The 72,089-nt window shown below is 37.3% G+C and overlaps 5 protein-coding genes across 7 annotated transcripts; 1 reads left to right on the top strand and 4 right to left on the bottom strand.

Moving 5' to 3' along the window:
- Positions 1 to 13,291: 13,291 nt before the first annotated feature.
- Positions 13,292 to 23,919, bottom strand: LOC121872016 (serine/threonine-protein kinase 16-like). Of its 2 annotated transcripts, XM_042374648.1 has the most exons (10): positions 23,789 to 23,919; positions 21,591 to 21,727; positions 20,182 to 20,275; positions 18,806 to 18,946; positions 18,640 to 18,699; positions 18,293 to 18,437; positions 17,507 to 17,661; positions 17,116 to 17,250; positions 16,595 to 16,736; positions 13,292 to 14,491 (listed from the first exon to the last, which is right to left on the bottom strand). In XM_042374648.1, the coding sequence occupies exons 2-9, from the start codon at positions 21,701 to 21,703 to the stop codon at positions 16,620 to 16,622; spliced, it is 960 nt and encodes a 319-aa protein (XP_042230582.1). In that variant the 5' UTR covers positions 21,704 to 21,727; positions 23,789 to 23,919; the 3' UTR covers positions 13,292 to 14,491; positions 16,595 to 16,619. The 2 variants fall into 2 exon arrangements, with proteins under 2 accessions (XP_042230582.1, XP_042230581.1); XM_042374647.1 differs by lacking the exon at positions 13,292 to 14,491 and having other exon boundaries at positions 16,312 to 16,736.
- Positions 23,920 to 24,691: 772 nt separating this feature from the next.
- On the top strand, positions 24,692 to 31,413 carry LOC121872015 (heme transporter hrg1-A-like). The gene is made up of 4 exons (XM_042374645.1): positions 24,692 to 24,766; positions 26,005 to 26,166; positions 26,957 to 27,130; positions 27,798 to 31,413. Exons 2-4 carry the CDS (start codon positions 26,028 to 26,030, stop codon positions 27,944 to 27,946), a joined length of 462 nt encoding a protein of 153 aa, XP_042230579.1. The 5' UTR covers positions 24,692 to 24,766; positions 26,005 to 26,027; the 3' UTR covers positions 27,947 to 31,413.
- LOC121872014 lies at positions 29,228 to 49,183 on the bottom strand. Its single transcript, XM_042374644.1, has 18 exons — positions 49,074 to 49,183; positions 47,862 to 48,008; positions 47,036 to 47,212; positions 44,979 to 45,102; positions 44,467 to 44,632; positions 43,015 to 43,160; positions 40,807 to 41,015; positions 40,268 to 40,391; positions 39,759 to 39,929; positions 39,386 to 39,490; positions 38,211 to 38,365; positions 37,098 to 37,251; positions 36,170 to 36,381; positions 34,435 to 34,540; positions 33,077 to 34,107; positions 32,606 to 32,813; positions 32,050 to 32,178; positions 29,228 to 31,326 (listed from the first exon to the last, which is right to left on the bottom strand). The coding sequence occupies exons 2-18, from the start codon at positions 47,985 to 47,987 to the stop codon at positions 31,280 to 31,282; spliced, it is 3,390 nt and encodes a 1,129-aa protein (XP_042230578.1). The 5' UTR covers positions 47,988 to 48,008; positions 49,074 to 49,183; the 3' UTR covers positions 29,228 to 31,279.
- A 578-nt stretch (positions 49,184 to 49,761) lies between these two features.
- On the bottom strand, positions 49,762 to 55,805 carry LOC121872013. Of its 2 annotated transcripts, none has more exons than XM_042374642.1 (4): positions 52,805 to 55,805; positions 50,954 to 51,113; positions 50,738 to 50,787; positions 49,762 to 49,996 (listed from the first exon to the last, which is right to left on the bottom strand). In XM_042374642.1, exon 1 carries the CDS (start codon positions 55,668 to 55,670, stop codon positions 54,471 to 54,473), a length of 1,200 nt encoding a protein of 399 aa, XP_042230576.1. In that variant the 5' UTR covers positions 55,671 to 55,805; the 3' UTR covers positions 49,762 to 49,996; positions 50,738 to 50,787; positions 50,954 to 51,113; positions 52,805 to 54,470. The 2 variants fall into 2 exon arrangements, with proteins under 2 accessions (XP_042230576.1, XP_042230577.1); XM_042374643.1 differs by having other exon boundaries at positions 52,873 to 55,805.
- Positions 55,806 to 65,570: 9,765 nt separating this feature from the next.
- Positions 65,571 to 70,982, bottom strand: LOC121872012. Its single transcript, XM_042374641.1, has 3 exons — positions 70,812 to 70,982; positions 68,777 to 68,917; positions 65,571 to 65,797 (listed from the first exon to the last, which is right to left on the bottom strand). Exons 1-3 carry the CDS (start codon positions 70,941 to 70,943, stop codon positions 65,729 to 65,731), a joined length of 342 nt encoding a protein of 113 aa, XP_042230575.1. The 5' UTR covers positions 70,944 to 70,982; the 3' UTR covers positions 65,571 to 65,728.
- Positions 70,983 to 72,089: the final 1,107 nt, after the last annotated feature.

Below are 72,089 nucleotides of genomic sequence, written 5' to 3'. Positions count from 1 at the left end.
TATGTTCCCTGTACCTGTGTGTGTGTGTGTTGGTAAACCCGTCCACCCCCTCCCATAACCATCCCCCTACAGACCACCACTACCCTCCTCCCCCACCCATAACCATCCTCCTACAGATCACCACTACCATCCTCCCCCCTCCCCTAACCATCCCCCCTGCAGACCACCACATATCTAACAGTCTGTACAGTAGCATCACACATGAGGTACTGGATATAGTCAACATGTGTATTATCACCAGCTCGTAACACATAGGATACAGTCGCGATACAAAGGGATTATCACCAAGAGAAAGGCAATCCTTACACGTCACTCAACATATTGTGTGTGTGTGTGTGTGTGTAAGACTGGCAGGCGTCGGTATGTTGGGCATGGCTTCTGTCGGCGCGGCTGATGTGAGTGCGGTTGTTGTGGTAGGCGTGAGCGTTGTTTGCGTGGCTAGTAGACGTGATTGTGGTATTACTTGTGGTCGTAATGGGCGTGGCTGTGGTGGGCGCAAATATGGCTAGGTCCTTGGTTTTGGTGGGCGTCGTGAAGATGAGTGTGGGTGTGACGGTGGGCGTGGTGGTAGTCGCTGTTGTTGTGGTATCTCTCGTGTCATTACCAAAGGACTGTCCCCAATTACATGTAAGGGCTGGCGGAGGTTTCAACAGTGAGATTCCAGAGTATGTAACATGATATACCATCTCGGTTGAGTAGTCATAACACCTACGCTGGACCTGGTGACCCGTGCCGGACCTGGTGACCCCTGCAGGACCTGGTGACCTCTGCAGGACCTGGTGACCCCTGCAGGACCCTGGCGGTGATCTCACAGTCAGACCACGACACACTTAATATAATCACAATTTACACAACTCACCACCACCAACGTTGAGTAAAGATGATGACAAGTACAGAACACGAGTACAACCTTTACTACTTTCATCATAAGAGTGGTTCAGTACCTGTCGTGATGGTATTACAGGTATCTCAAGTCCATACGCCATGTTTTAATGAATAGTACAGTAAAAAAAATACTATTTTTTTCATACAACAGTCAAAATAAAACTTCTCACCACAAAAATATACTACTTGTGATAGCATACAATAGTTGGTGGAGGAACAACACACACTCAAGCAGGCTGGGGGAGGGCAAGGGACCAGACACGTCCCTTTAGCCACATTCAGTTAATTACCAGATTCCTTAATTAATATAATACATCCACTTAGTCTACCTTGCATTATTATTAGTGTTAATAATACCAACAAATTGATATACACCAATTCAATAGTTTTGTAATCGACTTTTAAATAAGGTTTGTTTTAGTTTCTCCTCAACGACAACTTGTGGCAAATGAACGATAATTGCTCCTCCGTGATGGACGTCGCCAATATCGCGTCCCACAACTTTCCCATCCTGAGATACACAGATGATGATCCTCCGCTACTCGCTTTATACAATTTTCTTCCCTAAAATTATCCCTGAATCCCGTGAACTGTTGTTTTTTTAGAACGTTGGTAAATTTTCCTTTGTACAAAATTTAAACATTACTACATCATTAGTCACAAAACAGGAGAAAATTTCCCTTCTGAAACACTTCAACATCCCAACATTAAATTCTAAGTCGGCGAAACTGCTGACATTAATATGGCCGTCCACGGCAGATGAAGGGGAGATGCAAGACATTCGTTAACCACACGTTCATTCCTAAAACGTTGAAAATGGGAAGTTAGAAACCGTCCGTAACAATTCCCATCACGTTTTACTCTCCAATCAAGAGACTTAACTACTGGGAACCCAGGAGAGAGCTGAGGCTTTATTCGTTAGGGTTTTCCCTGTAAGAAGTACCGGTTAAGCCAGAGGAAACACATTGATTCCGGAGATAATTTTTTCCCCAAGGTAAAGTTAAAGAGATCACTTATACCGGCAGTTAGGTTAGGTTAGGTTACTCCATTACGTTAAGTTAGGATGTGTTACGTGTATAAAGATATTCTTAGTGGGCTACCTTCAATGTAAATGGGACACGGCGAGGGGACTATAGGCTACGAACGGCAATTTAAACTCCAGGGTGAATTCACTGCCAAGTCCAAAGACACGGTACTCGGCGGCCTTTGATTTACCGTTGAGAAACAGATACTGATACATTTAGGTACGAGTAATTCAGTCCTTCTACATCAAGATAGATCAAGCTGGGGACAGTAACGTCTATTTTAAACACTGGGGAACACATTTTTTGTCAGGGCCCAAATATAAAGTTCATGGAACTTTAAGTATTTAATGCATTACACTGCTGTGGTGAAATTTGTTTGCATACTATGTACTGCTATATATGAAAAAACATCTACTGGCCAAGAGAAAGTAAATATTGAAGTTTGCGGACTTGTGTATAAGCACATTAATTCTAATCTAAGACATCTATCACTCCCTTTAAAAACAAAATGTTCCTTAGCCAAGCGTTTCCGATTTTATTTCCTTTTAATGCAATCTACAGTTGGTATAACTGAATTACTCTTGGAAGGTTCATGATACCTTTTTTCTTCTCTATAGCAATATGAAAAAGAAGATAATACGATTTTAATCATAAGATGCTGAGGTATTTGATAAGCACTAAGATAAACATAATAATGAATTAAGTATTTGACAATGATGACAACAAACATTGTTTTCTAAGTATCGAATTTACAACCCAGTCACCAACAATAATAATGATAATGTAAAACTTGGCTTTGAATCACCTGAAGATTCACCCACTAGCTTATTTCACCTGATTATTAACTACCCTGGGGAAGTTAGGTTAAGTTAGGTTAATATTCAGGCAAAATAAGCTGAGGTGAATCTTCAGGTGGTCATGTAGGTTTGTTGACGTACTAAAAAAAGGTTAATTTGAAACTTAAATCACCTATGAAGGAGACCACAAGGACCCAAACCTTGGGAAAACTACCCGATAGATCGTTAGGTAATGATCAGGTTAGGTTAGGTGGTACAACTATTGTGGTCTACATTACCTTCACTAAAACACAAATTAAAAATATGTCAAAAATAACAATAATACTGCGGGTTTAAACGAAACTCTGACAAATAATGTTTCAATAATTCAGTCACTATCAGTACATAATCACTTCATTCTACCCCCCACACACGGTATATAACTTCTCGTCTTTCAATTTATTTTTTTTAGACAACGTGTCATGAGTCTATAAATAACACAAGTTTTTAATACAATATATGCGCTTAAAAACTATATTCCATAATACAAAGGGAGAGTGTGTGTGTAAACGCAGCGAGCGGCAGCAAAATGTTTCAAGGAAGGAGAAGCATCACATCATCTGCCACCCAGCGTCCTCAGGTAAACAAACACACATTCCTCACTTATCACTATTTTATGTACAATCTTTAAACTGAAGCACTGTTATAATCCTCGTAACACATAGCACTCACTTTCATGGACTAAAATTCATTGATAAAACTGAAGAATAACTCTTAAAACAGCCAAGTAAATAGAAATTAATTGATAATCAAACTCGGCGAAGTCACAACACCATGTAACCACGGACACTGCGCATGCGTACAAATTTGAAAGGTTCGCGCCATGTTGTTGTTTGGATCGTCTGCTGATCGAGTGGCTTCTACGTCATTAAAGTTAATTTCTTATCAAATATTATGATCTTCTCCATATCTGCTTCTTAATTTATATATTTATATATTAAAAATATAATAATACTTAATACAAATTTGATTATTATATTGCGAACTTAACATTCATAATAAGTTATCGATAATATAAGGTTCGGACTTTACTACATGGTCTAGGCGGGGAGGAAGTTGCCAATCACCATTATGTGAAGCATTTGTTGCCATAGCGACATTGGAATTATTATTTTTTAGAACAGGCGCCTGCCATCTTCAGAACATTAATTAAATTAGATTCCTCTTGTCATACCTTTTCTGAAGTTATATCAGATAAATTTAAATATGCAAAATACTTGATATAGTTATATTTATATTATGAATTAGATAGTAATTGAATAACTACGGATTTTAATTAAATACAAAGATATCATTAGAAAATGAGACTACAAAATTATTGGAAAATGCATATATTTTTATTTGAGGGGAATTGTGTAATTAAATAAACAGGTAAAGCTTAAAAAAAAGTGATGCAGTTTGTGGTGCATGACGCACACAGACAATTTCATGCAGTTTCTAGACACATGCCTATCAGACTATTTTTCATTGTATAACATTCTTGAATCATGTGAGAAGTATAACAGACATATGAAAAGTAAGCACAAAATACTTTGATTTTGTGAACTAAAAGTGTCAGTTGAGTTGCGCAATGCATGTTTAGCATTCCAGGCAATGCATCTACACCGGGCAGCACCCAGAGGCCCAAGCAAGGTTGCTGCCACTATTTCCTCGTGTGGGTAGTAACACTGCCCTCGTTAATGTTTAATTATGTTGAGTTATACTAACGTCTGCTAGAATAAAAGATGGAGATATTACACTCGGACTTCTTAAATTCGGTTTTGGTCATCAATTAATTATACAGATACAAGAGAGATCTGTCTAGCCAAACAAGGAGCCCATGAGGATCCAGAGAATTGCGTGTTGCTGAGGCCAGGCAGCGGGGCACTAAATTTTTCTACAGGATAGACAACGTTCATCACCCACCAAACTCTCAGAAAGTAAACAGAAAGAAACTTATTTGACCACCGCTTAACTAAACAAATCTTATTGTTCCATAAATCAAAACTGACTGTCATCAAGCCGCGCTCTCCAATTAATATAACATACAGTCATCCAAAGTTAACTATGAATCACATCACATATAAACTAATATTATATTGTGAAAACATTAAAAGGTCTACATGTTGGAGGCTCAGGTAGGTTATATACCCAAAGTTAACTCTAGAGTCCATTTACTAGTTAGTACATACTGTAGAGTACTGCTCGTCCTAGGAAGTGAAAACAGGGCAGTGTGGCGTGGGCCTTATCAACCAATTAACGTGTACGTTGTGACGCCACGCACAAATTATGCGCGCACGTGCTCTTTGTTGGTCTGGCATCCAGCAAGAAAAACAATATTACAAAATACCACAATACCACGACCTGCATACCCTAATCATCTTATTTCTTTTTTACAGCAGATGAGAACTTTTGTAACTGTGAGGGACTAGGGAAGGTACACAACAGTGCGTTAATAGTGATACAGTGATCCAAACTCCAGCTAAGTTGCCCCGTAGACCATGGATAAAAAACACAGAGGTGAGTATAATATCAGAAATAATTTATGGGTAAATTTGAAGGCAGGGGGGGGGGGGTCAGGGGAAGACAGACACTGGGATGGATGAATGAAAGTAAAAACTGGGTCCCCAGAGAGATGCAAAACCTCTGAGGATCATTAAAAACAGCTCAAGAACACTTACCTCCCATCCTAATGGTTGTAGAGCAGTCCCTCAGTTGACTCAGCTGTAAATGGGTGTCCAGCTTTACAACCAGGGAAGTGTAGTCGGTCGAGTGCAGTGCCGGCAACACTGTGTCCCAAGGCTGCTATAGCATCCATGCTGTTCCTCGTGGGCCATTCGGTAGGCCTACAGTATGCGCCAACCTTCACTAGAAAAAAAATAGAACAAATTTGTTTTCATTCTGCTAACATGGTGTATCCCATTCAGCAGTAGTATCCCTGCCAGAAACAAGACAAATGGACCCCAAACTCAAATGGCTCCCACCCTAGAGAGCTTCACATCTATAAATTCCTAAATTAAATCCAGAATGTTCACAGTGTTCACTGTATTGGGGTGAGGATGACTAAACACCGACAGTTACGGTAAGATAAGGAAACACACCAAACTTTCCATCAACATTACTACTGACACTCGGGAGTATTGTCAGCACGTCGACCAAAGGAGAACTTCAGGCGGATTATGGCCACAACACAAGAAACACTCGACCAAATATAAACATCAAAGTAGCCATATAAATTTGTGTACCAATTATATGATTATATCAAAAGCTATCAAATTAAGCTTAATGTTCACGTTTTGGATAGGGATAGGTTCAATGTCAAGAGGGAGAGAGGGAGAGAGGGAGAAGAGGGGAGAGGGGTGCTGGAGAGAGGGAGAAGGGAGGAAAAGGGTATTGAGGGAGAGAGGTGTTGGAGGGAGTGGGAGAAAGGAGGAAAGGGGTGTTGACGGAGAGGGGTGCTGGAGGGTGAGGGAAAAGCGGGTAGGTGGGGTAGTGTTAAGAGGGATTGGCCATTGTTCGTGGTGTAGTTCGAGCTACTGATACGTGCCCCTATTTAAAGGACATTGTTGAAAAGCGAGTCTTGCATACCACTGAAGGACCAGCGGTCAGTTCATCCCAAAGGTAATTTAGTCATACCGGAGCACAGAAACGTCACTGTATCAGGGGTGAAAGGTGTGGGAAAACGAGGAACTTTGAAAGGATCAAGTGCACCAGACGCTATCATCATACAATAAAAAAAGTTGGCATTATATAAACAAAAACCTATCAAACGCTTTAAATCATTATGGCTGGGAATGTTCCAACAAAATCACAGTAAACGTTTTAGTTTTTTAACTGGAAATATTCTGAATAAATAAAAGTTTCGGTTGGAAATATGTAACATCGCTCTATTTCGTCAACACAGGAAAGCTAAGTTCTGATCCTAAGATTGCATGAGATAGGTTGATCCCACCTGCTTGACTACAAATTCCAGCTTCTGTTTATGAGTCTGGGTGCAGGGTAGGACAGCTGCAGCCTATAGTGTCTGGTGAGTAGGGCGAGCTAAACAAATTTGGACACTTAAGGTTTTATCCTATTTCCTTCAATGGTCCTTTGTTAACATCGTGCAATTTGTCATCAAAAACCAATCACTTTTTTGTAAGTTACTCTGGAACGTGTTTCTACTGTAATCCTAAATGGTCATGGTCGTCCTGATATTACATGGCTGGTACAGTAACAGGCTACAGCCGCTTATAATCAATATTCTTTAATTTTTTTATTCAGAAACAAATATTACTGTCACAATGTAATACTGTTTTACAATTAAGACCTGATTTTTTACAATACCATAACTAAGCCTACCAAGATGGACTCGTAGGATGGGCAGTAAAAGGTTCCAGCCAATGTGGGTTAAGTTTTGGGTAACAAGAATTTCTGTCACGGCCTTCAGATGACAAACGAGTAAATCCGATCAAAGTTTATAGGCCAAGTCAATTTTTATATAAGCACTTACTCCTTCCCCTTGTCAACATGTATATTGCAATTTTTTGTTTTTACGTGGATAAAGGAAATAAATGCAGTATAGATTACTGTAGATGAATATTTTTCAATAAAATCGTCATGAAAATTAAGTAGTTCTACATATACTGATAATGCAGGTATAAAATGAGTTGCAACATAGTCGACAAAACTAATAAAAAAAATCGTCAAAAGCTTCTTCAACTTACTGAGAATGAGTATATAACATCCCTTTACTGAACCCTCTGCATTTTTGCTTGCCTTTGTAAACATCTACATACTTTTGAACTCAAATTCTTATAAGAGTATAATACGAAAGAAAGTCGATGACACAGGAAATACTGTACCACTGTTCTATGACTCTATCTATATGATAAACCTCACCCAATAAGTTTCCCTTTCGGAAAAAATAGAGAACGTAACTCTTGGTTTTCTTTAAATTTATTAATTTAGGGCAGACTTCTCTATTTGATCAAACGTCAATCGGTCTGTTTCGTCACATTTGTGTGGATCAGTGGCACACAACAGCCTGTAACACTACTAGACGTCATCACTGAACATAAGAACTAAAAATCACGATTTGTATATCACTCTCCACAGGCAGTCGGACTCCATAACCCGTCAATGGCAACACAACACTACGTTAATAATTGAGTTGCCCAATGTGATGCCACCAAAACATTATTAAAAAACCTATAACCATAACTAAATTAAAAATAATTTTAGTAGTATTCATTCAACAAACACCGGCATACGAATTAGGCATGAAAAACAATCTTTATAATATAGTTTTCATGCAGAATACACCCGTGATAATGATTTTGTGAAATGCAGTTACTGAGTTATGACACTTCCTGCACTGTCAATCTTGACTCCACCTACAGGGTATTTATTCCTCAATGCTCAAACACTGGCATATGATTCAGGCTTATAAGCTGGTGTTTGCTGAATACATGTACTACCTATTTTAATAAATATTTAGAAATATGTTATGTAAATGTATTAGCCATTGAGTAACATCAATATAGGAGCTGAACGGTTTTGTCTGAAATAATAAATTCATCATCTCACCTAAATTTAACTTTATAATTATGTTCCACCGTATATTAATTATTAGTCAGATTGTTGTACCTGTTTTATGTTGTATATTACAAGTGAGGAACTGTCCTATAGAAGCTGTGAAATAATGCACTCTTAAAGTGGTGAGCACATGATTGACACTGGCATACAAAACGAAGCCTAGCCAATCACTATGAAATAACTAATACTCATAAGGTCAGTGACTACTCCATACACACAAAATATGTTGTTAATGATTAACTTATTGCTTTACACAAGGTGCCCAGACTCGACCATTTTGCAAGTGGGCTCAACCTTAACACCGAGGATACAAACACCCTGAATGTCAAAATTCAGTATTTCCTGTTATGTTCAACGGAGGAAATGTTCCATATCTCTGCAATCAAGGTAATCTTATGTCCAACTGCCATTGAGAGATCAGATTAAGTTGATTAAACATTTGCCCCCACCAGACAATGGGACTGAAGTCAGTTTCAGCTTCTGGAATCCAGGTTTTTGGGCTTGGCTTTGGCTTTTAAACTTTCTAAAGCTTCAGTTTCGAAGTCAGAGGCATGGCACTGGCTACTGCTTCAAAACCACAGGCCTGGCTTTGGATTTTCTTCTTTACACAGACACACTGATCATATCGTGACAAAACAGCCGAGTTAATTCATGACTTTTCTGTTCACACAATGACCTGACCTAAGAAAGCCCAGGTGCATGCTACAGGCTCATTGTCACAGCTGTGCCCTCCCATTTCTACTGTTCTAATCACCCACCAACATTCAACATGGGGCAGGATTCTCCACTGAATCCTTACAGACCTCTTGTATAGCCAGTCCAAAAAAGTATTGAAACCCCAGGCATTTGAAAGAATACGAAACATCAGGCGAAGACCAACCCAACTGAGGGTATCACTCAGTTTCTACTCCACTGTATTCTGGGGTCTCGATACTTTTTGTGTTGGCTGTACATGGTCGGCACCATCTTGGGGTACAAAACACATAAGTGGAGTTTTGTTAGGAATGATGAAGTTTTGTGCAGTTTTCAACTACAGTACTCTTCTGTATTCTAATTTTTTATATATAGAAAAAAGAAATTTCTACCATGTACCATCATCATAATTTTACTGCAATTTTCCACGCTTGTGTGGGTTAGCCTTGGTTACCTGATGGTGGCTCTCCATGCTGCAAAGTCTTGCACTCTCTCTTGTTAGGTTCCTAACTCTAATGTCATTTCATACAATCTCTCCCCCATGTCATTCTTGGTCCAACCCTGGCTCTCCCCTCCACATTTAGACTTGTACACCTCTTTACCCAATTGGTCTCATCAATTCTCTGCACATGCCTAGACCATTATTATTTATTGTGAAGAAAAAATAAGAAAATTTAATTGAGTATAGGACTGCCAAATGATGGGAATGGTTGATGAGTCAATAATTGAGTAACCTCAACATGATAAATATTCCAACAATTATCTAAAGATTAAAATAAGCTGATAATTCAATAAAGTCGACTAATATTATCTTTATGGTAACACCTCGTGTAATAATGTGCCGTCACCCATGTTGAGGCTCATACAGGCACTAGTATGTATACAGTACTGTACATGGTAAGTTTGACCAAAGGCTTGATATCGGCTTTAAAAACAGGTAAGGTACAAGCTTGACTGGGATACATTGTCAGAAGAAATACAGTAACTATATACCTGAAACAATACATTCAGAACTCTGCAATTACCAGTTCCTGTACAGTACAATACTTTGTCTGTTGTGAACATACAAAATGATAATTTTGGCTATTATGACAGTACAGTATGTGGTAAAGAAATGCACATTTGCTTTACTGTACAGTATTATATTTGGTTCGCTATATAAATACTGTACATATAGTAATCATATTTGTTGCTTAAAATATATGCTGTATAGAATTTTACTTAAATAATCTCAAATACTGTATAACTAAAGATACAAGTCTTCTTCTCTATAAGTTAACAATAAGTTTCAAGAAAAACTGTCAAACATGTACAGGATTAACCGTATTATTTCATTGTTACATGCATAGATAACTAGATTTAACAAATAAAAATACACAACCAAGGAAATAAATTAATTTATCTTATAACTGAGACAAGTGATAAAATATAAATTTCACTCTACAATATAGTTTTATAAGAATGTACACCAACATTAACAAGGTTAAATAGCAGCTTATTTGTGACTACATAATTTTGGGTGATGAAAAGTAACCATAAGGTGGAAGATATTTAGTTCAGGTGTAATCTAAAAGTATTATCAAGAACTTTAAGTACATAAAAAACAGGATAAGGAGCTAAGAATGTAACATTGAGTCACTTTGAACAACTCATTCAAAGTTTTTACAGACACCTAAATGTACTCATTTTATTTCTTAAATAATTCCATAAAAAAAAAAAAAAATACTAATCCTTCACTCCACCAAAACTATACTGTATTGTACAGTACTGGATAGGTTAATAAGGATAAAGCAAGTGGCCTCAATTTGAGTTCACTGTTGCTAATATTGCAGTGATTCCACTGGCAATATTTAACATTTAAACACATGCTTTATGTACAGCATCTCAAAAAAAGTATCTGCCAGGATGGGTCCAGCGACTTCTGAAATGCTACAGGCAACTCGTGATGTTACAGGAGGGTTGGTATGTGTGGCTCTGAGGCATACTGATCCTACTACATTTGGTAACCGAATATCATATTAATTGCGCCAAAATAAATACACATTACATTACATTTACCTATGTTAAACTATACAGGGCAGGAACACGCATATCCCAATATCTATCGTCAATGGTCTCATAATGTTTCACACAGTGTGTGGGGACATACTTTTTGAGTTGCTGTACATTACTTACATGGTTTAAAAATAAAAGTTTCAAGTAAAACAATGTGTCATGGGGATCACCACACAAACTCTACACTACATTTGTGTTACACTGTATATTAAAAACCTGTTAGGATTCTGCAGTATAAACTAAGACTCCCTAAACTCTGCTCTTTTTTTCAGATTTTTGAACGTGTACAGTACAGTATTTGTCTTTATCTTTTAAATTTAAGTCTTTATGTTTCTGCAGCCTACATACAGTACTGTACAGTACCATCATCTATACAAAACTACGAGTGTTTGCATTCATCACTGAAGTATGAAATCATTATAAATTACCTGTATTTTCATACAAAAAAGAAGGTAGGCCTAGGTCAAACTCCATGGTAATATTTACTGAACAAATTAATTGGGTTCACATTAAACTAAATATAGACTAGTAACATCCTTGACACCTGATGCATACAGTACAGTATTCCCTTAAAGCTCGCTGGGGTAAGGTAGTATGGACCCCGTGAGAACGCATAATCTGCGAGTTTTTCATGCCAGTCCCAGGAGTGTGCAAAATACATATATAAATAGCTATATGCACATTTATACCCTAACAACATTATGTATGCTTAAGACAATATAATATGAAATAAATAAATAAACAAACATGAAATAACACTGTATGGACATTAGATCCACACAGTGATAGTTAGTTGTGGTAGTGACAATACAAAGACAATACCTCTGAAACGTCAGCCGATCTGGTGCACAGGATGTAAACAGTCCCTGTACTGGACAGTTCCTAGTGAACATGCCCAGTACCAATAAGTATTTGTAATGTGTATACCGTAGGTACCTATATGTATACAAGGTATTTATATCCTTTTGTATTAAATTAGGTAAATTTTATTAATACTAACAATTGTTTGATATTTGTTCCATAAAGTGAGTGAGCAACATGATAGCATATAGCCAGTGATTTGGCTTTGCCAGTATACAGTAGGCTATTAAATCTGCAAAAATTATTTTTCCAAAATATACCTTGTTAATTATAGGGTGCATCTTATGACCTGGGAAATTTGGTGCTCTGTACTGTCTTGTAGTTTTGACTCCTCTTGATCTCTGGCACACATCCTCAGATTTATTTTATTTATTTTTCATGGCAATCGGTGATTTTCCAAGGGAACAAGCTTTCAGGGAATACTGTAGAGTACTGTACTTTGATCTGCTCCTAAGCAGGCTTGCTGATAAATGCTCCTACTACACATTTGTTATATCTCTTAACCCTTGAGAGAGAATTTGCTCACTGTATAGAGTGCAGCACTGTAAAATATATACAGCTGCTCCCCGACTTACGACGGGGTTAGGGACCGACATCCACGTCTTAAGTCGGAGATGCTTAAATAATACATAGAAAATCTAATATGGAGGTCTCTTTTTCTTCTCAGCACCACAAAACACTCACTTTTAAGCTTGCCAGCCATTTTAAAGTGAATTACAGATGAAAATTTTGTCTGTGTACTGACTTTGGGACTCGAAAATACGTAATTTGACCAAATTTTGGTACAACTGAGGCAGGTCGTAAGTGCAGGTGGACGTAAGTCGAGTAGGTCGGAAGTCGGGGAGGAGCTGTATATATATATATATATATATATATATATATATATATATATATATATATATATATATATATATATATATATATATATATATATATATATATATATATATATATATATATATATATATATATATATATATATGTATGTATGTATGTGTATATATATATATACACAATATATATACAGTATACATGTATGTACCTGTATGTACTGTATATATTTATTTATTTATATTTTTTTTAACGGGGATTATCCCACCCAGGTACAGGTCACTGACCCACATTGGGGCCTGGGGGTGAAAATAAAATTATATTTATAATAATAATAATTAAAACAAATAAAAATTATAATAAAAATAAAAATAATAAAAATTACTGTAGAACCATAAATAAAAAATATATTAATTTTTAATCGAGTGAGAAACGATATACTGTACGGTATTTATGTTGTGTTGTCAAAGTAAGAGAAACAATTGAGACCCTGCAATTGTGTAAATGAGGCAGAAATTCAGTCAGATCAGCAACCTGGGACTTGGTCACAATTTTTGTGATGCCATATGGCAGCAGGGTCTACCATTAGACAACACATTATGCTTCCAATATCTTCCCAGGCAGTAGTACCTCCCTGTTTGATATCTGCCTCCTACCTACTACCTGTGAATCATATTATGTTCACATTCTAAGTCCCTTAAACTTATTCTTCATAGTGCATGTTTAATGTATTCTTAACACCATTAACATTTACTGCACTTACTTCCTCCTCCTTTATAGTGAAATTACTGAAGTAAAGGTGAGAGGTTTGACACATTAGACCCACATTAGTAAACAGTAGAATGAATAAGCCGATGATTTGATAAATGCTGTGTAAGTAGTGGATACAAAAATACTCCTTTTATTTACAAAAACCCAAGAAATGTATGTGAGCAATTACGAGTCAAAGGAAGAAAGCAATCCTAAAATTAACACTAAGGTAAACCTCCTACAAAGGTTCAAGTCATAAGAGAAAATTTAGAAGGAACAGACTATCAAGCATTAATTCTCATTATTGCTCAGGTCCTGCAGAATTTCTTTTTTATCTTGATAAATATCCACCTAACACATTTTATACCATTTATACAGGTACAATCTTGTGGGATGAATGTAAACAAACTTTTTCTGGCCCAGCAATGGTTTCCTTGATTAGATTTAACAGAATATCTCCACAAGGATTCTCAGTTCAATTTACATTATGTCACCATGTTATAGGATGCACAGAGATATCTGTATCAAATAATTTTAAGAAATAGTAACTCTGGCTAAACACGTGACACACCAACTTAATAACATCAAATGGCATTCAGGAAGTCCTTGACTGACAAAGATCTGGTTTACGAAAATCCTAAGTAAAGATATAACCGGTATATATATATATATATATATGAGAGAGAGAGAGAGAGAGAGAGAGAGAGCGCCTATGTTTCAACTACATGTGAAAATCTCAAAGAACTGCAGATGTCTCTGGGGTTACAATACTAGACTTGGTTAGTTTATACAGACAATTAAACCAAACACAGCATACAGTAATGTACTGTACTGTATTTATTGTATTTATTAAGAGTGGTTTACTAAGCTAAAGATAAATGCATGTCGTGCTTTAGTTATCATGGCCCACAGGATTACTATGTAAAGCAGTGGCAAAATGCTGACTCAAGATGTTTCAACTGTGGGAACACTGATGAGCTTAGTATCCCAGAGTTTACTCTGAAATCAATGAAAGGAATAAAATGTTACTTCAGGTAAAACCTCATCAAAAATCAAAGCCAGTGAAAGCAAAACATCTAAAAAAAATGCATATATACAAACAGTGCAGCAGATTTACAGTTAGTGTGTCACTACCAAATTAAATCCATATGTCTAGGCTGGGCCTCACAGTTTCACACACCATCACAACCAGTGGTGCAGTGTCTCGGTAACCTCCGAGTCCTCCACTACATGTATTTAACTTACTATATTATTTATAAAGGCTTAAAAGCTTTGTGTACACCAAAAATTGACATTAAAAATATGTTTTAAAGCATTTTAACAATTTGGGGGAAGGATGTTTTGGAACACAGTGGGAAAATGTGTTCCAATTCAAAAAAAATCCGTTACTGAAAGTTTTTCAAGAATGGAATCCTTTCGTAAATCTGGGAATATCTGTACAAGAAAATTAATACTGGGATCGAGAGTAAATGCTTACAGCAGCTGTACTCTAATTATTATTCTGCATGTGAAAAAGGTAATCTTTCATGCAATTTAATATTGGATAGTAAACTGTTTAATATCTGGAGTTCTCAAGATAATGGCAGATTCTCATAACTTGCCAGTTTGACGAGTGTACAGTAAACAGTAGTATTATTTAACAAACCAATTTTGACTCCCTGTTAATGTTATAAACTCTTTCTTTTCTAAAAATTAACATTTACTTTTATATAGTACACAGAATTACAAATTGTATATAAAATAAAAAATATCTCGTTAGCAGGTGAGATAGACTGCAGATTCCATACACTATACTGGAGAAAACAAAAGCACTATGGTAGAGAATTCTGCAATATACTCGATACACATAATAGGTTTTGCTGAAGATTTCTTAAAAATGAAAATGAAAATTTCTTTGTGAAGTGCTGTATATTTAAGAGTTTACTGAAAACCTATTATTACACATATAGAATATTACTGTAGTTTTAACCTCAAAGGTAAAATAAAAAAATACTGTATAAAATAAAATAACTAAACATGACCTTTGTACACTTTAAATTCATGCTCCTTATGTTATCTTGCTCTTTGACTATAGTGTACAATATTATGAAGGTAAACAATGTAGACAGCAATGATGTCATTGAGACTGATCCTGAGGCCATGAATGAGATCTGTGGTGGAGTGGGTCAGGATGAACCTAACCTAACCTTCAACCATACACAAATGGATCCCCTGACTACTTCCATGTTTGTGTTTATGTGGGAGATTGAGGGCAAGTATTCTATGCCATCAGTTTCTTTTATCATTTGTAATAAATTTGTGTTTCTATATCCACTTTATATAAATTAAGACACTGATTGCATGTACTCTTTTGTGTAAACAAAGTCATTCAATTCATGAGACTTCCTGTCGCACTAAAACTGTAACACTATATCCAAATAAAGTGTTCTAACCCCTTCACTATGGGGACAACACTTTTAGTATATCATTTGGCTAATACCAGACAATTTTATTCAGCAGAGAGGGGACCCCATACACAGGTGGTTAACGAGGTTAGTGACAACATTATCAAATGACTTTATTAACTTTGGGTTTAACTAAATGGACTCAAAAATACCAAATGTAAGTGAAGATACCATCCAATCCAATCGACCTTATTGTCCCACCAGGATCACAAGATACTCATTCCAGGTTCTTGATCATAATCTTCAAACAATTAAGTGTTGCATTACAAAATTCTCTAGAAATTTCTTGTCCTTCATGATCAATCTGCAGAACTCTCTGCCCTCGTAACATTTTGAGGGCATTTCTTAGTCTTATAAGTGAGATTACCTGTTTTGTTTACTATTCCTTGAATTTTTAACTTTGTCATTTTTCATGTGCTGCATGAGCCACTGTTATGGGCTGTAGTAGTTATACTCTTCATGTCCCCTTTTAAGTACTGTACTGTAATGTTTATCATGGAATGTTTAAAGCATAACCAAACAACAGCTTTTCATAATTTATAAACTAGAAAATAGTGATTGAGCTCAAGTTTAAACACACATACTGTATTGTATATCACTGTCGTGGGTAAAGTAATTCTATTGTGCCAAAAATAGATACTCTCCATCTCTCACTCACACAGTATATTACTTAATGTTGCTGACTAGACCGCCCCCGATGATTTGTTGATAAGTTGATCCACTTTGTTTATTATCCAGTCTACGTACGGACGCTCCTCTGGGTTAACTTTGAGAATACTCTTGATCAGCTCAACAATATCCTGCAATATAAATATTTATTAATTAAAATTCACATTCAAAGATAAAATCAATAATACAAGATTTTCTAACCAAAAAAAAAAAAAAAAAATTATACAACCAAACTGACAGCAGACAACTTGTGTAATATCTAATTAAGTCCAAGGAGTGTGGCTGGTAGTAATTCACTAATTTGTTATAGTTCCCTTAGCAACCATATTCCCCCAAAAAGCATATCTGGAAGTAAACAAGAAACATTCTATCCTGGAAATTTCCCATTTTCATCTGCACCAATACAATACATGAAATACCTGGTGATGAATGTCAACTTTGGAGACAATCCCATATTAAGACAACATTATCTTATATTTGGCTCTGGATAAATGATCAAGTTTCACAAACCTCTGAGTACGGATGAGTTTCGGGGAATTTTGTGATTCCACTGACCACGGCCAGCGCTACACTGTCCCCTCGCTCATACACGGCATCAAAGGGAGATTTGTAAAAACATAGCGCATACAGCAAACAACCTAGAGACTGAAATGGAGAAGTTTTAGTTTCTTTAATGAATAATTTCATTTTTTTTTATTAAAGACAATGCACTTTTGGAGATGGAAGAGAAAACTAACAGTAGTAGTACTGAGAGTATAGTACAAGAAAAATTATCATGAAATCTGAGAATCACTTTCAACACATCAGTGAAAACAACAAAAACTGCATGACAAAAATTCATGGGATTTCTTTATTAATGTAATGAATGTAGAAGTGTAATAATATCTTGCCTCAGACTTACCCAAACATCAGTACGCTCATCTACATGACAAAAAAATTCAACATTAAATAATTCTGGAGGCCTGTATGGCATGGAACTTCTCTCAGCAGCTTCATCCTGCAGCTTGTGGGCCTCTGAACTGCCATTTATCTCCAGTCTTGCTCTGGTTACAGACCCTGCAATATTGTTAATTGGTTTCATATGAGATGATCCCAATAGATACTTATAAAGAAAAGTACGTACAGTACTGTAATTGACTTTGGCTTCAAGAACCACAGACCTGGAGACTGAATGGACTTTCATTGAGAAATTATTTCTCATGGTCATTTTTCTTGATCAAAGAATGTATAATTATTGAATAGTTTGTTGGATAAAAAATATTTTGATTGCTGGCATGGCATCTTCATTATTAAAAAATGCAAGGATATATGGTAGAGGTACATAACCAAACTCTCTAAGGAATAAGTAGTCCTGTACACTGTACTGTGTTGTACTTAGTATCCCTGACAACACAAACATTTACTGTAAATACTCATCCTTTATACATCTAAAAATAATAACTTACAGAAAGAGCAGAAAAAGTGAGTAAAGTAAAACCAGAACTGTGAACTTGTGTATATTCAGGTTAGTGTGTTCATTGTGCTGTATTCCTTTTAAAGCTTAATTTTTTCTGTACATTAAACTGTTTCTTTCCACTTAAAATGATGAATAATTTTTTTTAAGAAACCTGAACATATATGAATGAATAACTGGGTTAGAAGGAGACACAAATTCAATTAAATATCACACTACAGTGCAGTACTGTACCTAGATCCATAAGTAGTGGTGTGAGATCATCCTTTAAGAGAATATTGGACGTCTTGATGTCTCGATGAGCCAAAGGATGTGGCTTGGCTGAGTGCATGCACTGGACAGCCTCACATATCCGCCGGAACATAGACAATACAACGACCTTCAAACCAAGGAAAATCATTATACAGTGTATTAACAACTGACATGAAGCAAGTTCTCAAGTGATTTGTAAATTCTGTATGCAGTACATCATTTTTTATCACTGTGTAAGACATAAAATATCAATTAAAATAATTATACTGTACTAATTGAAAACTTTAAGTCAGTACATGTAAGTATAAAATGGCAGAAGAGACATATACCTCATCCAAGTGTGAACCAGACTGTTGCCTGCGCATTAACTCATCATGTAGTGTTCCCCGCTGTAAGAAAACACACAAACTGTTACAACACTTAATATGCTGTCTTGTTGTACCAGAAAAAAGGCCACATAAATATGATAACAAATAACATATCAACTCAACAAACCTGGCAGTATGGGAGAACAATGAGTACTTGTGATGTACGATTTCCCATTAGGTCTGGCATCCCTACAAGATCTGAGTCTATGCACTCCACAATGTTGGGGTGAGACAAGGCTTTGAGGTACTCCACTTCTGCCAGGGCCACCTGGAGACACAAAGAAACAAGGATTCATAACAGAGTATCATAACAACTTCATAACATGAGTGTAATGACATGGTGATATTTTCATCTGGAAGGGAATTAAAACAAGATAAGAATCCCAGAAAACTTGTGCTTATGCCAGTTCAATCTACTACAAGAAGTCCTTAGTATTGTACTGTACTGTGCTGTGCTGTGCTGTACTGTACAGTACTGCACTGTACTGTGCTGTATTGTACTGTGCTGTACTGTACAGTATTGCACTGTACTGTGCTGTATTGTACTGTACTTTGCTGTGCTGTAGTGTACTGTGCTGTACTGTACTGCACTGTACTGTATTTTACTGTGCTGTACTGTGCTGTACTGCACTGTGCTGTACAGTATTGCACTGTACTGTGCTGTACTGTACTGTGCTGTACTGTACAGTATTGCACTGTTGTACTGTGCTGTACTGTGCTGTTCTGTACTGTACAGTATTGCAATGTACTGTGATGTATTGTACTGTGATGTGATGTGCTGTACTGTACAGTATTGCACTGTACTGTGATGTATTGCACTGTGCTGTATTGTACTGTACTGAATATATTTCAAATAAAGAATTATTACTGTATGCATCTAATAAATGAATGTACAAATACTGTATACAGTACTATATAATAGTAATGATATCTAGATAAGATTAAAATAGAAGATCTAATGACTGTCCACATTTCATGTCTCCAAACTTCAAAAAATATCCAAACACTGGCCATTTTAACCAGAGTACAGATTCAACATGTAAAATCAAACTGTGAAAAAAAATGTACATTTTCACTGCTATGCAATGTCGCTTGATCACAAGAAGGGCTCAAGTCAAACAGCACAAACTCTTCCCGGCCAGAGCCAACCAGGTCCATGTGACTCACACCCACACTCTGGTGTTTATCATGGTTTTCATTGTGATTTACCACTTTTCAAAGGTATAGAAAAAAAATCTTGTTTTGTAATACGGTACAGTATAAAAAAAACCTTAAAGTTACATTTTCTTTTTAACCCCTCAAAAATATTACTCATATTCTAGTTGACCCCCAGATTTTTGTAAAAAAATATTGGGTTTTTCAAAACTCAACTTATAAACACGTACAATATACAATATACCCTGTACTACATTATATTAAAATGAGAAAGTCTTTCAGGAAATTTGGAAAGACAGGAGAAGATGCAGATATTTATATTGTAATCTATAAATAGATTACACATACCTTCTGATCTGTCTGTGCATGACATGTAATGCGTTTGAGGGCATACAGTTTATGTGACGACGCATCTTCTACTAAGTCCACCATGCTGAACCCTCTGAGGAAATATTTAAAAGATAATTAAAGTCATTATAATTAACCTCCTCACATTGTATCCCAGCAGTAAACCCCATCAAAAGATAATACAGTACAGTGTATTTTATGAATCAAACATATATCTAATAGTGCTGCTGGTCAAACAGTGAGATGTGGATGTGAAAATAATATGAAGAAACTGTAAATGTTATCTGTGTCCCCTTGTGTCCCACCAGCATCATACATCTCCCCTTGTGTCCCACCAGCATCAGACATCTCCCCTTGTGTCCCACCAGCATCATACATCTCCCCTTGTGTCCCAGCAGCATCAGACATCTCCCCTTGTGTCCCACCAGCATCAGACATCTCCCCTTGTGTCCCACCAGCATCATACATCTCCCCTTGTGTCCCAGCAGCATCAGACATCTCCCCTTGTGTCCCAGCAGCATCAGACATCTCCCCCTGTGTCCCAGCAGCAGACATCTCGTGTCCCAGCAGCATCAGACATCTCCCCGTGTCCCAGCAGCATCATACATCTCCCCTGTGTCCCAGCAGCATCAGATATCTCTTGTCAGACATCTCCCCTGTGTCCCAGCAGCATCATACATCTCCCCCTGTGTCCCAGCAGCATCAGATATCTCCCCTTGTGTCCCAGCACCATCAGACATCTCCCTTGTGTCCCAGCAGCATCAGACATCTCCCCTCCCAGCAGCATCAGTGTCCCCAGCAGCATCAGATATCTCCCTTGTGTCCCAGCAGCATCAGACATCTCCCTTGTGTCCCAGCAGCATCAGACATCTCCCCCTGTGTCCCTGCAGCATCAGACATCTCCCTTGTGTCCCAGCAGCATCAGACATCCCCAGTCCCAGCAGCATCAGACATCTCCCCTTGTGCCCAGCAGCATCAGACATCTCCCTGTGTCCCAGCAGCATCATACATCTTGTCCCACCAGCATCAGACATCTCCCCTTGTGTCCCACCAGCATCAGACATCTCCCCTTCATCAGACATCTCCCCTTGTGTCCCACCAGCATCAGACATCTCCCCTTGTGTCCCACCAGCATCAGACATCTCCCCTTCTTTCCCATAGCATCAGACATCTCCCCTTCTTTCCCATAGCATCAGACATCTCCCCTTCTTTCCCACAGCATCAGACATCTCCCCTTGTGTCCCAGCAGCATCAGACATCTCCCCTTCTTTCCCACAGTATCAGACATCTCCCCTTGTGTCCCACCAGCATCAGACATCTCCCCTTGTGTCCCACCAGCATCAGACATCTCTCCTTCTTTCCCACAGTATCAGATAATTTCCCCTTCCAAAAAGAAAAAAAAAACTTACCCTTCACCAAGTCGTTCCCTTATGTAATACTGACGTCCATTGACTTTAATTCTTTCCTTAACACATAAACAATTGCCCATCCTGACCAAGATGGCAAGGCCTGCTGTGTTCATTCCAATCTTTTGCTAGAATCTTGTCTGCAATATGAGAGAAAAATAACAATAAAGTTTGTATAATTATCATGAAGATGTAGAATGATGTCTTGTCCACCTGACTTTAAGAATTACAGTAACATTAATCATACTATAATGTACACACACAAAATATCACTATAAATTATGACCATTTTCATATTGGTAATTATTTACGACTTTACCGCCGCTGATTTTTTCATAGAAAATTAAATTTTAAATGCCGCAATTTCACTGTGTTTTATAGTGGACATTGTTGTGGTTATGGCAAATGTGTTAAAATATGTTTATTTAAACGTTCAACTTAATCTAACCTAATCTTACCTTATCCTAAATTTAAACTAACCTAACAAAAAAAAAATAATTATCATATCAGAACTCACTGATAAAAATATAGTTAGAATATAAACATCAAAATAAATAATGCGTCGGCGGGATAGACGTCAATATTAGCCAGTTATATATTACGGTAGGCAGTGGATATTTTGCCGTGACCGGCTAAGTTCTTACTAACTCCATTTTATCTTGAGTTCACTCTGATTGGCTAATCAAATCAGAATGACAATGCACAGAACCTAACCTAACCTCACCTGCCTAACCTAACCTCCTAACCTGTGCATTGTCGTTTCTATTTTCCTACTATCATCCAAACATCTCTAGAAAAAATTAATGCAGTGGATATTTTGCCGTTTTGTTTGCCGGTAATGGATAATTTGCCTAACAGAGTGCACTCATGGTAAAATAGCAATAGGAGGAACTTAACTGGTCACGGCAAAATATCCACTGTGATTAACCCTTTTGCTGCAATTCCTGCACTTGCCATTTTCTTCTGACTACCGCCAGACGATTTTACTCAGCTTGGGGTAACCTCCCGCAGCCAAAGGGTTAAGTTAACCTGTTTGGTTATACTATAGACACCAAACTGAGCTGTAACACATACCTAAGTCATTCAAAGGGATGAATTTCCTCAGTACTGTACTGTGGTGAGCTAACCTGTAAGCATGGTAGCGGTTCAAGATACTAATTTATACTTTAACTGAATATCTGAGTAAGTGATAACTGAATATTAACTGATATTATTTTTTAAAAATACCTCTAACTGACAACCAGACAAACATACTTTAAACAGCACAAGATTTTATTCATTAATGCGTCACCTTATATCTTATATATTGAAAAGTTCCTCAATACCTGTAAGGAAAATTCTCTTTTATTAATGAAGACCTTACCATATGTAGTTAATAAATGAAGACCTTACCATATGTAGTTAATAAATGAAGACCTTACCATATGTAGTTAATAAATGAAGACCTTACCATATGTAGTTAATAAATGAAGACCTTACCATATGTAGTTAATAAATGAAGACCTTACCATATGTAGTTAATAAATGAAGACCTTACCATATGTAGTTAATAAATGAAGACCTTACCATATGTAGTTAATAAATGAAGACCTTACCATATGTAGTTAATAAATGAAGACCTTACCATATGTAGTTAATAAATGAAGACCTTACCATATGTAGTTAATAAATGAAGACCTTACCATATGTAGTTAATAAATGAAGACCTTACCATATGTAGTTAATAAATGAAGACCTTACCATATGTAGTTAATAAATGAAGACCTTATATGTAGTTAATAAATGAAGACCTTACCATATGTAGTTAATAAATGAAGACCTTACCATATGTAGTTAATAAATGAAGACCTTACCATATGTAGTTAATAAATGAAGACCTTACCATATGTAGTTAATAAATGAAGACCTTACCATATGTAGTTAATAAATGAAGACCTTACCATATGTAGTTAATAAATGAAGACCTTACCATATGTAGTTAATAAATGAAGACCTTACCATATGTAGTTAATAAATGAAGACCTTACCATATGTAGTTAATAAATGAAGACCTTACCATATGTAGTTAATAAATGAAGACCTTACCATATGTAGTTAATAAATGAAGACCTTACCATATGTAGTTAATAAATGAAGACCTTACCATATGTAGTTAATAAATGAAGACCTTACCATATGTAGTTAATAAATGAAGACCTTACCATGAGGAGCAGTGAGTGTTGACGGTCGCTTCAACAACCAAACTGTGGTTCCCTGACATCTTGTTATCTCTTTCCCTTGTACAAAGCTTATTCTTTAATTTCAACATAACATAAGTAAAATAATACTGATGTATATACAAAAGTAAAAACGTTAAATAAATGAAATGATAGAAGGTCAATTTAAGAGTACTTATGTGAATAAATATCCGAGAAAGCCTTTGACAGTCCGACACAGATTAATGTAGGTCTCGTGGATTAAATTATTTTCTTACAAATAGAAAACATTGTTTTATGGTAAATTGTAAGGCATCTGAATAGAATAGGGTAATTAGTTCAGTTTTGAAAGAAGGTGGGAAGTGTGAAGGAAATAAATTAGAAGCTTTATCTTTTTAATCAGGAAAGTAAGATAATGTATCTGCTTTTATTTGCACAATCAGTAGCTGAATGTATCACAATTAGAGCATCTTCGTGCGGAAGTTTAATAAATTGGAAATCAAGTCATTTTACACAACTCTACCAAGAGTAAAGTAAAAGAGAAAATAGACCCAAGAATTTCTCAAAAACTGCATTCGAGTTTCCTTGGTCATATAGACTACAAGTCAAATAAAAACCAAACGCTAAATATTATTATTACTATTACTGTACTTCCCCTAGTCCATAAATGGTTTTCAGGGATAAAAAAAAAGTAGCAGTATTTATTAACTTTACCTGATCGAGTTGCTAAGTAGTGAATATCGAGGAACGCAAATATTCTCATGAATACTGTAAATAAATTATTCTCTCCCCGTACGAACAATTTTACTATCTAATTGTATTTTACATTAACTAATAACACATATCTTGTATTATATACTATACATATAAAGGAATTGTTGGTTTAAATAGAGTTAATGAAATCCATCCCTTGACAACAGTGTCCAGGAGGTAAACAAAGCCAGCTGGGAGACACGATCACTACCTTTATCTGGGTGATAACTGGTTAGTCTAATATCCTTTGTGTGTGTGTTTTACTAGGTTGATATGCCTCTTGTGTTTCGTTTAACGATTTATATATGTCATAGTGTTTTTTGGAGAATGAAGAAAAGAAAACTAATTAACGTATATGTTTGTACAAGGCCAAGTTGTGTTCACTTGAGACTAACGTCTAACAATTATATTCTTGGTTTTGTGTAACATGGGGTGGAGTCAGGTTAAGATTTATGTAACATGACATTCTGTTGTGTTACTTAGTTGAAATAGTGTACACGGGTTTCTTATCACGCATTTGTCAATGAAACTGTATTGCCGATAGTGTTGGTTATGTTAAAAGTATCCTCTACAAAGAAACTTTTTATATTCTACTTATAAATTAATATATCAAGAAGCTGACATGGAATAGAAAGTACATTGTCATAATTTGTGATAAAGGTACTTTACTAACTACTTGAGGAAATTAAAAAATTATGTTTCAGAGGCAAGCTATATGTCTGTTATTACTGTTTAGTTGAATACAGTATTCTGTAAGCTGATTTCCCTGTGTTTATTCGGTGATACTGTAAGACAGTTGCACACTACCACCAGACTTAACCTTCATAATCTAATCTAATCTAATCTAATCTACCTGCATACTTATGTAATTTAATCTACGTAACTAAGCTAACCAAATTTATCTAACCTTAAATATGTACTGTACTTCCGTCCTGGGATAGATAGGCTTAGTTTTCTTTTATTTATGATAAATTAAATTAAGTTATGTTCGCTGGGAAGCATTCATGTGTATCGCCAAACTAATACAGTTTGTTTCTTGTGCCTCAAATTGGATTGGGGTTTTGCGAGTCTCTTGTCCCCAGAAGCTACTGGTATTATTGTACTGCATTTTGCAACATTTTGTGCATAAGAAAATTTGTGTATGGTAATTTTTGATGCTTTAATTTGATGCAAAAATATATTACAAACCAAAGTTCAGCAAATGTGCCTGCAAAAAGTATACAGTACCGGTATGTGCTTACAACCAGCAGTCATAGATATTGTGACTTTATTTGGCCTTGAAAATGATCCAAGTTCCTCTATCAGCAGTTCTGTGTAAACATCAGTAGCATAAGAGTAAACAACTGATAATATCAGTAGTATACATACAGTATACAGTGATTTCAAATACTGTGTCCAGTAATAAAATAAAGTACAATAATTGCTGTACAGTATTATATAATGGATATTTTCTATTTTTCATTAACCAGGTGCCCACTGAACTACCACTGCCATGGCTCGGCGTGGTGGCTGTTGTATGTACTTCAACATCATTACTGCCATCCTTGGGGTGATAGGAGGATGGTCAGCATTTGGTGTGTTTTTCTTCTACTTTGAAAATCGGCAGGCAGGAATGTGGGCTTTTGTGTCAGGTATGCAAGAATATGGCTGTAAAGATTTGTCCTTTAATATTTTCTAAATTACGTTTATGTGCATCTTACAGTACCTGGATAATTCCATAAATTCAGTGTTGTCTAAACCACATTGATTAGTTTTCTGATCATTTTCCACCAGACATTTACTTTACTTTTCGATGCATTTGTTCCCTTGATTTTACTTGTACAGTACTTATCATTGTATGTAATCATTCTTCCTTTGAGTTGTACTACAGAGAACCTTGAGAATTGTTTGAGTAACTGATTTATAGAAAACATTGTAGTAAGTTATGATTATGGATTTCTTGGATAACTTATGATTTACAGCACTCACCAATCCTTGGTGTGCTGTGTAAATACCCTAGATACCCATGACCAAATCACTCAGTTTAGGGACACAAAAATCTTGCTGCATGATGGCCATTACCATTTAAGATTGAAGAGTCACTCAAGTGTAGCCAGAGCCTCTGCAAGTTCAGTAACATTGACTTATCCTCCCAGTCAGAGGATTACCCAGTAAGTCTTAAGGAAATAACCCAATAATTTTCTCCGCTGTAATGTGTCAGTTACTTGATGGCTATAAACTGAATACAATCAAGAAACTGACCAACTTGGGGCAAGAGCCACAACAGACTTTTATTGAATATTAACATGATAATTTATAGTAACATTAGTGAATTGGTGTTTAGAATGCCAGTACAGTAGTTTGTGTCCTTATTACTCATGTATGATCTTTATTATTAGCTAACTATTTTTCACTAATGTTTGTGCCTTATCTTGCCCACAGGAATATTTGCTGCCACAACTCTTTTCATTCACATCCTGTATAAGCGGCACACACTAGAATTGTGGTACACACCAGAGAACCTCTTACAGATCCGACTGCTGGGCCTGCTTGGCTCTCTTTCTGGTCTTGTCGGGTTATCATCATACATTGGTATTGCTGTATCCCATCATGAAGGTAGGGCTATGATATGTAATAAAGATGAATTGAACAGTATCCACTATATCACTCCATATCTATAGGATTTAAGCAGACAGTATCAGACAGGCCTCTAACCATAGATAGATACAGTAGATAGATGGACAGATATTCAGTAAAATCATCATTCAAGTTCTCATTAATGAAGATATATTTTAATGCTTGTATATTTCAGCATTCCAAAAAATGTCAGACAACCAATGTTTTTCCAATTACAGTACAGTACTCTGTATAAGAAAGCTAAAGCTGTACAGAACCTACTCTGTATAAGAAGGCTAAAGCTATATATTAAAAAACTCGAGATCATGAGCAAAGTTTTTATAAAGATCATATTATTTAGTGTGGGTATGATATTAGCCCACAGGATGATTAAACAGGCAGGAAACATAAAAATATATACAGTACTGTACAGGATATTTCCAATATCAGCATTTATCATATACTGTACAGACAGTATAATATAGACTACAGGTTATAGCTTTTTAAGAATAGATTAATTAATTTTATTTTTAGTATTTCCTCTCTTAAATATTGATGGGAGAAACATGATTTTCCTAGTCCTAATTTAACTGTAAAATGAAATTCATTATCTCAAGACCATATAAACAATTAAAAACTTTTTTGAAAACATTGAATTTACTTTCAGATCTGCCCTCCATGAATAACATTGGTACAAGTCATTACTTCATGGCAATATGGGCACTTCTGACTTTCAAATGGGGAATGTCGCTGTTTGGTTTTGCCCATGTCTACCGCAAGAGACTACTTGAGGAGTATCACCCATTGCTAGCATGAGGTAGAAATGTGTAAATTTGGTACAGTATTTCCTTTCTGTGTTGTAGAAGCACAGTGTTGTGCATCTCATTACAGTTAATTAGCTACACTTAATTGGTAGAATTTTAAGAGAGCCTCTAAGTGCTTCTTTATGTTGTGCTCTTCATTTAAGGAGTTATTTCTAAAAGGAAGATGTAAAAATAGTAAAGTATATTGCATATTTTTTAATGAACTAATGTTCAAATATTTTATGTTTATACAGGTACTGTACTATATTTAAAAAAAATATCATGCATGATTATAATTTTTCAGAATGCAATAAATGATCATTTTACCAATGATCATTTATCTGTGCCAGGGCTTTCTCGTGCTTTTTTTTATTGAAACTGATATACTATTTAACCACATCAAACACCCCTTAACCGTGTTTGGAAAATAAATGCTTTTCAAATTTCCCGCCGCCTTATGCACAAAATTTGGCAGTTGGCGAGTGGAAGCGACTGTACTCCCTGCCCATTGTCATATATGGTACCCACTTTTGTCTGTAGTGTATTACAATATTACATATTGTATGATGATTTGTAGGTTATGAGTTACGCAAGCTTATTGCGTATTGTATAATTTGACTCGATATATCTGTCGTGTTCTTTGATAATATTCCCCTTAGTACATTTAGTATTAAACAAAACATGTTTAACCAATGTTAAAAATGTGTGATAATTAAATTCCACAATCACACACACTTTAATGTATTAGATTGGCAAATTAACATTAGTCACGCATGTGTCATTTTTATCATCTTTTAGTTCACTATTTTATTGAGTTATTTGGTAGATATAAGTAAAATAAAAAATGTGGAAGCTTTGCAGCGGTCAGTCAGCTGCACGGACTGTGATTTGAGAAATTTACTCTGCTTATACATAAATATTTATGGCACGTGATGCAGCTATTGAATTTTGGTACAATACTGTATATCAAACTTTATCTCACTATAGGCCAGGTGGCCCTAATTGTAATTAAATATAGAGCCTCCATTCATTCTTTCTGGTGTAACTGAATTATTCTACTAAAAATAAAAATATTTTGATTACTGTTCAATGAAAATCTACCAACAAATTTGCCATTCTTAAATAATGGAATATGAAAAGTGTTTCTTATGATCAAAATGCTTCAAGTGACTAACAGAGGAGAGGAAATTTTCAGGGAAAAGATCCATACACAACAATCATCATCCAGCTCAGTACAGAATCATCCACAACTACAGTTTGGGACAGGAAAACAAAGGTAATAAAATACAGTATAGGTACTATAAACATGTCAAAATTTATTCACCTACCTTATAAAATACTGTACACACAATTCATTTTCGTAGTTTAAAACATTTTTGCCCCAATATAGTGTCAAGTTTCTAGTTAACTGCAGCACTGAGGAATTTTACAATGTCTTCCTTTATGGTTTTACTGAGATCAACATTACATTTGATTAAAAAAGTAAATATTACAATAACCTAAATATTTCTTTATATTATGCAAGTAACAATTTCATTAAACCTACGGCATAAACATCAACACTATGAGACATTACTTTCCCCAGGGATACTTTTCTAATTATCAGAGAAAATGAAGACAGATATTATTATTAAAAATATATATACTGTACAAAGACTTTCCCAAATCTGGCAAAATAAATTTAATTTGTTCATAAACTTTTAGATATTAAAATGAGAGATAGAAACCTTTCAGTTAGCCCAATCACAGTCTGACAGTGAAGTCAGTATTATACTGTGGGGATGATACTTCACTTGCACAAAAATGAAGCAAACGTGCTAGAGTTCCGATCACCTGAATGTATGGATTACAGGGAAGGAAGCTTTTGAATAAAATTGTGTACACACTACTCCACTTTCAGGATTAGATATGATGCTTCTAGCATATAAACCTCCATCCCATTGAAAATATTTTTCAAATTTTGTATACCTTAGCACTAAACTTTGTTGTGCTACACTTAAAATACTCTTAAAGCTGCAAACTGTCTTTGACATAACAAGATTGACATTTTTACTATGCCCAGTTAATATACTTGTAACTTCTGCTCTAATTAGCATAAAAAGAAAGTAAAAGTTTTTATTACCCAAATTAGAGCGAAGTTACAACCTGTATTTCCTCTTGACGTAATTCTTAGTTTTAAAGTGATATGCAATACCATAATTCTAAACAGTGCTATTATACACCTGAACACCTTCTATATGGCAGGATAGTAACAGCTTGGTGATTAACAAGTACTGTAATGTAGTAGTCATGGCTATAAAAGTGGCTTTGGGGTTAGAATTTTAAAATATTTATCCTTACTTAACACAGATGGTGATTAAAGTGGTTAAATTTTAGGATAAGAGTACCAATACCCCGAGTAAAATTAGACTGATGTGGGTGAGACTACTGCAAGAGAGCTTTACAAACTTGAATTACCAAATGAACACGTGGAGAGAGAAGCAATTGACATAATTACGTACTAAACTCGACCCATTTTTGGTATCGTTTGTAATCATTATAAATTACAAAAGCTAGTTGGTTGCTGGTTTCTAAAGGAGCCATGCCACCACATTAATGAATTCAGTGAAGATTCCCCCCCATTTAAATCTTTATCACTGAAAGGAAAAGCATTGCGAGTACATTTACCTGTGTGGGAGCAGGGCTCACTTTGAATTGAGCACGCTGTGGATTCCAAAACTTAGCAGAATTTGGACAGTACATTAACTGACCAACCTGTCAAGTAATACAAGCCATAACACTTATGCTTACCTACACATTATACACATAAGATAAAAATCCTACTTCTTATATCATTTATCACTACAGCACTTATAATGTCTAAAACCCATCACCAGAATGTACTGCCATACACAAATGCAAAGTGCCACAATTTTGAAGAGTATCTGCAGATATACCGAGCCTACTCACTAAAACTTTACACTCTTTTGCACTTTGCATGTAATTAAATGGGGAATTTACTGCCTAACTCCCAAAACTTGTAATTCCTTAATAATAATAATAATAAACAAAAAAGGTCATAATTTTATTACTTAAAAAGGACTCACAATTTTGGGGGTTTTGTTTGTAAATCAAGGCTTTTTTTTTCATACCTTAAATTTTGTAAACCACAGCTTTGTAAAGTGGGGTCTACCTGGAAAACATTGAATGATATCACATTTTTATGATCTATTATGACAGGATATTAAATAGAGGCAACAGCTCATCATAACTGCCACTGACCTCATAATCAAGGTTGCTACTCTGCTAAGGACTGCCATCATCTCTGCCATAAGCTTTCAGACACACCAGTCTTATTCTTTAAGCATCAAAACTCATCCATGGAAATTGAAAGTAGACAGGAGTCACTTTCATCTGTAATAAAAGATTCAGGACTAGATAAGAATTCAATGATTGTGACAAAGTCAATTAAATAAAAACAATAACATTAGCAAAGCAATATTATGACTTTTCATTTTCCTTTCGTGATAAAATTAATGAACTACCATGAAATCTCAACTCCGTTAGGAAAACTAGTCACACCGCAGGCAACTTTAATTTTGTCCCGATGAAATCGATCAAACCACTGTACACGACTTTCTTGGTACTTGCCATTCCAAACTTTTTAAAAACAATTACCAAACCTACCAATGTAACAGTGACTTCTATAAATCCCTGATCACTTTCTGTGTTTGCTTTTATCAAGATTGGTGAGGTGCTTGAAAAGGCCAATAATGTCACCATAAAATATAGATTAATGACAATCTCCCATTATTGAAACTTATCCAATGATTCCCTTTTAACATGTCACCCTCCCAAAGTAAAATGATAAAAATTAAACCAAGACAATTACTTTTACTGGACAATAAAAGGTTGTGTGTGTGTGTGTAACCATTATAAGCATGTGTGTTCAGTAAATATCAAAGAGGTGCTGTCCCCCATTTTTTCAACTAATAAACACCTGAAACCTTAACGAGTCTTTAGCTTCAATATACAAGTGGAAATATAACTAATTTACACAAAAAACTAATCCATGAATGGAAGGTGCAAAGATAGTACAAAACACAATAACACAAGCACTGGTTTAGTAATGCTTACCAAGAATTCCTGAACATTCAAGTGAAAATCGTTTTTGGAAAGTTGTGTAGACATCTGATAATCGCTTATTGGACCCCAAGCTCATTCTTTCAGTGCTGACAATAGACTGCCTACGAGATGATATACTCTCTGAAAAACAAGAATATGAAGTTAAGCTTAGCAGCTAAAGTAGGTGGCTCCTATCACCACCTTACATAATCTTAAACAAAAGTAAAAAACTTATGGTGGAATGAGAATCTCATTTTAAGTCAAAGGCAAGTGATTCATGAAGTACTTCCCTGAACACCTTCTGACAGAGCCTACCTTACCCATTGGTCAATGTCATAATATCTGAAGGGTATCAATGCTACCAAACACCATTAGTTAGTACTAGGCTATGGGGTAGCTGCAGAGCCTCTTACTGTGTTTACACAGCTGAGAGGAACAGCACTGTAAATCTTTTTTTCCATCTTATGCATACTAGGCCATATTCATCCTTCAGTCAATTGCACACTAAAATATTTTGTCATACCTGTATTATTAAGGAAACGGAATCTAAAAACCATAAGTGATTCACCTCTGCGAAGCTCTGACTTTACGGCTTCATTGTTTATAATGGAGACGGCTGATTCGCCAGTAAGTACGGAGTCGGTGAGTGTGTCAAACACAGAACTTTCTGGCAAGTAAGACCTACGACCTGGATAACTTGGGCATCTAAAAACATCTTCAGCAACATCAGAAGCATCGGTGAAGGTTTCCTCTGGTTCAAGGGATTTCTCAATATTCTGTGAAGGAACAAAATTATATTGATCTACAAATGTGATAAATTAAAGTTCTAATATATATCTAAAGACAGTTCCAACTACTGAATAGTATTTAAAACTAAAGTTGGTCACTACTGAAATTTTCATTACAGTATTCCAATTTATCATAATGCACTTTTCTGTAATGTATAATTACTAAGATGACATCAATAAGGTGTGGATCTCATAAACGAAATAAATCTTAAAAAAATATTGGAGACAAAAGAAGTTAAAAAATACTGTACCTTGGTTTCCAAGTTATTCTCAGTAAGCGTGTCATCATTATCATTATCTCCTGTAAGATTCTGCAGCCTTGTTAAACTGTTATAGAAGTCTTGCTTAATCTCCAACATAGACCCATCTTCATCACACTTGCTCAATATTGAGTCTGTGGGTAACAGACTTCTCACGAGATCAGAGTTATCCACCTTGAATTCACTTTTACCTGGCTCAGTGCACTTTATATTGGAAGACTTGCTGTTTGCATCTTTTCTACTTTTTAAATTCTCAACAAAAGACAAGAAATTACTTTGTGTTTTATATTCACTTCTACTTAGTGTAACTGAATCCACTTTTCTTGGGTGCTGCAGTTTCATTTGTTGCACTTGCTCTATTAGTAAATTCAATTTAGTCTTAGAATGGTGTCTGAGTTTCTCTACAGTACCACCTTCACTGGCTTCCTCATCAGTCAAAAGCTTTGTGGAGTTACTGACTTTGCTAATCAAAGAGAAGTCTAAACCATCAAATTTGTTCAATATATTAGATGATGATGATGATGACGATAAAGATGATGTTGCATTATCCTTGAATGGACTCTGGGTGAGGAAAGACATTTTTGCCAAAAGATCTTGAGAAGATTCATGTATCGTTTTTTCCTGTTTAGATACTAACTTTTCTGGATCAGCATCATAGGTTGTAAAACCTGTGACCTGCAGTTTGCTCAGTGATATTCTGGAAGAGTCTGTGACTGGAATTTTATCTTGTGTGTGCCTGGAATATACTAGAGGGCCATAGGGAGTTATGTCTATTAGCCGAGTAAACTGAACAGGTGACCCCTGTGCTGGAGTTTTCTGCCTTTCTGGAGTTTCCCTGGACAGAGAGGAAAGTCTTGGGCTAGCACAGTGGAAGGGAGTGCCAATTTTTCTTGCCAATCCTGGAGTTCCCTTTAAAGATCTGTTGCTCTCATGCAGTGCCAAGAGCTCTCGTCTTGGTGTGATGTCCATCTTTTCTAATGCCTCAAGCAAAGTATCAGAATGTAAGTTCATTTCTGCACAGCCTGCAAAAGATAATTCACTGAATAGTGCTTTTTTAATGGGCAGTCAATGAGTGATCTGCAAAAACCACCACAACTAAACACCTGATTGAACTTGCTGTTGGACTTGACTGTGTTGCAGCAACAGACACTATTCATACAAACAGAAAAAAAAAAATGTTGCCAGTCATTCCTCACCCAGTAAAGATGGGTTGAAAACCTCTGATCCAGTGGTTGTCTCAAACTATTAAGTGAAATCTCAGATAGATCAGGAATTGATCTCAATCCGACTCACTGACCGAATTGTAATAAGCATTAAAGAGAATGATGACCTGCTGACCATATACTTACCAGAGTCAATTGTGGATCCATTTCGGGTAACCTCCTCCAAGAGTGGGGCATCAAGGAGCTCTGCAGCACCACTATCATCACCCTCATTAACAATTATATCTGCCAGCTAACAGAGAAAAAGATAGCAGTAAATCAACACACTGTCATTTCAATGAATTTATACACAGGAGTACAAACAAATAATACGATTTTGCATCTGACCAGAGCTAACTGAATATTATCCCACTAAGTGGGCAAAATCCAGGTAACTATTACATAATGAGGTTGGGACTAATCTACTGATTAGTAATACTTTTCATTGACACTAAAACTATTTAAAAGGGCCAAAGGCTAATGAGTCATGCTGTCACATGTTATAGGATAAACCTGTCAGTTACAGCCACCTCACACCACACTGAAGACAGCTTGGTCTTGATACACTGTCTCCTATAGGAAAAGCAAAGTGGAGGTTTATGGAAAAGAAGACACTGCCTTGATTTACTTCCTATTGCAAGTACAGTACTGTTAATTCTGGTAACAAACCAGTTTGAATCCACCAACGAGTTGGTGCGCTGTATCAATATGAATGAAGCCAGGTCGAGAGAGACCACTACACCTCCAGTTGACAATCCATGAAGACTATATAAAGAGATCACTTCCCTGTTCTGTACCATTCCACAAAAAACTAATTATTGGTCCTCCAGTATTTATGTTTACACATAAATCAGTCAGCTATATCCTGCAGGTCTAAGTTTTACCTCTTACAGTAAAATTTTTTGGGTTAACCCTTTAAGACTCCATGCACATCAACCAGGGGTGGTCAGTTTGAGCGCCAAAATTTTTTGACCTCTTATAACTGGTGCAGAGGATTGGACGAGTCATATACAGTAGTTCCTCACTTTAAAAGAGGAACATGCTCCAGAAAAAGACTAAGGTAGATGATTAACCTTGTGGGAAATAGTGGGATCCATTCCAACTTGTTCCCACAACTAAACATTTTCATAAGTCATATAACATGACCTCCATCTTTTCCATTGTAGGTTCCCTCCCCAAAACAGTCAACCCTGTATTAAAAGGTGTGCAACACAAGCTCTTCTTTTCTCCCCTGACTTTTTTAACAGTTCTAATCATTGATTCATTAACACCTAAGATTTGTTTACCACCTTAAACCTTATCTAACATGTCCACTTTGTCACCTTATCTAACATGCCCACTTTGTCACCTTATCTAACATGCCCACTTTGTCACCTTATCTAACATGTCCACTTTGTCACCTATCTAACATGCCCACTTTGTCACCTTATCTAACACGCCCACTTTGTCACCTTATCTAACATGCCCACTTTGTCACCTATCTAACATGCCCACTTTGTCACCTTATCTAACACGTCCATTTTGTCACCCTATCTAACATGTCCACAATGTCACTCAAAGCACACTTTTCTGACTTTCTTTCACTTCTTGCATAACTAGCACTATAATTTCCCTTCTGACACATTTAATTAAGTCCAACACAAGTCTACAAAATACACAATGCTCAGAGTACAGACAATCCAAGACAACACTTAGTTGTCCACAGGGAGGTGACATGAAGATGAAAGTGTTGGTCAAGGCAGTGACCAGTTTCATAGTTGTATGCATTTTCTGTGAATGGGAAGTGAAAAAGAAGTACCAAGAGGGAGAGAAGACCAAGATAAGATGGAAATGATTTGGCCACTGTGAGGGTACTAGCTGTTAATAGTACTACTGTACTTACTCTATCAATTAAGGAATTATTGAAGTCTTCTTTCTCAGTCTTATTATTGCACTTGGTTACATCACAGCTTTCTTCATCAGAATTTACATTGGTGACTTTTTGAACACCAGATTCAGCCACTCCAACTACAGGGGCTGTGTTGGTACTGGCCACAGAATGATTCATCAAACTCTTTGGGATTCGACATCTCTTAGGTATGGAAGATTTATATCCTGCAAGAGAAAACATGAAAAGTTTGTATAATACTGTATCTAAGATTAAAATCAGCCATATCTCGTTTAACTAAAGATCAGTTGGCTCTATTCAGCTATCACCACCCAAAGGACACTACAGGTACTGTGGTAGATGGTGAACATGTAGCCCTCAACTTCCTCTTGGAATCAAACCTAACTTACTTTTTTGTTATAAATATTTCATTTTGTCACTCTGGTAAGTCTCTTCTTGCTACACTGCAAGATGGCCAGAATCAAGAGAAAACATGGATTCTTTCTTCATTCTGCATCATTCAATCACACTCTTACCAAAAGAGATGAGCTCAACCTTTAAACAATTTGACCCCAGAATATTTATTTGGATAGGGAGCCACCAGCAGCCACATCTTACAGTTTTACAATTACTGTACCATTGGTATATGACTGTTTTTAAAAATTTCTAATGTTAGAGATTAAATTCTTGTTTTCTTTACATCTTTTTAATATTCTCAAAAATGATAAATGATACTTCCTCAACCTCCTCTCAATTGGATTCCCTGAGGTTTAAAGAAAAAATAAATTATATATATATATATATATATATATATATATATATATATATATATATATATATATATATATATATATATATATATATATATATATATATATATATATATATCACCTTTGAACAGAAAATAGCTTAAACATATCATATGGTAATGTTAATATTGTACCTTTATTTTTAGAAGGTGGATTACAGCTGGCCTGCAGTAACTCTTGTTCGTGCTCTCTCTTCTTTAGGTAACGTCCACGACAGTCCACCGTCAACATATCCATAGTCAATCCAGCCTCAGTGACTAATCTCTTCGTGTTCTCCCCCACTACTATCTATAATTATGGTGGAAATATTCTAATGATTTGACAGAGATACTAAACTCATCCATCTTATTACAGCTGAATATACTACAAAGAAACATAGATATAATTCTCACACATCGTCTGTACATAATCTCATACATACATTCCTGATTACACTGCATATTAATACATTCTCCTACCAAGCATTCAGTCTCACAACCATTGATCTCCTCTATCTAATTTTAATGTCTACACTATTTAATATGTCAATTATGTTGTGCCCGTAAGTTTTAAATCACTCTTATATACATTTCTCAGTACACTAATACAGACTATCTTTACGCTTTAAACACATTACTTTTCAGTTTCTAGAGAAAAGGCGTTTTATCGTAAAATGAAAACTGAACTATTACCCATAGTTTTGCCATGAGGACTAAACTTGAATTTTTGGTCAAAATTCAAAGAAAATACTTTAAATGCTGGTTTACAATCTGGGTTCAGAATTTCAAAATTTGAGTAATTAGTGTTAATTAATGAGCTTTGAAATAATATAATACAAACAGAATAGTGTACTGTACTGTACAGGTATTCACCATTGTATTCTGTACAGTATAGTGTACAGTACTTCTTGTTCTATACGCATTATGCACATACTGTACTTTCCTCAAACTACTTCCCTTCTCACTGGACAAAACTATCTGTAATTCAAATCCTTCTATCCCATTCTAAATATGGAAAATTTTTCAAGAACACATCCCTTCCATAATGCCTGGACTATGCAGTTTTTAGATCTCAATCACAAACTGGGTCCCAGGACCCCTTGACATACTGGCTATACTGCACATTGTTTAATTCTGACATACGGTTGTAGAGTAAATTCTGCACTATCTTCACCAAAATGTGTGAGAGCTCTTAAATTTTCTTTCTAGTTTGAGATCCTAATACTGTTTATTTAAATATCAAAGATAAAAACAAATGTTAAAGCTCACCTTGATAGAATCATCTCTGTGTGTGGCAGGAGAGTAGACAACATTAGCTTTAGGTGATCTCTTGGCTGCCTGAGTGATGCCAGAATTAGAGAGCAGCTTGCTTGGTGTGACATTTAAACTATTTTCAAAGAAACCAGCCCTGGAATGATTTATACCTGTTGAGATAAGAAGATTTTTACCATTAAAACAAATAAGATAGCAATTTATTCATATTTAAAACTTACTCATCAAAACTGTATTTTTAATTTCCTTAATTACTCTCCAACTGTTGGAGAAGAGCACTGTACCACAAAATCATATCCAACTCCCGAAGCTTAACCCTTAAACAGTAGATAAGGATTACCTGATCCAAACCCACATACACAAAACTGGAATGCATGGGACATAAAACATCTACTAGCAGTGGCTGTTGTCCCTACAGGTAACTTCATGGAACACTAGTAAAGATACTGTACTGTAGGACTGGGCATGTGGCATCCCCAAGGCAAGCCATGTGAAAATTTTATGATCACAAATGTTGACCTAGTAGCCTGGACTATTGTATGCTCTAATCAGTAATATATTCTAGTATTTTCCAACATTTGTGAGTACAGTAGTCTGATAGACCATGTCATACTGACATGAAATGCCTTAAAAACCAGAATAATTTTGTAAAAAAGTTGAATATCTCCTAACTTTAAAATTTTTCACAATAAAGTACAAGTCATTATCAAAGGTACTTAGGCCATAAATATTAATTTATATCTGGATACAGCACAATGTCTACTAAGCCCTTAGTGCCCAAGGAAGCAACATAGCCAGTACTACACCCGACCACACTTTCTTCCCCAAATTTAAAATTAGGTACTGTACCAATTAAAGCTAGGTGAACTAGGGTGCCCCAGGGATGAACAACAATTCATTTAGGGGTGAGCACTGCATCCAGTCCATTGCAACTATAAATGCCTGTAAAGCTGTAACAGAAATCTATCCTATATCAATGGAAAAAAATATGACAAAAATTAAACACCTATACTGTACTATAGATTATAAATACTGTACCCAAACTAACCACATTTCAAAGTACATTCTTCCATTCTTACAAGCTAGACTCAATAAAACAGCAGACTCTCCCTCATTTACTGTTTTATTTTTTCTAGCTCACTTAACAGAAAATAATGACATCGTTTACTTACCCGGAGTGAGCTGCAGTGGGACAATCTTGCTCCCACCCCTGATGGCCACTGGAGTATCTACTAAAGTAAGTGGAGGTGTTGGTGGCCACAGATGAGGTTTTCCTTCTGAATAAAAAAGCAATAAAAATTATTAGAACATAAGATGAGGGTTAGGCCAAGGACCTTGACAACCCAAACAAAACAAATGCTATTATAAAAGCCATCTGACTTTAAAAGGTCTAAGAAGAAAAGTTTAAATTCTATCCGTGAAAACTTCTGCAGGATATTCCCATTTCCCCTTTACACTCTACTAGACGTATGTGCTTATGATGATGGTTACAACTACTGTACCATGAGAAAGAAGAAGAAAAGAGTTCTTTCATTCCACACTCACCTAAATGAACTGCCTCTGAAGATGATAAAGTTGATGCAATTTGATGGCGATGAGTGGTAACAGTTTCCATAAGTGAAGGTAACAGGGTATTCAGTTGATTGCTTAATTTATTAACAGTCTCGCTCATACTTGTCACACGGCCAGTCTGAACATCTAGCTCTTCTGTGGACTCTGCAAAATTGAGAACATTCGCATAAATATTAATTGCTTACTAATGGTGTAAGTACATTCAACTAATCGTTGAAGACTTATATATGAGAGGGTCACTTCTCATATTGTGAAAGAAGTTCTGGGCTTTCAAAAAACAATAAAATATGTGGGTGTCTTCACAACTGATTTGGTTAATAGGAACATTTTTCTAATTCAATTTGCCTCAGTTCACTGATGACCAAAATGGTGAGAAAATTCACCTTTGTCTTGGTTAGAAACTTTTGACTGCATTCAAATTATAATCTAGCTAACAAGTTTTTCAAGTGGCTAGAACCAATTGCCCAACAAGTACAACTAACCTGGCTTTGCCTGGCAGTGAGTAGTACGAACTGTGTCAAGCAGAGAACTCAGAGCCAAGTTGGAGTATTGCATCAGACTCAATAGGTCTAATTTATCATTGTGGTAGAGACCATGTAACCCCACCTGTAATCAAAAGTGAGTGATAGAGTTAATACTAATAGAAAGTGTAAAAATATCCAGATGCTGCAAACTTGATGCGTAAAACAAAGGGCAACTGAAAATTAAAAAAGATCTCTAACTTCTAAATACTTAACCAGTTGTTCCCCTATAAGAAGCAGTGGGTAACAAAGTCTTCCCCTGTAGGGAGAGATTATAGAGTGCAGGTGATAAACACATGCACTTATTTCTGTCTCCTTTCTCTACTTACAGTGCTTTCATCACTTTGCTTTCTTTACATTCACTTTAGACATACATTTCTAACCCTATTCATTTTTGCAGTATCTTTATATTTTCTTTCAAGTCACCAACTCTAAATATGTAGCTTGTACGCCTGTGACCAGAGTCCTACAGATGTAATGTACTGGCAATTATTTCATACCTTGTTTATTGTGTTAGCATGAGCCTTGTAAACCATTTCAGGGACCTGTGGAGCATATGCTGAGCCATCTATATGTGAAAGAGAAGTTGTCCCATCTAATAAGGGGGATAAAATCTTCCAGGACGACTCTTCAATCTCTCGAAATTTTTCTGCTCGTGCCCATAATTTGCTCGCTTCACTGTTCATTTTTGATATATCGTCCAGAATCTCTGTCGAACAACATAAACCAATTATCACAAAAACACTTCTAATTATAAGAATATAACTGATAAAACATAATATATGTTAACAAGAGGCAGTAGATGTTTATTAAAGTCTGTCAATATCACACTTGCTTCTCTTCCCATACTCAAGTCTGGTACAGTAGTTCAGTACATGCTGCTAAGTCTTAACCAAACTTTACATTTATATTGCCAAATTCGAGCATTGGCAGACCTAACTATTGCATCATACTATACAGTACAGTAAGTCCTCGCTTAACGTCGTGGTTTCATTCCTGAAAACCGCAAAGTTAAAGGAAACAATGTTAACGGAGTCAATTTTCCCCATAAGAAAAAGATAAAATACGGGAGTTACGTTCCCCAGCCTCCCTATGACCCATAAAATACATTACATATACAGAAATTCAATGTCATTTTTATAGAAAATAGTATACAGTATATATGAATAAACTAAATCATATTGTATTGTACTCACTGATGGGCGGAGATGGTGAAGCAAGTGTGTGGTGGGCAGTGGAGCGGAGGAGGAGAGGAGGAGGGTGGAGAGTCACTGAGACCCAGCAGCAGCAATGTCCACCACACATTCACCCCTCTCAGAACGGTTTAAGACCTCCACTTTCATAGCAAGGCTAATTAGTCTTATGTTGCTTCTTCACAACACTAGCATCAGTAGCACTTGATGGGAGCTTGGATGCCATTTTGAATAGTTAGAGTACAGTATTAAGAGCAAAAACACTTAAACATGCACAAACGCTGTGGAAGCCTAACAAAGGCTGGTGACGCTTGGGGACGTTGTGATGCTCCGCTAGTGAGAGCGTGGCGCGCCAAGATGAGAGAGGGTGATGCGCTGTACAAAGTAGTCCGTGACGACGTTATACTGAATCAGCAGGACGTTATCCGAATCATGGATATCTAAAGAATAGCAACGTTCTAACGAAACAACGTTATCGGGGGCAACATTAAACGAGGACTTACTGTATTACATAATTGAGTCGTCGTTTTTAAAAATATCCTCCTGTACAGTACACTATTTCAAAAATATATTTATTTGTAAAAATACTGTACAATATCTATTATATCATAAAAGTTGTTGGTTCAATCCCAAGTTATTCCCAGTCCATCAAACTTTATGTAAGGTCTGCCAATGCTATGATGGTGGGATTTTGGCTCATGAGTGTAAATATGAATATTTGGCGTGGAAGACGATGTAGAATGGCTGTATAAAAATAAAAAGAGTAATATCTTTCTTTGTTGCTTAGATATCAAGTGTGTTGTATCCAGTCTTATTAATAAGGGTTTACTGTACTGAAATGTTTGGGCCATGAAAGGTATGATTTCATGTTCCAAAAATTCACAAAATCAAGACCCCCTTCCCCCAATTGGTCGAGTCAAGTTGAGGTTTACTGTACTGTATGTGCAAAGGTACAGTAAAAGCCAAACCCATAAATATTGGTACAGGCAGTTTTTGGGAGGTACTGTACTGTATACTGTATATGAAAAATATGTGAACTCTCTTATCACACTTTTTCCCATACATTAATTTCCATCCTGTGAATTGAACTGGTGCACTTTTTTCCGAATCTTGGGTTCAATTCAAGGATTAATGCATTTTTATTCAGTTGTGTAAAGTGGAACATTGGAAGAAGAAATAAAGAGAGAGGTTTAAGGAAGAAACAAAAATAATAATCTTTGATATAAAGAAAGAACAGAGAAACAGTAGAGTTCTTAAAGCCCAGATCTACAGGAATGAGATGTACACACAGAATGGAGCAGGCAATGGAAGAATTATGGGTGCTGATAGTAACTGTGTGAGGGATGTTTGTAGTCTTAGCAGATGGTTAGAAATAAGCAGCAGTGATGTGCTTGGTAGATGTGAGATGACTGAGGATGGAAGAAATGCAAGTAATACTTCAGTTGTTTGTTCTATTATTGTTTTTAATGAAAGAAGTAAAATACAGTATTGAAGATGGCACCATGAAAGACTCACCTTTTTTTAGTACAGACAAAGAAGCAGTGGAGAAAATATCTTTCTGGTGTTGGGTGAGCCTCTCATTATTCATGAGTGCCTTTTGGTGCTCTTGCATAGTCTTCTCACTCTCAGAACATTGTTGACGATATGTCTTGGACAATTCCCTGAAATGAAAACAAATGTTAAATCAGGTTGTAAATATTGTGGAAAGAATGGTCAATGAATTGATAAGGGAGAGAGAGCTGATATTAATTAATTAAGGGTTTGGATTCAGTCCAGGTCAGGGGACTAAAGAGGCAATATACTCACAGCCAGGCAACTACAAGAGAAATATCTAGGGAAGGAGAGAAAGTAGTATTTCATATTTGCAGACACAGAGAAGGCATCTGACATGGTACCACATGAAGTACTGTACTGTACTAAAGTGGACAATGGGAAAGCTAGGAATCAAAAGATGCCTTTATTGAGTGGTTATGTCATTACATACACTAAGGGCTCTGACTTTGAGGTGAAATTAGGGGCCTGGCTTGATCCTTCTCGTTAATCATGATGCTAGAGGCCCCTGTGCAGTGAGTAAGACATCAGAGAATTATATTTTCAAAACAACCCGTTATAGCTCCAAGCCACAGAGCACTTAACCAGTACATGGCTAAATATTCCATAGATTTATATATATACGATACCTTCAAACAATATCTCATGGGTTTATACTGTACTTAAAACTGAAATATTTTTTTTTATAAAATGGGCTGGAGAAAATATTTTTCTTCACCTGACATAAGCTCTGGCAGAACTACAGTACACAATACAAGTCTAAGATGACAAAATCACTGCACTTACCATGGAGTGTATAAATATACAGTCCTGTATATTTAAAATTTCTTAATATCTGGTGGGTTTGTATTGAAAATAGTAATACTGTACAGTATATAAATATACAGTATTGACATATGGACACTTTTAGCAGGCCTTTTATGTGCCTCTGAAATGTGGTACGAAAGAAGTACCTGTATGATAAGATTAGTTCTATTGATAATAAAACAAAGTACTAAGATTGGCTAGAAAAACAAGAAAAACATTGGAAATTAACAAAAGAAAAAAAATGAGATACCTTGGCCATATAATCAGGGCTAAGAGAATAATAATAGACATATTATTGGGTAAACTTTAGGGTAAGAGTGTCAGGAGGCAGAGACTAGGATAGATGAATCAAACTAAAAGTTAGTCCCCAGAAATACAAAACCTGGTAGGTTTAGTGAAGACAACCCAAATATGTTTGAGAAGTGAAGCGTAGGTATCACTGAAAGAACAAACTACAATGTGCAAGGATATTGGTGCATGGAACCATTTTTTTTACATTATTCAGCTATACAACAGGAAAGATCTATAAGATGTGAAACACCGCCAGGTACAGTTGTATCAAAATCATCACAAAAGAATGTTAAAAACAAATACTACTATAGTCCTCACTTAGCCTTGTCCTGGAGACTTTTCAAGACTTCTTGACGAATCTTCTGTTTAGCAATAAAGTTTCGATGGTGAGCATGTTTTGATGCCTTAAGCAGGAGCAATGTTTCCGCATTTAACATTGAACTGCGACTGTGAGACGGAAAGTGAAGAAGGGTGCAGCCAGGAGCTGTACAAATAACAAATACGGATAAAATGAAATTGATAAATAACTTTTGAAAACAAAACAAAAAAACATAAGTTTTTACACAAAAGAAAGACATATACAGTAATGGAAATTATCACCTATTCTTGGTTCTCAGAGCAGATGTCTCATTTGTACTACCATTTGATATTCTGGACTACAATACAGTACTTCCAATACCTCTAGTAAAAGATCAAGTATCTGGTTTATTGGAAACATCTCTTTATTGGACTGGCCTTCCCCCAATAAGTCTGACAATGAGAGGTTCTACTGTACTTCATTAAAACAGATTTAAACTAGTCGGTAATTAAACAAGAAATTATCCCCTTACCTTTCCTGGCAACTGAGGAGTGTAAAGCTAAGCGGGTGAGTGTAATCAATGTTGAGGTGAACTTGGGGCCACCAGGAACCATGAAAGTTTTGGCCACAACAGCTGGCACTGGTTGCCCATTACTCTGATAAAAAATTAGGAAATTTATAAACATTAGGAGACAAGAATCGATCAATAAGCAATTAAACAATGGAGCTTATTTCACTAACAAAACCAGTTGTCTCTTTCACAACATATCTTCAACCCTACTTGCCTTTCCTTCCTCATATAACACACAGCTATTATTCAGGAGTAAGGTAAATAAACCAAGACTGAAAAATGGTAGAGTGATCCTGAAATCTCATTTGACAAGTGAGTTCACAGCCAGGTGACTTGTACAGTATTATATTCCCAAAGCCTTCAAGTCTGGACCCATACAACCCTTACCATTGGTGGCTGGATAACTAGTCTAACGAATTTGTATCCCTTTGAATGCCTTCCATTATAACTAAAGGCATTTATTGTAAGGTGTTTTACAATGCACGGAATAGCTAACGCGTTAGCTTTCCAGACTGTCATTAAAAAATACGGCATTGTACCGGGTCTTGGAAATAAATGTTGTACAAAGTTTTCAGAAAACAATAAAATTAGGAGAACTGCTATTTGGACACAATATGGAAAGAAATAGTGAAGAAAATACTGTATATAGAAAATTAAGGAAAGAAAGACAAAAAGGAAAAAAGTCAATCAGTCAATAATAAATAAGAATAAGACAAAATATCGGGCCCGTTGTAAAGGTAATTTCTCCCGGACTATGAAACCACACGTAACATCCAACAGAAGAGCTGTACGCTTCTTCTGTAGTGGCTGTGTTCGCATACTTACACACGCAATTCAATGAATTTCAGGTTCGTTTAAGTCTTAATTTTTGCACTTACAAAACTGTTATCAACTTGTTCACCCTTATTAAAAGTATCTTATGAGTACTGTAATGATATTAATGTTTCAATCATCTTTGAGTAATTATCAATATTGTTACACCAAAGTCACCAACGGCTAATGAAATCGGACAGCACTCGCTTAAAAATGGGCGGAGCCAAAACTGGTTTCAACTAGGCGCAATACTTTCCAATTTTTCCACGCCATACGCTTTGTTTTAGATCCTATTCAATATACCTGTACTACCGTATATAGAATTATTTTTATTATTATATCACAGTTTTTTATTGCCTTACATGCCCCCCAACTCTTCAGTCTTAATCAAAATATTCTCAATAAGCGGCCATGATCCGCGTATTTTCCGTGGGAGAAATTGCTGATTGGTTGTTAGCTATTTGGGCCACTTGGGCACTGCAGAAGGCTAACGTCCAGTCGAGGTGTTAGCTTTTCCCTCTGAAAGTGTTATGCACACACGTCAAAAGCAGCGTCTGCGCATGCAGAATAGCGAACGTGTTAGGTAATCCATGCATCAAAAATGCCTTAACTGTCCTTAAAAATGAAGATTAGAAACAAGAGTTTCTTTACAAAGTTAGCAGCTGCTGAACTGTTGCTACACACATCATCATTCAGCTGTTCTTGGAAACAGTCACAATGGATTTTATGCAAAATCCCTTTGTTCCAGCTGATTTGTCACTACCCATTTCAAATACAGTATGAGATTTCAACACACACACACATATATACTGTACAGTAAATCACTTTAAACTTGATGCTCTACAGTCATCTGGCTTGTGTATCCAAAACCAGCTAGACAGCTAGAGAAGGTAAGGAAAGGCCTGCAAGAATAGTGTTATAACTACCTAGTCCTGTACACACTATTAGAAATGGGTCCTTTAGGAGGTCCCTGATAACAAAGGGTTTAGTTAATGCCCAGACCCCTTGTTGCAAAATTGATGCTCATGTCTCAAACTAATGAGGACCTGAAGATTATCATCTGAAGAATTAGCTAGCCAGCCATTTTTTTAAATATTCCCTGTACAGTTAAATGGTAGAAATTCTACAATATATACTGCTTGAGGTCAAAATGAGCCGTGATTTAAGCCATAAATATAAACATTAACAAAATGTATACAACTTACCTGCTGAAGGCTCTTGTACCACTCAAATGTTGCTTTGTGAAACTGGGACTCCTGCTTCCTATCTATCAACGGCCAACAATCACGGAACACCTTTGCTGCCTTTTCTTGATCAATACACACAAATAAAAAATGGAGCAGTATTTCTCCAAGCTTCTTATTCATTCGCACAAACATTTTCTGAAATATATTACAATATTGCATTAGGAGGGCAGGGATGCATCAGAGTGGATACTTAATGGTGTCCTTGTCATTGTGGTGGCTGTCATCCACAAAGTTTGGTTAACCTCTAATATACTGTACAGTACAGTCATGATATTCTGCTGAACAGTTGATACAAAAGGTGCTTCTGTCATATAAATCAATAAATTTACTTTGGTAGATACTAGTCTGGCTAAAAAAAAAAATATTTAATGCACATATTGATGTTTTGGAACTTAGATCATTTTTGGCTCCAAGCAAACATATCAAACAATTCTCGTGACCCTTTATATTAAAACTCATGTCTTTGGTTGGGAATTAACTATCCTCCCTCTAGGAAAACATCAAACATAAGACTTATATAAAGAGCAAAGTATTGTATCCTTTCCCAATCTCAGTTGGGAATATAAATAAAGGTCATACCAGTCCATGCTATTTCTTGCAGCTACACAAATACAGTTTGATAAAGATGTTCAAGAAGTAGTTTGGATGGGTACAGGCATGTAAAATTTGGAATCATGTATATCAAAGAGGGTTACTGCACGAACTGTTCTTACGATTACAACAGTTGTATGTGGCAAATACAAACTTTTAAGAAAATAAACCTTAAAAAATATAGTATCTTCACCTGGTTTACTGGTGTGCCCAGGTTGTGCTCCAGACCAACAGCATCCATGCCCAGGAGCAGCAAAGATGAGAAAAGTATCTGCCCCATGTCCTTCTTGGCAGAGAGAGGAGTGTGTTGAGGGGGCATCTTTACTGTACAGGTCAGTATCTGTGAGTAAGACCAGTATCAGTGACTTGTTCAGCACCAAATAAGAATCTGAGAAAAAAATGTTGACACCTAAACTGCATTTGGTAATTAATGAGGTAATTGCTACCATCAGAAGGAGTTGTTCGATTTCATTCATTTTTTTCACACACGTTATCATTATAGCAAGTATTTTTAAAGAGATGACAACTTATTTTAATTATGAGCATTTATTTTTTTTAGTTTTTCTCTATCTACAATCACAAATCACCTGTAGTGGACAGGACAGGAAGGATGAGGGAAAATATGGGATAAAACACGGTGAAGAAATTATCACATGACACTAAAATGATGTCTCTACGTGCTTTATATGTGAAGAAATTAACCATAAATACTCCTTAAAAAATCTGCCGTTGTCGTCGATTATTGTCATTTACCGTTTGTTTTACAACTGACCCACTTGGTCCGAGCATACTCTCACGCCCATAAAAAACATAAAATTACACAATGATGCTTCAACAAAGTTACTTCCACTGGTACCAGATATCAAAGTAAGTATGGCAGGGCATTCGGGGACAAAACCCCCCAGATAGGAAGTTAGGTAACATTGGATAGGTTTAGTCAGGTTCTATTAGGTTCAAGTATGAGTCGCCTCTTTTAAAAGTAGTGATAAGAACATGTGAACAAAAAATAAAGAAATCAAACAACTCCTCCTGGTGGTAGCAGTGTTCCCATACATTATCTTATATTTATATTATTCTCCAAATGAAAGAGCAGTTTTCCTCAATGCTAAAGATATACTATGGCTAGCTTAACTACGACCCTTCTCAATGTTATTACTCTGCCAGTCAAATTCAACTCCAGTAACAATTATTTAAATACAAAATACAAAAAATCTAGGAAAGTGTATATATATATATACACTTGTGTGCACTAAGTCTCGGTTACAACACTTTAGTTCAAACACAAACACTTCCCTAACACAAATTACACCCGTTCTTGGTTCTTCATCATACATGACTTCCGAATAACTAATGATTTTTACTGTTATAATACCATTAGTCAAGTATGAAGACCGTTTGTACATACAGTGTTGAGAGACAGTCCTTGTGTTGACAGGAGCCACACAGCCTCACCTCACTCGGCCCGCCAACACTAGTAAACACTCCCAACAACACATAAAGAAGGCTTAAGTTGTTGTGCTCAATGCGGAGAAATTGTATATTTATGACTTTTTTTCACAAAATATATAAAAAACGATAAAAGTAATTTTTGCGGGCTTAATTTATCCTCTAAATGCAATATATACGTAAATATATTACCAAAACTTTATCTTCTACGTCATCTGGATATATATAATTGTATTCAAAGACTAGAGATCCATCGTCTAAAATATTTTATATATTTTCGGATATTTTTGCATATTTTAGCTAATATATTTTACTGCAATACTGTACTTCGTTATATATTTTTTTAGTTTTCTTAAACTTTGTTGTTTCATACTCATATTTTATCTAAATGATGACAGGTGTTGTTCTTGCCACTGACCCAGGAACAGTTGATAAAATAAAACATGACAATTTTTATTGTTATTTTATTTCATGATAATAACGAGTAAGAAATAATGAGCTATTACAATATTGAAATCAACTGACTCGGTACAAAACCTTTATAATACAAAACTGAACGGCATAGATGGGTGTTCACCCATTGCAAAAAAAAAGTGTCATGGTAAACCCAGTTGGTGACGACATGTTGTCAGGAAAGTTAGCATTCATAATATTTAACAATTTATTAATAATTTCAACAAGCAATATTCAACAATAAAATATTAAAACACTTATGATAAAGTTCAACAACCAGGGTTAACAATAACAAGTACATGGAGGTTGGATGGGAGGGAAAACCTACTTCGAGTGTAATGGGACTTTGGAGATACATTTCTTCTCCCCATCACAGTCCACGTAGCAACAGTAGGAGCTGATGTTTTCCTCAGAGGTAACAGAATATATCTGGAAGGTGATGATAATAGTATTAATGAGTAAAATTAATATAATAATGAACAGAAATATTGTTGTACCAGATACACGAACACACATCCGTTGCCATTCATTCGTTTTCACCCATCATCATCCCTTTAAGGTTGTTTCCAAGCTGCTGTGGTACCTTCAGATCTGCCACACATAGCCTGTTCACTTTTATCATCTATTTTTCCCTTTTCACCAACCCATCCTTAACATTTGAACAATGGTTTCTTACTACACATAAACTTGACTTACAAACAGCTTCATCTCCTCTTTCCTTACCTTTTATTCTTCTGTTCTTCAAGTCACCAAGTCTAAATATGAGAATTCTGTCTTTCTAATCTATCCTATTTAGTACTTGTTCAAAAATTTCCCTATACGTATCTTTTACTTCTTATAATACAATCATTAACTGCCTTAAGTTTTATTTACTGCATTCTCTTGGTTATCTTAGCTTCTTGTGCTCTTTAGAACCTTGACAAATTTTCTCAATCTTTCAACTGGTATTCTTTTGCATATTATCACTGTGCTCCATACTATCTTTCGAATCTCCTTCAATTCCCCCTTTTATCATTATCAGTTCCTTGCAAATGTCATTGATATGCCTTCTGCTAAAGATCAATGCCAACCTTTCATCCCATCATTCACTTTGTTGTTCCCGCTTTCTGTATAACCAAACGCTAGTGAGGTAAGTACAAACCCAAACAATACCAGCAGACAGTCACTTACCAAGAGGGTTGGAGGAAGTAGCGGTGTGCACCTGAACACAGGACATCGTACTGTAAGTCACGGAAAACATATTATTAGTATATCAGTTTACAGAACGCCTAAATCTCAAATTATATATCAAATCATATCTGTTTATGTATTTACCTACTGATCTGTCAATTTATCTATACTGTACCGTATTCACTGATCAAGTTGTCAAGTAGGAAGAAGACTCACGTGGAGGAGAAGCTGTGGTAGTTTTACTGTTACTGGTCCTGGAGCAGCAGATGAGAGTACCGACGGTGGCCATACATAAACGATTACATGCATTATTCGAGTCCAGGGGCACTCCTGATGCTACACCCACCACCACCACCAGCCACACTAACACCACCTTCTGTTCAGTGAGAGATATTGTTAGGCTGGGATATAGCGTTACACTGAAACAAAATATATAAAATAGTTTCCATGACAAAACAAACTTCCCAAGTAGAATGTATTCCTAAAGCTGACTGTTCAAAAAATAATTAATAAATGCCCAATGAATGGTCCTAAGGGCAAGTGGGAATAGGGTCAAAGGAGGCTATCAAGGGACTTTAGAATTAACATTGATACAAATCGTAAAGCATTATCCAACCTCCTCTTCCCTAAATTTGTAATATTATACTGTATGATTATTGGAATGGCATCATAAAGAAGTGATGTGATATTGTCTGGTGATATATCATCATAATGCCTTAAGTATCATCAATGGTCATATCCCGTGAATCCAGAATAAAACGATATATTCTGGTAAATAAAAGGGCCTATTGAATATGTCAACACCGAATTCAATTTCAATTTCAGTTGTTTATTCCATGATAGAGGAAGCGGGATCCTAGTGCTGTCACTAGGTACCCCTGTACAATGACACCAGAAGCATCTGGCAAGTGTCACAAGTATATACAGTATAAATATTATAAAGGGGCTTACTAAAGCCTAAGGAAGGAAGGATATTCCTTTAACACATAATCAATGTTATTTACAAAATATCTGGCCAGTATGGGGAGGATCATTGTGTCTCCGTCAGGGGGTCGTGGAGTGGTGGTCCAGCAGGCGTCACGGAAGCGTTGTGTGTGGGGACATCTTAGGAGGTAGTGGATAAGGGTGCGGCTGTCGGGTCTTCTGCATAATGCACAAGAGCGTTGCTCAGGGGATGCGGGGATACCAATCTCCCAAGCAAAGTCATACCCAATGATGATGCGTAAACACCGAAGAGTTCTGTTTGATCAAGAGGCGAATACCAAGCAGCCACATCTTAAGTTCTCTCACCCTCACCACCTAAACTTACACAAAAAACCTCCTGGACGCTGTGCTGTTGTCTAGCGTAAAAACTAAAACAATAAATAAATGAACTGAAATGTCTGTTATGAATTATTTGAATGCTCCCCCGATTGGATAGAATTGCTACGGTGTATGCAGGTTAGGTAGTCTGCGTGGGTACTGTTGGAATGAGGAACGATCTTGTTAGTATTGAGGTTTGTTTACCTGCACTGTGGATACACTGTTCATCTTCACTGCCTGTGTACTGTACAATCTGAATCAATGTCAACTTGTATGATGATTTACTAAATATGTCTACTTCCCAGTCTATCTATTATCTCTATTTTCCTATCTATGACTCTTTGCGAGCGGGAAATAAAGAGAAGACATACAGATCATAATGCTGGGCAAGTAGTGGTAAGTTCAATGTACACGGCCCCGCATGGAATAGGGGAGGGAGGGGCGGTGTACAATACGTTAGAAAAAACTCACGATAGCTTTTTGTCAAATCACTTGGTCACTATGGTATCCAAATTTCAGTTTCTTGGCTCAAAAATTGCTTAAGATATGGCTCGGAAAACAAGAAAACAAACAAACACGGAGTAGCAATTGAGGAACACCTGCAAGCGGCAGAGGGAATGGGGTAGGTGGGTGCAGGGAATAACTGTGAGTCACATCTGCCCCTGGCCGGGGATTGAAGTAATGGAATAGTATTACTGATGATAGAATAAAACACTCAACGTGGAATGCAGATTAATATTGATAATATTACTGCACAAAGCTCACCATGGTAGATATGTAAGTCTGAAGGAATACCACAAGCAACTAGCAGGTTGTCGCTGACTGCTTCTCACCTCAAGCAATATGAAGAGGTAGGCGGGACTTGATGTTGCCAATTCGCTTCATCAACCGTAAGATCGATCCTGCAGGTTCAGTGTGTAGGTTATAGCACTTTTAACTGGGTTTAAAAAGTAGAACTGAGCCAGGTCTACAGATCTAGAAACCATAATACTGCAGGGGGCCCGCTGGACGAAGAAGGGAATGCCAGACATTTTTATGATACGGGACTTAACATTCCCGTTCGGTCACTCAACCCGAGTGTAAGGCGAGGAGAGCCTGTGAGGTGCAACTGCTTCTGCACATCATGCATGTATTAATGTTTCCACAGCATACCAGGAACTCTGAATATAGGCACCAGAAACTAGGAAACAGGAATATGACATCAGGAACAAGGTACCAGGAACAACTCACTAGGAACCACCACCTAGACAATAATAACTCTGCAGTAGTACTAGAAGCTTCTGTAGCTAGGAGATAGTATCGGGAATCGACACCAAACACTGACCACTGGATAGGGAACGGAAGGGAACGTGTCTCAGGGAAAACAGCCAACTTCTAGCTTAGCAGAGACTTTACCCGAACTGACATATGGAATCATTTCAAAGATTCTGTACGTGCTTCCCTAAATGGTACAAAGTCAACATATCTAATTAAGGTAGAGTTTCGGTAAAAATTTGATGCTGTATTTAGATTTTCTTGTGATTTAATTAATCAACCAGTTAGGTACATTACTACGAAGAATATTCATCGAAGAACAGACCAACCGCCCGAGCTGTAAGTAGTAAGTAATACGAGCAGCGTGAAAAGTTGCATTAATAATGGTATAATTACAGTAACACAAGCATTGTGATCTGTTTATAGCGTTCTCTGTTAAGTTTTCATAAACAATATGGACGGATACAATATATAGCACAAGTTTCTGTATTATAATTTATTGGCTCACTACTACAGTACATTCTTTATCATGTCATGTGTGTGTGAGTGTGTGTGTGTGAATGTTAATATTTATTTTGAAAAATATTCAATGAACCATACTGTATCTTTTTTTAATAAATTTAAGGAAGCAAAACTAATATAGAGGAATAAATGCACAATTTAGAAAATGGTATTACTAAGACCTGTGCGTTATATTACAGATATTTCAAAGATATTATAGGGTTCTGTGGTTATTACATTAGAATAAATTTGGACAATACTTGTTGATGACATTTAAAGAACTTGAATTTTACTACTTGATTAAAAATCAACAAGTAAACAACAAGAGGTCGGTCAATAACACTGGTTATCATATAAAAGGATGTGAGATATAACTTAATAGCTATGTTGTTGCGTTACCTGTCGCCCTCACGAACGACTATCACACCAGAATGTTGCGTTTTATAGGTCAAAGCTTTAATCGAACTTATGGAAGCTTTTTCGCAGAATGATTTTTGACAGTTTTTGAATGATTACATAACCAACTTTAACTAAGTTTTTTGAAGCTTTTGATTAAATACTGAACTTTGGGCAGTTTTTGTACAAGTGCTCAAGTTCTGAAAGCTCTTGCACAAAAACCAGCCGTCTAGGACCTTTACATGTATCCATGTGTTCTCCCAACTGATAGCATGTACATTTAATGAGGGGAAGACGCAGCTCTCCAGTTGTCACAAGTCATGGCCGTCAGCTGGGTCTTGTAGTGTCGAGGGGAGGTGGAGCCACTGTCGACACGTGTGTGGGGCTCCCGGTAGTTATACCTGCGTCCGGAAGGGCTGAAGTGAGGACTACACTGATGTTGACAAGCGTATGATTGGCAACAATTGTTCTGGCGGGAGCGGTTCAGCAAGAGGCGTTCCCGCTTGGTGAGTCCTCGGATATTACGGCTGGGGGTGGTCACCTGCGGGGACTGATCCGGGGTGAGGCACGGGGACGAGTATCCTGAAGAAGGACAGGATCTGCATCGGTTTTTAGGCGTGTCTGGGTGCCAAGGCATCACTAGCTCTAGAGCCCAGGAAGGACCCGCCTCATCACTGCCATTGTTGATCGTCTCCGTCAGCTGTCCCGCCGCAGATATCTCGTCGAACTCCACCAGAGCGCTCCACTGGTCGCGGATCTTGGGGAAGTTTTGGGCAGATTCCCGCAGTATATCGGGCATATTAGAGCCCGGGCGTAGTAGCTGTATCGAGGCGATGGTGCCGTACTTACCAAAATACGCCGACAAGGTTACCAGGTTTCTGAGGGTTTCCGGTATTTCTCCCACGAGGGTCATGCGGGAGGGAATGTAATTTTCGATACATGCTGGAAGAGGCTCTAGACGACGGACCTTGTTGCCTTCGACGTTCATCTGTAACATAGAAGACTCTCGCACTGCCTCCTCCACCTCCCCTATGTCCACTCTCGTCCTCTTGATCCTCTTGTACGAGGACATAAACTTGAGGGAAATCCAACCTTCTTTACTCTTACGGAAATGTTTCAGCAAGAAGATGTCTCGGGTAAGGTAATTATCGCTGAGGTACGTCTCCAACAGCTCCTTGATGATGGCAACACGTTCGCTTCTGGCGAGGTTCGTGCTCTCTCTTCCCTCGCGTTCCTCTGCTCCCAATGGCAACGTATCCTCAGAGCTCACGGACATCCCGCGCTTAAAATTATTTGAGGCGATGGTGGCGTGGGCAGGATTTTTCTTCTCATTTGTTAAGTTCTTCATCTCGTCCAGCTTGTCGTTTATGGCCTCCTCGTTGTTGTTGTTGAGTAAGAGCCGCCCCAAGGACCCAGCCAGCACCTCACCCATCCCGCTGTCCAGGGTACCGATCACCATGTCGCTGCTGTCTTCGAGCATCTTTCTGTATCACTCCCTGGAAACCACAATTCACGTACAGTGCGTCTCGAAGCGATCGTCTACAGTTTCAGCCAACTCTGCGGCCGACTCCTGCAGTGAGTGTGTCAGAAATGTGTGATGGTGGTGAAGGTCATCCCTTATAACCGAGGGTTGGGTGGCGTGATCGAATGACGTCGCTAATAGGATGTCAGAGTTTACACAACGAGAAGCCATATAGGGAGGGGCCTTTAGCTCCACGACCACCCACCTGCGCGTCCTCACATCTCCAGATAAGGCAGAGTCTCTCACCCAATAATACACCATGACACACCAGGAGACCCAGCGACTCAGTGACGAAACAAAACTATCTGTTGCTAGTCACTAGTTCTCTGATATTATTTTGATAAATTTATCGTCACATTTACAGAAGTTGACAAATGATCCAACTTCCTCCTCAGGCAACACGTCACATTCCTCCTCAGGCAACACGTCACATTCCTCCTCAGGCAACACGTCACATTCCTCCTCAGGCAACACGTCACCTCCCACCTCAGGCAACACGTCACCTTCCTCCTCAGGCAACACGTCACCTTCCTCCTCAGGCAACACGTCAACTTCCTCCTCAGGCAACACGTCACCTCCCACCTCAGGCAACACGTCACCTCCCTCCTCAGGCAACACGTCACCTCCCACCTCAGGCAACGTCACCTCCACCTCAGGCAACACGTCACCTCCCACCTCAGGCAACACGTCACCTCCCACCTCAGGCAATACGTCACATTCTATACGTTGTTGTGGATATAATTTTCATCTGAACTCTTGTATCAACATTACACTTTACAATAAAATCTCGTTTAAAATCTACTGAACCCAAAAAGCCTCTGAACTGCCTCCAGTAATGTATATGACAGCAAGATCGAGAGGAGTAGTACTGTACGCTCCACTGATGATGTTGTGGGTGAAGGGAGGGAGGGAAGGAGAGGTGGGGTGGGGTTAAGGAGGGAAGGAGAGGTGGGGTGAGGTTAAGGAGGGAAGGAGAGGTGGGGTGAGGTGGGGTGAGGTTAGGAGGGAAGGAGAGGTGGGGTGAGGTTAAGGAGGGGAGAGGTGGGTGAGACGGGTAGGAGGAGAAGGTGGGGTAGGGAGGAGGAGGAGAAGGAGGGGGTAGAATAAAAGGCGGGGGGTAGTAGGGGGAGACACTATTCCTGTGGTCATATATGGAAAAGTTCCCTACCTCCCCCTCCTTACCTTCTTGTTATCTAATCTTCTTTTACCATTTACCGTCCATTCTCCAGTCTTCTTCCATCAACCACCCTCCTATCCCTATCTATCCTTCTATTCCAAACCAAATATCTCCCTTCCTATCTCTTATTCATTCTTCAACTTTCTCTCTATTTCTCTCATCCCAATATCTATCCTTCCTTAACCTCTACCCTTATCTTCCATTCCTTCTTCTCCTAAATCATTCATCCCTTTTCTGCCTCCATCCAAGTCTTTCTTCATTCCTATTACCCCATCCATTCCTCAAACCTTTTCTTACCCCCCAAACCTTTTTCACCCCTCCAAACCCTTCCTCACCCTCCACCTCAACCCCTTAATGCTCCCCTCACCCCCCACCTCAACCCCTTAATGCTCCCCTCATCCCTCTATCCCTATGAGTATTAAGTCAACGCATTATGTCGACTCCAATTACTGTATGAGTGTTTACTTGAGCTCAGTGTGACTTCAGGGGCTGTAGTCGTTAGCTGGTAGTTTCCTGCGCACGTTAATACCCAAGTAAAGTTATATATTTGGAAGAGTTATGTACTGTAAAGGTTTTGAATTGCTCTATTTATGGAATTCAGTTATGAATAGAAGTAATAATAATAATAATAATAATAATAATAATAATAATAACCTTTTACACCATTCAGTTACTCTGACTACAGATGCGTTCCACCGTGTCATTCTTCTTTCACTACCTGACGTCACTATATTTTCGATCATTTACGCACATTACTATTTTCTGGAAGTCCCCCCCTCCCCCTCCTCACCTCACTTTTAATCAGTTTACTGGCCATATAAGGGAACATTTATGTCTAATGATAGTGGCACCGTCAAGTAACATATACAAGGGACAAGTAAGGCGGGGGTAGGGTGGTTATGACGTCACGTATATCAGGTCCTCTGCTGCCGATATGAACAGCTCTTGTATTATTAAAGCTGGAATATCTCTCCCAACTCTGGACTCCACACAAATTAGGAGACATGGAAGAACTCAAACAAATACAGGGGTTGACGAGGACGTTGGTCACTCTTAAAGATTTCATTATTGGGAAAGACTACAAGTATTAAAGCTATAATCTCCCCCAGAGAAGACGTAGACGTTTTTGTGTAATTTATATTCGGAAAATCTTGGAAGGTAAAGTGTCGAATCGAGTTAAGTTTGAGGATGGAAGTATTAACTCTTATTAACTCTCGAGATCACCTAAGATGTGACACTGAACGCTGTCTCTCAAAGGCTGAAACACGTCAAGCACCATCAGAGACATAACAGACTGTGAGACAATCTTAAGATACATTCCCGTATAACATCCCGGATGAACCTTCTATTCCACACGGGACCAATTCAAGAGTGGGCTGGTATTTGGCCACTTACAAGTAACTCGAACATCTCGCTCAGTAATGAATGATCACATAACGAAACCCAAAAGTTACATCCAATTACCTGGAAAATCCCTCCGCGGACTCACTTAACAGGTTAAGGTGAGTGGAAATGGGATATCCACTATAGTGACCCATATTTCGTCAGCTCCAGCAGTCTTAACAAACCCTGGAGAATGGAACACGTAATGTAGCTCATGTGTCTAGGGCTAAATTCTCTTGTAAAGGTAAAAGGATAATTGTGTAATGCTTATGATCCTGTAGCAGTGATGGCGTTGCTAAGTGTCAGTTAGTGTCATGTTGACCTGTGTGTCGTGTTTCTCCATAGACAGGCTTGGGTACTGCACTTGAGGGACTTCTAAAGGTTATTGACGCAGCAGCAGCAGAGTCGTCTTGCATCACTCGACCTGAAGGGTATTGATTTTCTCCTCCTGAGTTTCACAAGTCTCGTGACTGACCAAGTTAAGGGGAAAATGTGTATACGTCATCAACAGCGAGAGTTGCCTCATCTCTTCCCCGTATCATAACGTGTGCTGCTAGAGGGCGATGGCTGACACAGGTATACAAAAGGTCATCTACGGTGCAACACGACTTAAAGATGTTACAATACAGCTAATCATTAAACGAGGACTCTCTAACCTGAGTATAGAAGACTAAGGACAGATTTTATTATAGCTCAGGACACTGACCAAGTTGAGGTGTATCACACTGCCTTGAGTGGACACATTATCGTCACCGCTTTACGCTTTATTTCAACACTTTCGTGGGTTAGCCGTGATTACCTGATGGAATAGTATCCCGGTTGCCATTAGGTAAATTTGAAGCAAATTTTACTGCTGGATTCCCTTCCTATCACGGTGATAATATTCAGTTTTACGGAGTGGAAACTAAGCATGATATGTAGGAGTTGCCTGGCAGTGCAGGGTCACTACTCCCTGAGGCCATCAAAGCTTACCCGCTTATGGAAATGCTTTTGTTTTTAGCTAACGTCCCAGATGGTCGCCACCAGAGTTTGGCTGTGGAAAAAAGAACTACTTCACGCAGATGATTGTGGCCTAACAGAGCAGTGCTCACCGTTACGTTACTCAAGATTAAACTTGTCAGTGGTCCCGTTCATTTTCGTGTGGGTCTCCATCGCAATTTATACATCCTGTAACTCAGTACAAATAACTTGTATCAGATTCAAATTAGCAAAACTAAATTAAAAATTCTAACGAGACGGACCGTTTTGATGAATTACTTAGTGTTGCTGGCAGTGGTGGTGAGTCTGGTGTGTGGTGCAGAAGGTGAGGTGCTGGGCAAGATATACAGGAACTGGCTGAAGACACGGTACGAAAACCACGGCTCCAACTTCGTTAGATGGTGTCCCTTGGTGGGCCACTGGACCAGCAACTGGAGGATGGCCCTCACCAACTTGACCATCCAGTCCATAGCTAAGGGATCCCATGAACTCTACTATGTGGAGGTGAAGGGCGGGATGTGGCTCAAAGGGGGGATCAATGTCACTTCGTGGCACAGGTCCACTACTGCCCTCGAGCTAAAATCTCTCATCCCAAAAGACGCCGCCAACAACTGGGCCCCTAAGGTGTACATGGGCGAGTTCTCCTGTGTGCGGGTGGGAGACATGGACCACCTCTACGTGCTCATTCTTCCCGTGGCGCGTACGGGCATCTCGTCTAAAGGCTTCAGCTTCCTAGACATGGACCGCATCCCTAGCTCCCAGTCACTAGCCTGAGGCTCCCAACATTTTCAGCTTTTTCTTTTGTGTAAACAACTCACAGGTATCTCTACAATGTTTAAACGTCATCAATCCTTATTGTAACTAATATTACTGTTAAAACACATACTACACTACACATTGTTAACGTTTCTACATATCTTGCTATAAATATTTAAAAGAAAAAACATTCTTCATATAATCCTTCTCTCACTGGGAACTAATTTCTCTTTCCAACAAACTTTTAACACAAGCTTCACTCTAGAAACTGGACAGTATTCAATAATGCCCCAGTTATCTCGTACATCTACAGTGTAGATGTACTGTATACAATATACTGTAGATTCTACAGTATATATATATATATATATATATATATATATATATATATATATATATATATATATATATATATATATATATATATATATATATATAGGAGAGATGAGGTTGAGTTCAAGTGAGTACAGTACACTACCAATACAGTATCCTTATCTAACCTGCTACCTGCCTGAAGCCTAAGCCTCACACAACCTGGATGCTTAAGGTTTACGTGACGTATAGAAACTGAAGACTTGTTGTACCTGTAGTGACCATCGTGTTGAACATTGTACGGCGAACCTACCTACCTTTACCCCACTCTCGGTGAACGCTGATAATTAATTACCATCCCTTTACAGTCAGTGTGATACACTACTCGCTGCCTCTCCAAGGGTTGCTGATACACACCCAGGACACCTCTAGTGTACCCAGCTGTCAATGGGCACCTAACATTACTGTTCAGGTATGGAAGTAAGTAAAAGTGGTGGAGAGTATATGCCACACTGCTCGTCTGCCTTATGTATTTTTTTCTTTTATCCTTTTTCTTGTATTTAATATACTGTGTTCGCACTGTACCTAACACGTTGTAAACCACTTTCATTTTTCATGAAACCATAAGATGATCTACTTCGATATACTACTGATACCTTTTCAGGGACGTAACCTTTCTGTAAATTGAGGTTACCACTTCAAAGGACAATGCAGTCACACGTACCGTACAGTACGTACGTATCTGAAATTACTAGGCAGTCTATTAGAGTCACAGCCTCAAGTTAAAGAAGATATGTCAGTGTAGAAAACGCCGTGAACTCATGGAATAGCCTGATAGCTACTATTGTGACAGCACCAAGTGTGAGAGCCTTCATTTCCAACAGTGCAACATATTCTGGTACAAAATATTCAAGAGGTTGTTCTTGCCCAGCACTTGCCAACAGTTTGCAACTGTGATTCTAAGATGGAAATTATGGCTACCTTAGTTTTAGATGTTATTATTACATTTACAGAAAACCTCCGAAAATCGAAGACAATTCTACAAGGCGCAGGTAAATTTTTCCCCAGGTGACGTTGGTCACAAAGGCTACAGAGCTGACCCGAGCTGAGCCGAGCTGAGCCTGCTTCCGTTTGCCCGGGAAAGTTGGGGGAACTTAGTTGTTTGTTTACAATTGACGTGCTGGTCTTACTCTTGATATTTGTGTTTATCTCGTGCTTTTGGTCTTCTTTTATCGTGAAAATATCAAAAGGAGCAGCAAATATACTTATGGGTAACAGTCATGACGAAGATGACAGAAAGAGTGCCCATACTTAGACGATATTGTTAAAATGTGTGTCGTGTTAATAGGTGTGCTTGAACAACGTGAATTTATCAGTATTATGTCAAATGTATGAAATTAAGAAGACGGTATTATTGCAGTTTCGGCCAATACACGGCCGACTGTTTTAACCATCCCCAACCTTTAGATCTCTTTATTTGGAGTATATCTAACCCCGTTTTAACCAGGGGGGCAAAAGAATAATAACATCAGAAATTAATTGTAAATTTTGCCATATTTTTTAGTTTTATTTATTTATTTTATTTTTTTATTATTATTTTTTTTTTGGGGGGGGGGCTCTAAAACAGATATTTTCCCCAGAAATAAAGGTTAAATTCAATTAAATCACACCAAAATACACAGGATAAGCTAATTTCTAAACTACTTTAGGGCATATTGGGCGAAATTGCAATTTTACCTTTAAATACGGACTACACAGAGAAAAACCTGTGTTACAGTGGCAGATGAATCTGGAAGAAGTATTCATTAAGGCCACCAAGTATAGTACTGCCTCAACAGTTCCTGGCCATCAGGTGACGACGATAAACCCTCTCCCTCAACTTTCGCGGACCAGATTTAATTAACACAGTTACTATAGAATTTATGATAACGTTGCAGTGGAAAACATCGAAGCTGTTTTGCGAGTACCAATTATTTTTGCATTTTATCTGAATTTCCACCTGAAACGCCATTTCTAACAAAACACCAATTGTTGTGTCATCCCCGAAATTGCGGAGTTTGCTTTCATAATTATAATCTCAACATATTTTATGCTCAGTTTAACTTTTCGGTGTTGTTGGTAACTTTAAGACCCAGTAATAATGGAAGGAACAGCGGGTACTAAGTATACATTTTTTTTAACCGCTCTAGCCCGGGGCCGTGTGTTGAGAAGAGTAAGGGAGGGAGAATCTTATCTATCCACCATTTGACAGCTCACGTTCAGTGGTTGTATCACTATCACAGTTCATTCTTTGTCAACTGCCACGTTCTATGCTCCCACTACACCCATTCACCTATTGCTAAGTCTATTACACGCTGCTACACCCACTGTTACGCCCACTACACCCTTTTCTTTGCCCATTACACCAGCTACTACACACTTTTACTCTCACTATGCGGTCAATACCCATGACAACGCCCACTACAGTAGTGTACACTGTATAGAGGCTATGATTATTAGTTTACAAGCTTAGGCATTTAGTTGTAGGATGTATTTCTGAACATGCAATTAAATGCTTTAATAAGAATAACAAATAATCATTTTATAGACTTTGGCCTGGACCCTGTGAGTGAGTGGTAGCTCACCCAGAGGGTGAGTACAGTACATTAATTATTTATAAACATATTCTTCACGTAAATCACTCCAATTCTAGAATTAACACAGGGTTGTCTTTTTAACTGCATTGTTACATTTGAGGTGCAACTTAAGTCTTGGTGACAGGTATGGGACTGCTGGTGTTAAGGACGTGGGTGACGGTGTTCACTTCAACCACCTGCAGTGATTTTTAGGTGACAGATGGTGGCTATTCTCCCATCTGGCCTGATGTTGGGTATTGGCTTCAGGTCACCCACCTGCACCGGCGCTGATATTAGGACGACAGCATGTGTTCATTCACTGGTACTGATGTTTGGGTGATGGGTGTACCCTTTCTTGATATACTTGGTGGTATTGCTCGTTGTTGACAATATTTTCATTGTAGATATTTTTACTTGACAAATTCAAGCTCTACTTCACTCTCTTTTTCTGGCTGTCTTATAACGGTACATAAGAGTGGAGGCAACAGTGTCCGTTGCTTATGGAATAATAACCACCTGCTGCATTTGAGACTTCCTTCCTTGGATGACACCAAATCAATGCAGGTGGCTTTTATGTGATATTCCAGGGCTTGTGCCAATGGTCTAAAGGTGATTTTGTGTGGTTACACTGAAGTGTCAGTGTGAAAATAACAGTAGTCTTTGGGTTTGGTGCTACAAATATGATTGGGCCAACTTCACAAACATAGTAGGGAAAGGGAGAGTGAAACAAGTGTGATCCAGCCAAGCTAGATGGTAAAGCAGTTACCAGTTATTAATTACCTATGCCATACATACTCACATAAAGGTAATTTCAATGATATATAGATATTTCAGACTGTACTGTACATTCAATGGGATCGTGGTACAGCTGAAACAGTCTCAACTCCTTGGTCAGGAGGGGTCTCTGTGCAGAATAAAATCATGTGGCACTCACCAAATAAGTGAGGTCCATTAGTGAATGCATTAACTCACCATTGTGACCTTTTTAATACCCAGTAGGATCAAATGTAGGAATGGAGAGTTGTACAGTGTAACCCTCCTACTGAATATTGCCATTTCTTCCTATTCTAATAGAGGAGACCAGTTAGTTATAACTGATAGCTATAAATATAGTAGTCAACTTATATTGGCATTGCCTGGGGTCACACAATGTTTTCTGCACTGGTACTATGTAATTATGTTTCTTGCATGTTCCACTTTTCAGCTAGTAGCTATGATAACACCATAGGTTTTTGCATCACAAGATGGAACTCACATGCCAACATCCACTCATTCCCTTTGGTTTTCTCTTAATTTATCTGTTTGCCATGACAAGGAAGCCAGTGTCTTGTGTATTTTCTTCAAGAGTAAAGCCACTTTGTCCTGTACTACTATACTGGGTTGTACAATAACTAGAAGTGGTCCTCTTTTTCCCCTTCTTTTTCATTAACATTATCTTGGAATGTTAATCAAGAAGCTACAGAAATGAAAATGTAGCTTTATAATGTGGTCAGATCGTGATAATATTTTAAAATTCTTTTGTAATTCCGTTTTTTACCTTGTTCATAATACTGTATTGCACCCAGGGGCTGATAAACCTAGTACAGTAGCTATCAAGAACCACTAGAAGTTGATCAAAATCAGTTTTAATTGGTACCCATAGATGTATGGGTATCAGACCAGAATAAAATCTATACTGTATTATCATGTACAGCACAAACAGTTACCTGTAATGACTTACAGTATTTACTGTGGACAGTTTCACAACATGATGATCAACTCAATAATGGTGATGATTTTTACAGTTTACTGAACAGTATATGAAGAGCAGTGTGGAATATCCTCAAGTTCAGAGACTTGCCAGATACAGTACAAGCACAAACATTACATCTGCTCAACATAAAGCCACGTTTGTGGCACTTGTGTGAAAGAAATTAACTGATGTTAGTGTTAGATGTACAGTATACTACTAACCCTCTAACCTTTACACACACAATACCAACAGCAGGAATGTGCTTCCTATACTACCGGTACATCGTGGGTTCAATCCCTAGGTCAGATGTAAGATGGGTGTTATTCAGCGAGACCCCACCAACCATCGCAGGTTTCCTCCCATGCTAGCACTGGATAATGAAGGTCCTTAGAAAGACTGACCACTTGAATGACTAATAAGCTGACAAGTGGTGGAAAAGACAAATTAAAAAAGTCTAGCTGTCAAACTGCAGTACTTCTACAGTAATATTTCCACCAGCATTTAAGGATTAGACTTTATGCTTGGTTTAATGAAATTTACTGTAATCTCATTAATAAAATCATTGGATATTTCAAACAACTTCATGACCTGTCTGTAGTATGGTTCTGATAAATTTAAATGATTTTTATCTACAGGCGTTACAATTAAAAATTCTATCTCTTCCAAAGAAAATTCATTCATAAAAAAGATCTGATACGGCTGCTCTTTTTTCAAAGTAATGGAACTTTGTGTAATACAGTACAGTACTGTACATTTTCTTTCTTAAAGTAATTTTTCTCCTAAACCTTCAAATGCTTTATAAAAACAATAACCTGGTATTTTTTCTAGTACAACTTCATCAATACTATATATGAAAAGTTTACAAAACTTTTCATTCATTAGCAGGCAACACAATAAAAATACCATGAGGATAAAACTATTTAATTTATAATACATAGACTGTACACATTAAATAACTATTTTCAGAGGTAAAGTACTGTAGAGTAAATATACACATAGCACTGTAGCTACAGATAATTTGCAGGGTTGACAGAACTGGAAACAAATTAAATTCTTGTCCCAGTTAACAAAACTTGAATTCCCGGGATGCATATGATACCTGACCGGTGCGGCATTTGTTCTCAAAATCTTCCTGTAAGAAAATTTTTTTATTACAAAACTGTAACAAAAATATGCCTGAGTTAATATTAATATATGCAGTAGCCATCTTCTAAAATTTAAGAAAGGGAAGGGTCACAAATATCGGTCATTAACCCCTTAATACATAAATCACCCAGTGTAGAAATGCAAGAAAAATTCTTATACTGTACAGGGGTAGGTGTTGGATGGGAGATGGGCAGCCTATAGTTGCCATGTCAGTTTCTTCTCAATTAGTACCCATAAAGCTTTGTCTTGGTGGCAAAATGAAGACCTGCATGCAATTTGAAAGAAAAAACAGGCCATGCTCCACATTGACTGATGAGTTAGCACCATGTGGGGGCCCCATTGTTTATTGTACTGTAGTTGTTAGGGGATTAACATCTAAGCTTCAGCTTAAAATAATGTCTGTATAAGAACACCCTGGTTAATGAACATTTAGGTTGTGGCACTTCGATGCTATGAACACGCCATCCAGAACCTAACCAGTTGTATATGTCTGCTCCCAAGGAATTACAAACAGTACAGTACTTTTATTATAATGGACGTAAACATTAATGGAACAGAAAAGAAAAATATTTCTGTAAATACCGTACAGGCATCCATCACTATACAAACATTCAATATACTTAAATTCGCATATACAAATATCATAAAGCAACACCTCTTTTTCGTGTTATGAAAGCTTATATGAATTTGGGTCCCTGCAAAAATTCAAATCGCACGACCCCTGGAGTCAGCTGGGGTAGCCTCTTTAAGAGATGCACAGAGACATATTCTTGCTCACTGATCATAACACCCCTTCCCCCACAAGCCTGTGTCTTCTACCTTTTATTATGTGGATGAAGTGATCTCTCTTTATCCGTGTGTATTAGTGCCATCCTTTTGTTTTGGCATCCAAGTGTTTTGCCAAGGCTTCAGCTACCTGTACTACACCGAAGAAAATACGAAAGGCTGTGACTCGAGACCAAGCTGGAAATAATTTAACGTCATGAACATGGTGAGGGTCCTATAACGATTGGGAAACATCTTGGTTTGGCTGTTTCTACTGTAGCTACCATCTACAAACATGCTGGTACGACTGTGGTGTCCTTGACAGACAGCAGTGATAAGGTGGACAGCCCTCCTCATCTTGCTGAGTAAGAACCTTACTCAGCCCACCTCTCATCTGCTTGTGGTGAACCTAGACTGTCCTCCCATAAGGTAATGTACCAAAGTTATACTGTATTTTAATATTTTAGTAAATTGCAATAGCTGTGATTAAAAGCCAAATATAGGCATAATAATTGAAATACATACACTACAGTACCGTAATAATTTTATGCCTGCACAGGTACTTAAACAGGAAGAGAATTGAAACCCCTGATGCATTATTATGTGGGGGATGGCAGGGGCAGACTGCTACTGTTGTCGACAAACATGTATCTCCCTCAATGACAAAGACGAGTGAAAGCCCTATATACTTTATCCTGTTCACCGCTTGGGTAGTCAGTCACATTTTTGTTATGTACTGTTGGCAAATACTGGGCATGTACTAGCTTCAGAATATATCTGTACCTACACCAGTGTTGATCAAGTCTGGTGCAGATACTGTACAGATATATGGAGCCAGTACATGCCAACAGTGCATAAAATTAGTGGTTTAAAATAATGGCTGTTCTCATAGTAGGGACATCACCTCATATGAGGTGTCCAGTAGTAAAGTGACTAAAGTGAACCACCTCCAAAATTCCCCTTTCTATCGTATCAGAATCTCGCTGAGTTTCCATTGTCTGACTTCATCACTTTTCCACCCAAGATCCGGTTTGTTTATAGGTGTATGAACGCACACAGTCGAATAAAAATTCAGGCAAAATACAGGGAGTAAAGCAATGAAGACACACACACTGTTCAGCCACTTGGCATCCCATCTAGAGTCAGGTGACTGTACAAGGCCAAACAGTGGCCACCATGTGTTGATAGCTGTCCCCGGTACTCCAGTGAGCACAATACAAATTAGGCTGTGTTATGTTACTGAGGGTGTGCGTGGATGTTTCATTTTGTATTCGTGTTTGGGGATGTTGTGAATTTTACTTTTATGAAATAAAAGGCAATCAATACATAATAATACTGTACGTACTGTAAATATTTTATACCTCTCCTGGGTATATCCAGCCAGTTATCAATTTATTACAATTTACAGATAACAATTACAGCAAAAATACATGTATTCCACACTACATTAAATTCCCCCTTCAGAGACACCAACTCTATGAAGCTAGCTTAATCTTAACTAAAATTATGATGATTTCAAGTTAAAGACTCTGAATATGTTTTCTCAAAACTAAGTTTATATACAGGTAGTTCTGCTATAACGCGATAATTGTGTTCTTGTAAAATATCGTGTTATAGAAAATCGCGTAATAGAAATAACAGGGCTTATGGAGAAAATAGGGTTAGGTGCAGATTACTCGAAATCGAAAAAATTTAGTATTTAGCCTAACACAAAGGATAGCACAGTCTAAATAAATGTTACATTCATATCTAATAATGAAATCATACAGTAAATTTAACACTTTACCTTGAAAAAATATGAATGTAACTTGATGGGGGAGAAGGGTGATTTTGAGGTTGATAACATTGAGCTTCTCTTCAAGTGTTATATCCTTTCTTTTACGATAATCACCGGGAATTCTATCATCAGAGCGCTTTTTGGAGATATTCTTCTTTACCATATTCATAGTTAATACCACAAAATTGGAGAAATAGTAAGCAAAAATCGCGTTATAGCAAACAAGCGTTCGCGTTATACAAATATTGTTCCGAATTCATAAATCGCGTTAGAGCAAATTCGCGTTATCAAAACACGCGTTATAGCAGAACTCCCTGTATGTATCTTTGTCACTTTATCCAGGTGTCTCATACAGAGGATTTCATAGTTTAACGGTTAACAAAAAAAGTTAATAACTAAAGTAATCAAAACAACAGAACTCACCCGGGCTGTCTTCATCCACCAGCCATAAGCTACAATAGGAGCAAAAATTGCCAAGCCCAACAATGATGCTCGAGAGGTAGGTTTGAAGAACTCGGCTTGTGTGGCTCGCATTGACATGAAACGCTGTACAGCTGGATCAAACTGGAAAGTTCAAATAGTTATCAAATTATATCGAAACAAAACTTCATGTTATGTTATTATCATTACGGAGGCAACACATTGTATTGTTCACTAAGAGAGTACACCACCCATACTACCTGGTAATCAGCTGAGTGCAAACAATATTTATTTATTTATTTATTTTATTATTATTTTTTTTACAGATTTACAGTTAAACACTTTATTGGATACACGTATTGCACATTAAAAATACTTTGCAATACAAGTACAGTACTGTACAGTAGTCTTCTTTTCTTCCAAACCTGCATAACGTAATTTAATTTTGTCCAAAATATTTTATTATTGCTGTGTTGAATTTTTTCATAATGCTACTCTAATAAAATGTTCAAACCACATGTGAAGACCGTCTAGATGTACAAAAGAATAATCTGACAGCCATGAGAAGAGAAAACATGCACTTCTCAATAAATTACTTGCACAATTCTTTTATGCATTCATCAATTTATTACCAGTACTGTATCTTTATTGTACACGCAAATTCTCATAACCTTTTGAGCATTTCTTGTGGTAAGAAAGCATTTACTTGGGTTAATATTCGGTAAACGAGCCTATATGTTAGGATAATGTTTGTGGAATAATTCCCTAATGACTAGGTTAGGTTCTTTTAATTATGTTTTTAGTTCCACATTTTCTCTCTGTCTCGAGGCCCTGGTGGAGTCAGGAAAGATAAGGTAGAGAGGGTTATAAAATATTATTTGCATTTCCCAAAACCTTCATTAACAACTATGTATTCAACATGAAAAACTGCAATAATATGTCATTTTTCATGCCTAAATCCTCTGGCTGTATTTATATAATTTAGTTTGTTACAGAATACAGTACAGTAACTTCCTTAAGTTACTGGTTAACCTGCAAAACTTTAGTTTAGTATTATCAATATTTTCGATTTTTTTTTCTTAAGTTCTGAATAACTTTGTTTCTTAAAATTTTAATAACGTGAAATGGTTCTTTATCCAGCATGGACCTTTACTTACTTTTACTATTTGTCCGGCATTCTTTATAGTTTATTGACGCTGATATAGATTACACAATTTGATCCCTTACAACATGGTTGTTAGGTTTACAAGTGACCAAATTCAGTAATATAGGATCAGAGTCACCAGCTTTGGAGTAATCAGAATTAATGCTGGACAAATAGTGGAATTAAGTAAAATGGGCTGTATCTAGAACATGAGAAAATGGGGGGGGTCAGTGTTGCACAAAATGCTAATAGCATGGCTGCTAGGGGTCTGTCCATCTATAGAACGATACAGTATTACTGTACATAAGTCATATAACTGTACAAACCGGTCCGACTAATTACCCAAATGTAGCCGCAATGAAGTCAAATAATGGTCCTACATGAATAAATCGGGCTGTGAATCACTTCTCGATTATTATTTGGTGTCAAAGTCACAAAAAATTAGTAAACTTAATTTAATCTGAGTTTTGTTAGGTTAGGTTAGGTACACGCACTCGATCTATTAACTCAAGATTAAATTAAGTTTACCAGTTTTTTGTGACTTCGTGACACCAAATACTAGTCGAGAAGTGATTAGCAGTCCGATTTATTCATGTAGGACCATTATTTGACTTCATTGCGGCTACATTTGGGTAATTAGTCGGACCGCCACTTTACTGTACTGTTAGGCTACATGGTTAATTAGTTCTTTATTCTTCTGGGGGAATCCTGAATACGGCCCTGAGTAAGGTCCATGATTGTGAATATATAACATGCCGACATTGTTTTTTCTAGAATTATTCCCTAATACAAACCTGGTGGAGTATATTTAACGAGAGGAATAATTGTAAACTGATTCAACCGTCCGAAGTTTAATGGCCAATTTGCAGTGACTAAGCAAGAACTCAAACTTACCAAGAAACCTCCTTCTGCAGACCCATGGCGATGAGGATTGTGGATTTGTTTCTGATATTCTCTTTTAAGCGCAGCTCTGAGGCTGGCTCTTTCCCTCACAACCTGAGGATCAACAGCTCCATCGCCCGCCATGATGCCAGACAATGATGCCAGACCTCAGGCTCTCAGTCGACAGTTTCGACACCTCAGATGAACTCTCGTACCCAGAATCTTTTACCAAGAAACTAATAAATAATTTATAAAGGTGTGGCAACCTGATTTTTCTGTTAACTTATAATAATTATACTTTATTAGAATAAAAAGATTTACACACAGAAAACAAAACAAATTGGAGTCGAGAAACCTCAATCTACGTTTTTTCCAGTCGTTTATATATGGGTAATAAATTTTTAAAGAATATAAACTAGAAACAATAGAATTATTGTATTTCAATACTTTAAGATATGACTTAGTTATTTCTTAGGTAAAAGGTTCAGAGTTCGGGGTGTTAGGGTTCAGTAGTGAGTCAACTGTTACCAAACCTCCCTCACCTCACAACCTTCTCTCTGCGTAATTCACCAATTATAAAATTCTGCCACTGGAAAAATTTTAGTACTGTGATATTTTAATCAACTTTTTATTATTTATATCTAACTTCTTTTTTTTATCACTGCATACGTGATAAAAATTATTTGCCATGGTTGAATCGTCATAATTTAGCCAGGAGAAACATCTACCTAGATACCTAACTTAACCTATATAGTTATAGGGGCAAAAGGCTAGTGAGCTGCACAATACAATATATTTAAGATCCCATTCTTCTCATTTACCTAATGGCTGCCTAAACTAGAGGTGGTGTGGTTATCTATGCTAGGCAAGACCTTAGAGCCAGCCAGGCGAGGGTACAGGGAGAGGATGTTTTTGAAGAGTCCAGGTGGTGTAAAATTAAATTAAAGGAAGGGGAATTACTTATTGTCGGGTGTATCTACAGATTCCAAAACTGTAGCCCACCAAATCAAAGGAACTTAAGAGCCTAAATAGACAATACAGCGATGCTCAACCCTAGCCACCTCTTTATCATGGGGGGACTTCAACTATGGCGACATCGACTGGAGAAACGAGTTCACCCCAAATGACTTGAACAACTCTGTTACTCTTTTTGTCGAAACTCCGAGATATAATTTTCTGTTCCAACATGTTAAAAGACCTGACACATTACAGAGGGGAGCAAACACCTAAGCCACTAGACCTCATCATAACAAACAGGAGGGTTATGGTGGCTAAACTGGAACATCTAGC

The sequence above is a fragment of the Homarus americanus genome, unplaced genomic scaffold (assembly GCF_018991925.1).
Source record: "Homarus americanus isolate GMGI-L3 unplaced genomic scaffold, GMGI_Hamer_2.0 scaffold51476, whole genome shotgun sequence".
Taxonomy (NCBI): Eukaryota; Metazoa; Arthropoda; class Malacostraca; order Decapoda; family Nephropidae; genus Homarus; species Homarus americanus.
Note: the sequence above shows the minus strand (reverse complement) of the source record. Positions and strands in the feature narration are given on the sequence as shown.

Bases quoted from the DNA above. Each gene is read 5' to 3' on its own strand.
- LOC121872016 (XM_042374648.1), bottom strand. From the start codon at position 21,703: ATGAACACAGCAGGCCTTGCCATCTTGGTCAGGATGGGCAATTGTTTA. The intron at 20,276-21,590 runs GTAAGTTTTTTT...ATATTTCCTCAG, and splicing joins AGGGAACGACTTGGTGAAGG to AGGGTTCAGCATGGTGGACT. The intron at 18,947-20,181 runs GTATGTGTAATC...TTGTGTCTCCAG, and splicing joins ATGCACAGACAGATCAGAAG to GTGGCCCTGGCAGAAGTGGA.
- LOC121872015 (XM_042374645.1), top strand. From the start codon at position 26,028: ATGGCTCGGCGTGGTGGCTGTTGTATGTACTTCAACATCATTACTGCC. The intron at 26,167-26,956 runs GTATGCAAGAAT...TCTTGCCCACAG, and splicing joins AATGTGGGCTTTTGTGTCAG to GAATATTTGCTGCCACAACT. The intron at 27,131-27,797 runs GTAGGGCTATGA...ATTTACTTTCAG, and splicing joins TGCTGTATCCCATCATGAAG to ATCTGCCCTCCATGAATAAC.
- LOC121872014 (XM_042374644.1), bottom strand. From the start codon at position 47,987: ATGCCCCCTCAACACACTCCTCTCTCTGCCAAGAAGGACATGGGGCAG. The intron at 32,179-32,605 runs GTGAATCACTTA...CTTGTTTTTCAG, and splicing joins AAAGTCAGAGCTTCGCAGAG to AGAGTATATCATCTCGTAGG. The intron at 31,327-32,049 runs GTAAGCATTACT...CTTTTATTACAG, and splicing joins TGAATGTTCAGGAATTCTTG to ATGAAAGTGACTCCTGTCTA.
- LOC121872013 (XM_042374642.1), bottom strand. From the start codon at position 55,670: ATGCTCGAAGACAGCAGCGACATGGTGATCGGTACCCTGGACAGCGGG.
- LOC121872012 (XM_042374641.1), bottom strand. From the start codon at position 70,943: ATGGCGGGCGATGGAGCTGTTGATCCTCAGGTTGTGAGGGAAAGAGCC. The intron at 68,918-70,811 runs GTAAGTTTGAGT...TGAACTTTCCAG, and splicing joins CTGCAGAAGGAGGTTTCTTG to TTTGATCCAGCTGTACAGCG. The intron at 65,798-68,776 runs GTGAGTTCTGTT...ATTTTCTTACAG, and splicing joins GGTGGATGAAGACAGCCCGG to GAAGATTTTGAGAACAAATG.